At 41.3% G+C, this 67,155-nt stretch overlaps 5 protein-coding genes across 5 annotated transcripts; 2 read left to right on the top strand and 3 right to left on the bottom strand.

The window, feature by feature from the left end:
• The first annotated feature begins 13,259 nt into the window (after nucleotides 1-13,259).
• Nucleotides 13,260-36,302, top strand: LOC133395209 (myoferlin-like). Its single transcript, XM_061663963.1, is given in 55 exon segments — nucleotides 13,260-13,547; nucleotides 14,169-14,224; nucleotides 15,297-15,388; nucleotides 18,458-18,566; nucleotides 18,643-18,736; nucleotides 18,817-18,971; nucleotides 19,735-19,863; nucleotides 19,940-20,002; nucleotides 20,123-20,173; nucleotides 20,279-20,309; nucleotides 20,711-20,826; nucleotides 20,910-21,036; nucleotides 21,124-21,227; nucleotides 21,315-21,383; nucleotides 21,457-21,500; nucleotides 22,121-22,203; nucleotides 22,382-22,420; nucleotides 23,165-23,289; nucleotides 23,581-23,694; nucleotides 23,782-23,959; nucleotides 24,078-24,202; nucleotides 24,293-24,402; nucleotides 24,532-24,724; nucleotides 24,916-25,071; nucleotides 25,151-25,282; nucleotides 25,443-25,606; nucleotides 26,230-26,344; nucleotides 26,459-26,561; nucleotides 26,925-27,067; nucleotides 27,139-27,309; nucleotides 27,534-27,627; nucleotides 27,712-27,789; nucleotides 27,872-27,885; nucleotides 27,887-28,054; nucleotides 28,135-28,293; nucleotides 28,461-28,562; nucleotides 28,643-28,804; nucleotides 29,531-29,696; nucleotides 30,042-30,118; nucleotides 30,853-30,864; nucleotides 30,943-31,041; nucleotides 31,246-31,374; nucleotides 31,451-31,606; nucleotides 31,685-31,776; nucleotides 31,871-32,041; nucleotides 32,665-32,813; nucleotides 33,042-33,181; nucleotides 33,256-33,344; nucleotides 33,413-33,508; nucleotides 33,771-33,912; nucleotides 34,461-34,560; nucleotides 34,943-35,136; nucleotides 35,252-35,361; nucleotides 35,465-35,612; nucleotides 35,753-36,302. Coding segments are annotated over 55 exon segments (6,165 nt in total). The 5' UTR covers nucleotides 13,260-13,459; the 3' UTR covers nucleotides 35,792-36,302.
• On the bottom strand, nucleotides 34,638-41,484 carry aarsd1 (alanyl-tRNA synthetase domain containing 1). The gene is made up of 12 exons (XM_061663964.1): nucleotides 41,361-41,484; nucleotides 40,097-40,225; nucleotides 39,487-39,646; nucleotides 39,356-39,413; nucleotides 39,087-39,243; nucleotides 37,624-37,740; nucleotides 37,386-37,516; nucleotides 36,991-37,057; nucleotides 36,811-36,902; nucleotides 36,695-36,749; nucleotides 36,535-36,629; nucleotides 34,638-36,448 (listed from the first exon to the last, which is right to left on the bottom strand). Exons 1-12 carry the CDS (start codon nucleotides 41,397-41,399, stop codon nucleotides 36,310-36,312), a joined length of 1,239 nt encoding a protein of 412 aa, XP_061519948.1. The 5' UTR covers nucleotides 41,400-41,484; the 3' UTR covers nucleotides 34,638-36,309.
• Nucleotides 41,485-41,865: 381 nt separating this feature from the next.
• On the bottom strand, nucleotides 41,866-43,301 carry ptges3l (prostaglandin E synthase 3 like). Its single transcript, XM_061663965.1, has 7 exons — nucleotides 43,153-43,301; nucleotides 42,965-43,078; nucleotides 42,828-42,894; nucleotides 42,655-42,753; nucleotides 42,461-42,550; nucleotides 42,323-42,385; nucleotides 41,866-42,220 (listed from the first exon to the last, which is right to left on the bottom strand). Exons 1-7 carry the CDS (start codon nucleotides 43,185-43,187, stop codon nucleotides 42,212-42,214), a joined length of 477 nt encoding a protein of 158 aa, XP_061519949.1. The 5' UTR covers nucleotides 43,188-43,301; the 3' UTR covers nucleotides 41,866-42,211.
• A 924-nt stretch (nucleotides 43,302-44,225) lies between these two features.
• On the top strand, nucleotides 44,226-51,491 carry kat7b (K(lysine) acetyltransferase 7b). Its single transcript, XM_061706558.1, is given in 15 exon segments — nucleotides 44,226-44,403; nucleotides 45,256-45,406; nucleotides 45,491-45,525; nucleotides 45,527-45,740; nucleotides 45,832-45,914; nucleotides 46,904-46,987; nucleotides 47,074-47,172; nucleotides 47,272-47,382; nucleotides 48,285-48,476; nucleotides 48,588-48,677; nucleotides 48,749-48,889; nucleotides 49,837-49,930; nucleotides 50,006-50,152; nucleotides 50,291-50,397; nucleotides 50,784-51,491. Coding segments are annotated over 15 exon segments (1,668 nt in total). The 5' UTR covers nucleotides 44,226-44,385; the 3' UTR covers nucleotides 50,886-51,491.
• Nucleotides 47,739-52,356, bottom strand: si:ch211-131k2.2 (uncharacterized). The gene is made up of 5 exons (XM_061706559.1): nucleotides 52,139-52,356; nucleotides 51,950-52,052; nucleotides 51,696-51,743; nucleotides 51,494-51,565; nucleotides 47,739-51,374 (listed from the first exon to the last, which is right to left on the bottom strand). Exons 1-5 carry the CDS (start codon nucleotides 52,250-52,252, stop codon nucleotides 51,316-51,318), a joined length of 396 nt encoding a protein of 131 aa, XP_061562543.1. The 5' UTR covers nucleotides 52,253-52,356; the 3' UTR covers nucleotides 47,739-51,315.
• Nucleotides 52,357-67,155: the final 14,799 nt, after the last annotated feature.

Raw genomic sequence — 67,155 nt, 5'->3', positions numbered from 1 at the left:
AAAAAAAACAAACAAACAAAAAAAAACTTCAATAAGTGTATGATCGGGTCATAAAAATGGAAAGAATGGGGGATAGGTTAAAAACAAATCCAGTTTGCAAATAGGTGAATTCGAGAACGCCGAACTGCAAATATGCGGGGGTCTTCTGTGTACTGTATTTACCGACTTTTCCAACCCTTCCAGCAACTATTTTTCAAAAGATGACAAGGCCTTGCCCAAAGCTAAGTTAGGGAGGAGTAATTGGTTTAGTTTGTTTTATTGCCACACTGGTCCCCATATGTAGGTATGAACTATTAAAATAGATATTGCCAATTATTCTTCCAGCTTTCATCATCTTCACAGACCTCCACCCTACTGAGTTCTTGCAATTCCCTCACCTTTCACTTTCCCTCTTACATAGAAGTTGCTCAATTGCCAAACTGGAAAAATCCATCGGCAGGTTGTTGCTCAACTTCATGTACGGCAACGAGTAGAGAAAACATCACGCTGCCTGGCTCACAGGCCACCTTTTTCTCCCCCCCCCCCCCCCCCCCCCCCGAACCCCCCGGCCTGGTTCTTGTGAAAACACTAATTTTCTTGGCTACATTTGCTCTTTTCAGCTCCTACAAACCGAGGTAATGAAGCTCTTCACCCAACAGACCTGCATGCGTTGTTGTTGCGGTATTTCATAACGTGTCGTCTGTTTGGGTGTTTGTGCGTCTGTGCGCGTGGGTGTGGGTGGAGAAAAAGCTGCACGTCAGTGTCTGGGAGTTGTTTTATTCTTTCTGGAGGGAAAACAAAGTGAGAGGACTTTTGCGAGCTTGCCATTTGACCAGATTAGAGCACGCAGATCCTTCCATCACAAACTCACAAGTGGACATACACAGAAAGTGAGTGGGTAGATGTTTCTTATAAATCTTACAAAGTGACAGAGAGCGTTTTCTTCTTTGACCTGAGTAAACAGTCTGAGAACATGGCAATTTTTAATTCAAAACATTTTGTAGGAATTACATGATTTCAACATTTACGTACTCTTTGGGTCAAATTTGAAACATACGGAACAGAAGTCATACAGATGTCAGAGTGCCTCAACACAAGCTCTGCACCTGTAAAAAACATAAATCCATTTTCCCTTTTCTCTGAAACATTGCTTAAAGATGAATCATCCATTTACCCTTGTCAGACAGGCTATTAATCCATTTTGAAAAGGTTTTGAGTTTATAATTTGATTTTATTACGAGGATATTCTTGGCCCACATCAAACGTGAACATACTATGTTTGCATGAAAAATCAACAGTATGTAAGGCTCAAAAAGGAAAAACTGTATTTTTATTGGCCTTTTAGAGGGAACATGTAATCCCTTGTTAATATGTATTACCTGTTGCATATGTGCTGATGGCTGATGAGTGACTCCATAATGTGAAGGACTTGAACAACGTCAATAGTTAATGTGGCCGAGGAGGCAAGCGTGCACTCGACACTTGGCCTGTTTGTGTTCGTCACTGAACCCCCTCTGCTGAAAAAAAAAAAAAATTTTTAAGAGACGAGCGCATTGCGAACGGTGGGAGAACAGACGAAAGAGGAAACACCAGCTTGTGTAGTTAAACGGAGATGATAAGACACACGTGCTGTGTTTGAAAGAAAATCTGTACAATATTGAAATGATAATGTAACAGTCAACGATGAGCCTGACATTTGAAATCTGTTCACAGTATTAGACAATTGAGCTCTATATGTTGAGTGTTAAGTGGAAAATGTAAGGCTAAAAAAGTAGTAAGTAGTAAGGAACGCCCGCACTGCAGTGTTGAGAGACTTTATCGGCGGCTACCCATTAATTAAAGCTGAAATCTAAAATAACATTATGTGATTTATATGTTTACACTGTTCCAGAGAGGGGAGACTTCAGGCTATTTTCTTGCATATTATATGCTCATGGAGAAACATATTTGCAGCCAAGGGAGCTTTTAAAAAATATATAACGTGGTTTTGAACTACCACTGCTAAGGTTTTCACATTACACATTTTTATGAAAAGCTGCTCAATGCTTCGCTGTACGAGGAAAAACACATCTTTCTTATGCCTACACGTGTGCCAACTACATATTTTAGTCGCAAAAATATATAAGCTTGAAGGCTCCGGTGACTGGGATAAATCTCACCGGGCCGTCACGCGGCTTTTTCACGCCACATCGAGGCGCTCTAAAGTGGCCACGCTCGCGCGCAGTCCGAACCCCTCACCGCCCCCCCCCCCCCTCCTTCACTCCTCTGCCTTTGTCTCCGTGATGTGCATGCACTTCTAGCCGACAACGAGGCTCTCTAAAGTGGTCATGCCAACGCGAAACCCCGGTCCACGCACTGGCTCTTATATTAGAACGAAGGTGCTCCAGTTCTAATTATAGTGGAGGAGGGGCGAAACAGGCCAGGCCCCAAGTGAATCCACTGGGCCCTGTTTTAGCCACACCCCCCAAAAATCAGGAAAACCTATCCATCCATCCATCAATTTTCTGAGCCGCTTCTCGTCACTAGGGTCGCGGGCATGCCGGAGCCTATCCCAGCTATCATCGGGCAGGAGGCGGGGTACACCCTGAACTGGTTGCCAGCCAATCGCAGGGCACATACAAACAAACAACCATTCGCACTCACATTCACACCTACGGGCAATTTAAAGTTGTCATTTAACCTGGAAGAAACCGGAGTGCCCGGAGAAAACCCACACAGGCACGGGGAGAACATGCAAACTCCACTCAGGCGGGGCCGGGGATTGAACCGTGGACCTCAGAACTGTGAGGCAGACGCTCTCACCAGTCGGACACCGTGCCCAGGAAAACCTAAATAGTCAAAAACTATTTAACACTATATCTCCACAATTCAGTACTACACAATTCTCAGACTTTGCACGTTTTCAGCAACTACTATATTCAGTCATGTATGATGTATTTAGAAACAAGTCTCTGAATGTGTCTTTATTGTTTCTTTATACAGGTAATATAGACCGTGTGACTCTGAAGTAGATTATTTACACTTCCAATATTTCCTGGGGTGGGGGAGGTTTTAGTCTGCCTTGGTAGCTTTGTGCATTTTATGAATAGTGTATGAAGCAGCGAGACATCCCCATCAAAGCATTCCTTGCATTTCCCCTTGACAGAAGATCTTTTTAACATCTTTTACAAGCCCACAGCAGTCGGTCGAGACAATCTTGGCACTCTTGGCCACAAACTCACAACGAGACATCGAATCACAGTTTAACAGAAAGTAACACAGAGGCAATGAAGACACATGTATTCGTGTAGCCCAACCCATACAATGAAAAATATACTGTATATCGCCTCAATTGGAGGATTTTCCCCACATCAAATACCCTAAAATAGAAGTCATTCCTCTTCCTTCCTTTCTTTGCGGACAACCTCCGGCAAACAGTGGCGGTCTGCAGCCACAGCACTTGCCCATAGTGGGCCACCGGCTTATTGGCACATTCCTCCAGACTTGATCGACCCTTTTATAGTCGCTTGTGCTGACCACTGCTGGATGTGCATAAGCCTTAACCTGAACACGTGGAAATTATTCATAGAGAAAAATAAAAATTTACTTTTCAGAGGGTTTTCTCCAGGCACTCTAGTTTCCTCCCACATCCCAAAAACATGCATGGTAGGTTCATTGACAACTCTAAATTGCCCGTAGGTGTGAATGTGAGTGCGAATGGTTGTTTGTTTGTATGTGCCCTGCGATTGGCTGGCAACCAGTTCAGGGTGTACACCGCCTCCTGCCCGATGATAGCTGGGATAGGCTCCGGCATGCCCGCGACCATAGTGAGGAGAAGCGGCTCAGAAAATGGATGGATGGACTTTTCAGAGGTTGTTGTTGGAGAGATGAAGAAATGCAGTTTATTTATTCTACAACCCAAACTAATTCTTACCAGAAAGTTGGGACCTTCCTTCACAGTGGGTCAACCTATCAATGTGGAAACTCCTGGAACGGAGGTCGTTCATAATTTACTGTACAGTACACTCACTTTTCTATATTACAAGCCAAGGCTTCTGTGCCTGTGCAACAAAATGTGTACCCTCTTCCATCCAATGCTGGACATTACTAATGCACAAATGGAGATACTTGGAGTGAAATATGATGTAGTGTGTGTCAAGGTTATTTTAGTTTACCGAAAAGAAGAAAATACGAGCAGTTTTGCACCCTGGGGCAGATACACGTCACAAAGCAGACAACACAGATGAACGAAACAAATATTATTATCATAAACTAGATCATATTCATCCTCTTCATCTAAAAATCGACATACATATATTTTAAAATATTTGTATTTTATTATTTCATTTTTCTTTAAAACATTTTCATGCCTTCTTGGTGACTCTAGTGCTCTCTATTGGCCAGCCAACATTGGTTGTTAATTTGTTAGTTGTTAGTAAATTAATATATTTTTAAAAATAGTATCTTTTGTTGAGTTTTTACTACACAATTCTTATTGTGACCTTTTATAATATCGCATATACATATAAAAGTATTTTTAAAAAAAACTAATAATAAGAATAATAAAAAAAACTATTATGAAAAAAAATAACACATACTAGCAAACCAGCTCAATAAACCAATTAAAATGTACTGAATTTGAAAACCGAAAAGTCAAATGAAATAAAAACTAAAACTGATGAAGAATCCTAAACTAGTATTATAACCTTGGTGTGTTATGTCTGCAAGGGTGTGGCTGAAGAGCGCCCAATTTCGATTCTCGACGCAACAGGCTATCCGTGACAGGAAAATAAAACAAATTGTTTGCAGACACAATAAGTGCACACACCCCTGTATGACTGCCATTTAAAACATCTGCAACTCCAGATGTTCTCCACTCAGCAATAAACTGAATTCTTAAAGGGTAAAAGGTGATTAAATGGAAACATTGAGCTTGGGACCTTTTGTTTATGTGTGCAAAACGTCTGTTGTTGCACTAAAGTACTTACCCTCAGGACAGGATTGGTCTTGTGTACTTTGGTCTCAGGGAGTGGAGCTCCTCAATTCCCTTTTGGGCTTGCTTGGCATCACTACAAGCTCTCTTCTCAGTGTCGCATAACTCTCTCTCTGTGGGTATAGAACCAATAGATGATTACTTGGTTGTTGTTTTGCTATTGCTTTTTGCTTCATTGTCTCGGCTTGTGATACTTTGCGAAAGACTCTGGACTTCTCATGAACATCATCGAATGAGTTAAATCATAACATGAACCCACAGAATCTTCTCTGTTCTGGTGCCATGCACATCTCTCACTCTGCAGCCAAACCTTTGCTGTTTTTGGTATTCTCTTCAACTGCTTCTTGTTTGTGGTAACTGTTATACCCAACACATGTCTAAAAAATGTCAAAATATTGAGCCAAACCCGAGTTTATGAACTTAAGTCAGACTTGGTCTGTGAAAGGAGCGAGAACATGACGAGTGAGTGTATTCTAGGGACAAACAGTCCTGTGACCAAGTGGTCAAGAATATGGGACTTAGATTTGAGTCCCCTTTGAACAAGACACCTATAGTAGCTTTAAAAAGTTTACACACCCCTATTCAAATGTCAGGCTTTTGGGATAGAAGAAAATAACAGCAAGACATCTTATAACTAGGGATGTGGCTATGTTCTGAATTAACCACCAATCACATTCTAACTCATCTTAAATGGGAGTCAGCACACACCTGCAACCATTTAAAGTGCCTCTGATTAACCGCAAATATAATTCCATTGTTCTAGTCGGTGTTTCATCACATTTTTGTAGTCACATCTTGCAGCACAAGCCATGGTCTGCAGAGAGATTCTGTGGCGTCAGAGGGAACTCATTGTTCAAAGGAATCAGTCAGGAGAAGGCTGCAAGACAATTTCCAAGAGATTTCGAGTGAGATTTCGATTTTCAAGTGAAGGAAATACGGCACAACAGTGATATGACCAAGAACTGGACGTCCCTCCAAAATTAATGCAAAGAGCAGAGGAACACTGGTCAGGGAGACTGCCAAAAGGCTGACAGCGACATTGAGGGTGCTACAGGAATCTTTACATCAGTTTTTCTTCAGATGGATTTGGGCCCTTAGCCAACGTGGAAGCAATTTGAAATAATTTGAAACAATTTGAAATAGCAGTCAGTTTTAGCAGAAAATGTTTAGGCTTTTGTTAGAAAGCAAAAAACAAAAATGTTAGGAAAAGCCCACTCGAACATCTTAACTTAAGATCAAATTAAAGGTGGAATAAGTTTTCAAATGATTTATTTTGGTCTTGTGTTTTTTTTTTTATATATATCACAAAAACCTGGCATTTGAATAAGGGGTGTATAGCCCTTTTATATCCCCTCTAACTTCCCCAATTACTACTAAGTTCCTGGAAAAGGTGCTCACTGCTCTAACACATCTCTTCTTGAATCTTATTTAGATCCTGAGAAAAGCCTGCCCTGTTATCCTCAGAAGACTATATAATTTGATATCCTTAACATCTGTGTGTTTTCAGTCATTTTTAGCATTTATATGACTTTGTTTATGACTATGCTCACAATGCACCCTCTTTGGAATTTGTATACCACTGGTGGGTCACATAGTTAACCCTCAGTGGGCTCATTAAAAATACCAGTCATTTTTTTTTGTTTTCCCCTGATGTCTTAACTATTAATACATAGTTTGGCCACGGATGAAGCAACCACAGTTATTCTAAGTACGTTCTTAAACATTTGGTCCTACTTGAGATTGAGCCAATACAGACAAATCTATGAGGTTCACCTCTGGTATGTTGTTGGCTCAGTGATATTCCACATCCAGTCGTGTCCAAAAGAACCCACATTATCGCCATTCGTTGTCCAAAGCCCAACCGAGCCATCTGTTAAGGCTGCGAGGACAAAATGCTTCTCGGCCAACTCAAGGACGTCAAATCTAATTTTTCCTAACCCAAAAAATGTGAAGTTTTACATCTCTGTTTACATACACCAGGTCATAGTAATCCACAAAAGTTGAATCGAGGCACCTGAACTCTTCTTGATTGGTGAAGACAACAACATTTTCAATAACCATGAAAAGTCCAGTTGCCTCGATTCAACTTTTGGGGATTACTCAACGGGTGTTTTTGGGTGGGAATTAACCACCACCACCCCCGTTGACGAATGTATTTCGATCGTTAAACATTTCTGTCATTTACTGATAGGGAACATTTTCTGTCAGCCATTCAATGACAAATATGCCACTCTGTTTGGATCATAAATTTGTGATTCTGACTAAGATTAGTGCATCACCGGCCATGAACCTCACCACACGTCACTGATCTGAGGCCTGTTTTAACACACATTCACCTAGCTGCTATCCCCAACACAAGAAAAATAAGAAAAAAATGCAACAAAGTGCCCTGTGTAAAATCTAAATCAGTTTCACCATTGTGTGTTTTGTAGAGGAGGCGATTTAGTCGCTAGTATAAACCGGGATATTTTGGACTTTTGAAACAAAATTGGTACCTTTTCACTTATTATGTTGTGTCACAATCCCATACTATTTGTCAGAAAGTAAAAGCCTCATCCGCCACTGTTTACTTCACTTCCCTTGTGCACATACACATAGGCAGCGGTCGCAGTGCACCAACCCCACACCGCTAAACACAGTTCTGGAAAGGCACATAGCTGTGGCTTACTGAAATTGTACAGGCTGAGTGTCACTGTTGTTTTCAAAGTCCGTTTTCAAGGCCCGTCTACACCAGATATTGTTTGTCACTACATTTTCCATTGTCAAAACTGCTACCGAGGTATTCACCCCAGACGCACTGTTGATTGGTCAACAGAGACTCATATGGGAGATTGTATGGTAGTGTTAGAGATTACGAGCCGGTTAATAATCAGTTTCGACAGCAATGAGGCTGTGTGATGTGGTAGTCAACGTACTGTTTATGTTTTCCACTCGCTATTTCATTGGCCCTGTGACGCTTTTAAAAAGTCGAGTCAACCGGCCCAAGACCGGGACAAATTCCTTATAATCCTAATTCTAATAATTACACTGTTCTAATTGACCACTTTCTTCCATGGTACCAAAACAATAACCGTGCTTTCATGAACAAAATCATATTCAAGCATGACAATGCAGCATCACAATGTTTCAAGTTGTTTTTCTTTGTGTTGCAGTGTCTGGGTGGGCGTGGACATCGGTGACGCACCTGTCATGCATTGTAATCATCAGCCTTTTTAGGGGGCACCGTGACAGTGTGTGGGCGTCGGAATATTCACTCGTTTTTGCCGGCGTTATGACCGCTGTCCAAATTTAGGCTCAATACGATTATACCACACGGACCGTTTGTCGTGTCTCCCTGCGTGATCTGTTTTTGATTCTCTCTGGTTGTGAGTTCCTTTAGTTTCGTATGTCTCGCCATCACATGCTCTGCCATTTAATTAAAATTGTTCGGACCTCTGACCTGGAGTCTATTTTTTGGGATCTGCCCTTACGGCATTGCCGATCGTGACAAATTCAAGCAGAAACAATCCAAAAACTCACAAGTTAAATGGATGTAAAAATTGTGAAACTGCTATCAAATAAGGGGTCCTATGTCAAAATATAACTTGACATGTTATGTTATACTGTCATTTGTATCAACTATTTTTGGGAGATCTGAGAAAATTATTATTCGCATAATAATTTGGAACAGTGTATATATACCCTACATGGACTGGCCTAAAACAACAATTCATTCATCAGTTCATGTTGCCTTGCGGCAAATCAGTTTTTTTTTTTTTTCTCCACTCAGATTCACTGATGCAGTTTAAACCTCTGGGCTAAAAAAAAAAATTGCAGTCATCTTTTTAAAATGGACTCTTGGAAAGCTCAGCATTGTAATGTCGGTGAAATACTGCAGCACAAACTTCCTTCATCTCACCAAGTGTGTGCCGTCAATGTATTTTATCATTCTCTGAAATCAGTTTAAGAGCTATCCCTCTGCAGGTTTCTCACAGACATGAAAACGACTCCTTAAAACCTCCCAAATAAGAATCTAATGAAAAACAGGTTTCTGAGTTGTAAAATAAAATACACTGTCAACTTTGAGGAATGAATCAAACCACAGAAGAAATAGCATTCATAGTTGGAGAGCTGAAGATGTAACACAAGAGCGTGAGGTGATAAAATATGCACATCTGCACACCCAGACTGTACAGCCTGTGTGTTTATGCTGGCTCATACATCATTGGATTCAATGTGTACAGAAGACGTAGGCGTGGAACTCCTCTAGGAAACTACTCCAGACTTATGAACTTCAGTAGAAATATGAAATATGTATGACAAGAGGTCAGTGGATGGACGGATCTCTCAGTCTGTGGAATAGCTGAGGATCTGGCCAATGAGAGGCTAAGTTGCAACATCCAACACGGCGGCACGGTGAGCAAGGAACGTCGCGGCAGCAGTCACGAATCAAATCCACGGTCTGACTTTTTGATCGCGACCTCATGTGACCCACAGCTGCAGTGAGGCGTTGTTGCTTTTGTTTTGGCTCCCTGAATAACAAGACACACAGTGAAAATAAAGCATCATTGCAACATACTAACGTTACTGATAGTGTAGTGGTACACTCGCCTGACTTTGGTGCAGGCAGCGTGGGTTCAGTTCCCACTCAGTGGCGGTGTGAATGTGAGTGTGAATGGTCGTCTGTGTCTATATGTGCCCTGCGACTGACTGGCGACCAGTTCAGGGTGTAGTCCGCCTTTTGCCCAAAGTCAGCTGGGATAGGCTCCAGCGCCCCGTGACCTAACCAGGAAAATGGATGGCTGGATGGATGTAACATACTATATGTAGGGTTTCTCACTTGCGCTAAACCAACATTTTCACTGACCACATTTTCCATACATAAAATATGGGGGGGGTCATTTTAGGATAAAAACAGTGCAGCCTTTTAGAATTATGGCAACAATAAAATGTAAATAGGACCCAGTTGCAACATTTCCTTTCCTTGCAGAATCTACTGGCAATTATACCAAGCAAGATAGCAATACACATTTTTTAATGTTCGAGAGGTATTTTCTTTAGTGTTTTTTAAGTTACGTTTTTTAATTACTTTGGTCACCTCAGTTAGCTCCGAGAGGCAACATTAGAAACAACCCTCAGAATGATGCAGTGCACTTCACTACTGCTAACTACAACCACAATAATATTGTTAAATGGATGCCTTTCTGACTGTGTCAATCAAAATGCACCTTTATGATCTTAAAAATATAAAGGGTAGAATCTTTGATACACCTCATGCATGTGTACCTAATGCTGTGGCTATTGAGTGTTTTTTTTTTTACTCGTAAACCTCCACTCCTAAATATTGTACAGACAGTTAGTGGAAGTATATCAAAGAATCACCAACATGCTTAAAGTGATTTGGTACAACATGTTTTGTGAGGAGTTGACAACATTTAGAGGAGTTGACCCTACAACCAAGTAAGGTCAGGATTACCTGAAGCACCAGAGCGTTTTGACAGAGGCCCCTCTGACCTCAGTCTGATATGTCCTTTCCAAGAATTCCATGTTATTGTACAAACAAAAACAATTCAATTATTTGGGTTTACTCAGAGGCACTTCAAATAGTGGCAGGTGTGTGCTGACTCCCTATTTAACATGAGTTTAAATGGAATTTGGTTAATTCTGAACACAGTCACATCCCAGTCATATGAGGGTGTGCACCCTTGTGCAACCGCATTATTTCAGCTGTATGTTTTTGCTAACAAAAAAATCAGTTGAGTTGTACAAGATACAGGTCACATTAATGTTGGAATTTTTTTTATAATGATGTGTCTTGGTATTATTTGTGTTCATCACATAATCCTGGCATTTGAACAGAGGTGTGTGAATTTATTTATAGTCAAACTATGCTGCTTGTGACTCCCCCATATTAGAGAAATGTAATGATGGTAGGCGGTAGAGATGGCAATACTGTATTGAGGAGGTTAGAAAACTATAACAGGACGTGGTTATGAATGGCCTCAGTCAGGATGAGTATTTTATATTGGATGTGGTATTGGAGGAAGAGCCAGTGGCGTTGCCGCAGGACCAGAATGATGTGGTGGATGGAGGGGGGATCTGGTGGCAATACGGGCGGAAGAGTTCTGGAGAAGCTGTCATTTGTGGAGTGACTTACGGGGGAGACCAAACAGAGGAGAACTGCAGTCGTCGAAATGGGAGGTGACGAGGCTAGCAGCAGTGTGGGAGGTTAGCGGTGGGCGGAAGTATTTGTTTCGTAAATGGAAGTAAGCATTCTCTGTTGTTTAGAGGCCATGAAAAGACAATGATTGCCAGACTCTCCCGAGGGGATGGGAAAATGGAAGAGTTGTCAAGTGTGATGAAAAAGCTTTGGCTCTTTCACCTTTTTACTAACACTTTATAGCGTAAATCACAATGCATAATGCACAAGGCATTCATCTTTTACCTGTAAAGTCCTAAGTGCCACATAATTATAACAACATAAGCCATGATGACATTTTGAAGTTGTTTGATTTATAGTTGATTTCGTGTGATTAAGTAAAAAAGTAAGTAAAGAAAAAAAAAAAAAGTTTACTTTTGTGTGTACATTTCAGACCAGGGGTGGGCAAACGTTGATGCTCAAGGGTCACATTTGAGTTTCAAACCGGTCAGACGAGCCAAGCCATTTGTCGATGAGGTTATTCATTAATTCATTAAAAATTGCAATGTGAATATCAAATGTTAATAATGAAATACTGTGATGATTCATTCTCGTGTTTTAGTTGTATTCTTTAAAACAATTATGTAATAATAAATAATCAACCAATTGTTCAATAAAATAAAATAAAACAAAATTTAAATTATTAATATATTCTGTATATATACACACTACACTTAAAAAATTGGGGTTCCTTGGAATTGTCCTAATTTTTCTATTTTATTTTTGAAAAGCACTGGGTTTTTTTCAGTGAAGTTGATCTAAAACACAGGTGTCCCACACAAGGCTCGGGGGCCACATCCAGCCCGACACATCACTTTATATGGTCCGTGAAAGCAAATTATGTGCATCAACTTCCATGATTTTTGATAATATCTGTACCAAAATTTCAAATCGTCATATGTAATAAATCATAAATAAATAAAAATGTAACTTCTGCAATCAGTTTTAGGTTACCAAACACCTTTTTACAGTAACTTGAATAATAGTTGAACAAACTATTATCCTTGGCTTCTTATCTCAAAACTACTAAATCCATAAATTTTCTGTGTATATGAAGTACTATGATGAGGCGATGAAACATTTAGATGGTTTCAAGGTCATAATGGCCCTTTGAGGGAACAAAAATAACTTTGACACACCTCTAAAGTATTTGATTAATCAGAAATACAGTCTAAAGTATAGTATAGTCTTAAATTCTAAACTTATTTTCCTATACTTTTACTTAAGATTTGAATCAGTACTTCTACTTTTACCCGAGTCTTTTTTTAAACAAATATCTGACAAAACATCTTCTTAAGTGCAGCATGTGACAAATTTTGCCACCTCTGATCACAATGTTATTTTCTTTTTTTTTAATCTTATTATTATTTTTAAATTTTTAAATAGAGCAGTCAGTGCCAGTTCCTGAAGCTAACCTCTTCAAGCAATTAGAATGTGCATTTAAGTTAAAAGAAGAAATATAGCACCCCCGGGTGGCAAAATCGGGCAACGCATCCTCAATTTAATGTCCTGAACCAACAACTACCAACCAACATGAACATGAATGATGTACAGTACAATGACCTTAATATGGGGTCTTGCTGGAAGTTGATGAGGAACATTGAAACATTGAAACAACCAATGTTAAAAAGGTAAAAAATTAGCAAGAGAGCCGTCACGTGACCAGCCAGCTGGAAGCAGGTGCATATTAGATCTAATTGCCTTCTTGGAGGCAAATGTGGACACCAACAGCAGGCGTTGGGCGGATATGAATTGGTGCTAAAACGACAATGGAAGGTGATTATACATGAAATTTGGTTGCTTCCACCTTTTTTTTCTTTTTTTAACCATACATAAAAATATTTTCTTGGTACAGCACTCATGGGTCGATGGTATAGCGCCTTACGGCCACTAGATGGAGACACAATATATTTGACGAAACAAAAAATAAAAAAAGCAAAATGAAGCTGTGTGATATTTGTTCAGTCGTGGACAAAGTAGCTTTTTCAAAATTAATGACTGATTGAAAGCTTCCCGGATAGTCTGTTTCGCAGTTTAAATTCAGTTTGGTGTCAATGCCTCGCAGGACGGCAGCAGCTGCCCACGAGCTGTCCCCACTCAGGATAATTACACGCTGGTGCTCCACCCTCATTTCCACTTCACAACGCTACACTTGGAAATAAACTTTTGTGTCTGCGTCCCGGACGCGTCTGTGAGGATGCCAGTGTCGATTATTTATCTTCGGGGTTGACCATTTCACTCAGTAACTAACCTTTTTTTTATTATTATTATTATTTTTCTTTCTTTTTTTTTTTTCCACCCCTTTTTTTCCCTCTCCAAACTGGATCATCATGTTGCGGATTTTGGTTGAGTCAGCTGCAGGTCTGCCCAAAAAGAAAGTTGGAAGTCCTGATCCAATCACAACAGTGGTGTTTAGAGGTATGAATAATGCTTTTTTTTTTTTTTCCTTTTAAATTTATAAAAGTTCTAACTTTTTAAAAAGTGCAGTATGTAAGGTAAGACTAAAGAGTGGGTAACTTTATAAACATTTATCATCTCGGCTGTGATATGTGTTGTGTTCTGTTTATCTTGTGCTTCAACAACAAACTAACTAACAAAGAAATTCCCAAACTCAAAGATTTCATCTAAGGACCAACCCCAGCAAATTGTCCCTACATGTCCAAATATTCCTAGTTTGATTTCAGAAAGGGAGGGGGGGGAATGTAATTTTGGAATGAATAGCATTATAAATGGCTGTCAAGTTGGGTCGCAACTCTCATAGGAAAATAAAGAGAGTCCAGGGGCAAAATGGCTTCAATCACTACAAATATGTTAGTGGTAACCTACAGCCTTGCAGGTGTGGCTGCTTCGCTTCCTCTTCTTTTTGCTTCCCCTTATAAGGCAACAATTGCAGCTCACTTGTTGCATCCTAATTGATTGGCCAAAAAACACATTTTAAGTTATTTCTGAAGACATATCTTTGCTGCTTTCTGTGTTTTGTCATTGTCTGGCTGGCTTCATTTGTGATCATCATTATGGCCGTTTTGCCTCCTTTTCCAGATGAAAAGAAAAAAACAAACTCTATTGACAGTGAAGTGAATCCTGTATGGAATGAGGTAAATGTCCAACACATCCACTACCTCATATGCAGTATTTTCTTTTTTTGTCCAATCAGATTTCCAAATGTGTTGCCATGTCAATCTAATCTGCCCTGGGCCTTCAGAATCAATCTCTAGTAGCAACCTAAACCATATTAGCAATGAGACTTTTTATCAGATTTCAAATTCAAATCCCAGTGCCAACTGTTTGCCCATGATAACATCAGCATTTTTTTCACGTCCTCTGGTTGGTCGGAGCAAAACTGATGAACTAGCAAAACACGCCTGTAGCAATCAGCAGACATTAATACATTCATTAGTCAGCATCTCTGGTTAGTATGATGCATTTTATTTAAATGTCATGCTTTTTGTCATGCCATAGAGATAAATATTGATTCTGAATTGCTCTATATATGTAGTACTGTTATATTGTGTTTGTCTTATTATTTTCTATAATTGCAACATAATAGTGGCGGTATTAAGGGCAGGATTAAGATAACAAAAATGCATAAACAGTACATGGGAGACTGTTGCCAGAGTTCCTTTTCATTTCGGTTTAAAAAAAAAAAAAAAAAAAGGCAGGTTGCTAAAACTGTACACACTATCCATCCATCCATTTTCTGAGCCGCTTCTCCTCACTAGGTTCGCGGGCGTGCTGGAGCCTATCCCAGCTATCATCGGGGAGGAGGCGGGGTACATCCTGAACTGGTTGCCAGCCAATCGCAGGGCACATACAAACAGACAACCATTCGCACTCACATTCACACCTACGGGCAATTTAGAGTCTCCAATTTATGCATGTTTTTGGGATGTGGGAGGAAACCGGAGTGCCCGGAGAAAGCCCACAGGCACGGGGAGAACATGCAAACTCCACACAGTCGGGGCCGGGGTTTGAATCCGGGTCCTCAGAACTGTGAGGCTGACGCTCTAACTAGTCGGCCACCGTGCCGCCGAGGTCACACTAATTACTCACTATTTTGCCCCCTCACTTTTGTATTTCCTGGTTTCATTTTAAACAGAGACTCAACCAAGTGATGACCCAAAATGTTTGTGTTACTATAGCTGATTCTTGCTTCATCTTTTCTCGCAGATCCTTGAGTTTAACCTGAACGGAGCCGCTCTAGAACCCAACTCCCATGTTGACGTGATTGTGAAAGACTCCGAGACTTTTGGGAAAGATAAGTAAGTGGCGTATCTCCCTCCCGCCCCCAACTCAGAGATTTAGCTCCCTGTTGTGGCCTATCTGGCTTTGTGTAAATAGAGCTTCATTGTGATGAAAGATTTGCGCCTCGGAATGAACCTCCAAAAAAGTCAATTGTCAATTTAGTTAACAGAGTGACTGAATAAACCCGTAAGCTGCTTTTAAGACTTCTGAAGCTGTGATAAGATGAAATGTAATGGGCTGCTGGCTGCCTCTTCCCCCTCACACCCTTCTTGCCACGCCGAGACTTGCCGAGCCGTGTGGGACGACTGATTCTGATTGGGCAACAATAGACTGATGAATTGCTGTTTGTGTTCTCAGACGGTGAGGATGGGGCAGGATTCTAGTTCTATCATGTCTCAGCAATAATATGCATGAGCATATTAAACGCTGTGCAAGACGTGTGTATTTACTCCAAAACAGCTCTAGGCTCTCGTTGAAAATGCGGCATCTCATACGGGACTAATTCAGACCAGCCGCAAAGAATGTTTCCTCTAATTACTGCCATGCATTTCTTGAGTTTATGAACAGATTTCTCGTCTTTTTTTCAATGTTTCTTTGCATAAGCCTAAGTTCCCCCCTGTGTGCATGTGACAGTCTTAACCGAGGGAGGAGCGTTTCCGAATGTCTGTTTCCAGCGAATGAGTCCACATTGAGCAAAGTTTTCCACTGGCTTGTCTGACACACTCCCCAAAGATGTAGGCAGTCAGAGCACAGGGCTTTCCCCCCTTCTCTTGAGTAGTTTTCCAGAATCTGTTTGTGTGCTTGATCTACATTGTTATGGCAACCCGAAAGGGGAGGGCACACACCGATCGGTGGCCCCTGGACTGATTAGATTTTCCAAATTAGAAGCAACAGCAGCAGCACTGTCATGATTCAATCATCTGATTAGGAGATTCCTTCACTGATGACCTGAACATGTTAAGGTCACTGTTCATACCAATAAAACATAACTGAAGAATGGCTAAATACATTTGATGATGCTAACCTTTATCCATCATGTGACATTTATGACATTGTGTGACAGTACCTCTTTTGGTACTCAACATTTATACACTTCAGTGAACACAGTGGGTTCTTTTTAATGATTGTGTGACAAGAGAAGGGACTTTTGGACTTGTAGTACTCCCTACCCGTAATTGATTAACAAAAGTCTTGGGACGCAACACGAAAATGAGGCAATCTGGACTTGGACCCCGTAATTCCCCCTGAATCTTCCATGATGTGAAGATATTTAATTAAAATTCTGTGGGAAAACTATGGTGAGAAGGCCCTTTTCTGTTTGGTCATGACTGCCACAGTGTACTATAAAAGGTATTTTAGAAGCAAGGCTTGGATGAGTGAGGTGTGGAAGAACTTCCCCCAACCTCGTCAAAGGTTTTGGGAAGGGACTAAAACTGTGATTTTTCATTCAACTGCGCATAATCTTGCAGTGGCTTACAATGAATACAGGTACTGTGTATGTTTTAGATGTAAAATCTCAGTATTGTTTTGACACGTAGACCTACTCTGTAACTGTATTTTGTTTTATGTATTACATATTTTTTAAAGGTGGTACTTGGTGTTATAATTTGAGAACCACTGAATTGTGCATTATCTGCAGGGTGCCATGTTTAAATGTGCATCCAAACCAAATTTGTCCCAAGTTTATTGTGTTCACTAGTAATATTGGATTCTATGGTTTGCGTGAAATACAGTTCCGCAATGGTTCACCCTAAGATCATCAGACCAGTGTCATTACTTATCGGCTATTAACTAAACAGTCCTACAATGTGATGAAAGATCCGAAAGCAAAGAGGAAGGGAATATTAATATTAAAGGACACAGTAAAAATAATGATTTTGTTTTGTTTTTAGTTTAGTTTTTTGGGCTGAGAAAAATGTTTGAAATGGACATTCCATGGAAGTGTCACCTGAAGTCTTGGTGAAGCCCCTCCGCTAAGTGAGAAGTCATTGGAGCAAGGCATAAATCTTGTCGGACACTCTCGTCTCCGAGCAAACATACCAGGCTTGCAGAGTCACTGACGCAACTCGGCGACTCTCTTGATGAAGGACGCAAAGTCCTGCCAAAACCGCAACACTCTATCCTCCCTATAAAAGTTTCTAGTCCAGCTGTTTGTTTGGCCACAGCGCGAATGTGCGCAGCTGTCGACATCACTCGCAGAGAATGCAAGATTGTATATTTTTCTTTTAATAAGTGACTTTTATGGTGTTTTATATTATGAAAATCTTTTATTTTTAAGTTGTAATTCAGTGGGAACATGCACTATAAGGGTTGCTTCATAGAATTTCAGCAACAAAGGTCAATTGACAGTAATTTTTCTTTTGGCGTATATAAGAGAAATATGTCTGGATTTAGTGCTAAGCTATTATATTGGTGCTCTTCATTAATCACTTTTAGGATTGTTTTTGGGTGTAGTTTGCATTAGTCAACACCTAGTACTGGCTGAATTCAAAATGATAAATTGGTAACAATCTCTTTCTTTTCTGGTGTATTTGCATAAATGAGCTGTTGGATAATGACTGTGTTGTTGTTGGCAACACAGGATAGTATTCATAACTTTATTTTGCAGTTTGTTCTTTGACACTCTATCGGTGCTCCAGACAGAATTATTGACATTATTGTTATTCAGTTCTCATCCACTCACACACATCGCTGTACTTTTTTACAAATGTATATATATTTGTCCACGAGCTGCCTTAAAATGGGATTACATATCAAGTCTAAAGCAACAATGTTGCCGCTTTGTGACTGGTTGGCTTCTGTTTCTGTCTTGCTGGCTCCCGGACTGCATTTGTTTGCCTCAGCAGGCAGGGCTTGTTAGCTCTGGGTGGTGACCTTTATTGTGCCCCTTTTAGTGAATATGCCTTTTTGAGCGCGCAGACAGCCCTTTCTGACTACGGGGCCCATACAGTTCACTAAAATGTTGGCTAGCCCCTTTGGCAGCCAGCTAGAGTTGACTTTACACAGGAAATCAGTGCAGCGGTGTCACGGAGAACTGAAGCTACGGTTCTGTTGCTTAATGTAGTGTTGTTGTTTTTTGCTGGCAGATTCATCGGGTCAACAAGAATTCCTTTGAGAGAGCTTGCCTCTGGTCAACTTAGATCATTACCATTGAAAAATGTGCCTCTAGTTGATGAGAATGGCCACAATATTGGTGTAAGTATAATGAGCGATATTAGGTTTAGTATGGCAACATTTTTAGAACATAAAAACTTTGGTAATTTCCTTGCAGGCCACCGTGAACCTCGTCATTGGCTATGATCCTCCACCCAATGCTAGCTCAAATGCCGACGAATCACATGATGGTGATTCTACTTTGGATTCTGGTATGTTCATCTACTCTGTAATGTGATTATAACAGCCAAATGCATGTAACCTGTGACAGCCTTTACTTAATACTATTCAGGTGGTGGAGAACAAGGTGATGAGACTGCACCTGATGGGGCTCCGGGTGGTTCTGCGATGAGTCCCTCGACTCCCGGTCACTCCGCTAGTCTCCGCAGGCGAGTCGTAAGGTCACAGAACAGACGGCGGCTTGTCAACAAACCTCAGGACTTCCAGGTAAGTGGGACTGTGAATTAAGTTTGAGAAAGTTTCAGGTTTTTTTTTTTAGTTTTTTGTTTTGTTTTTAGTCTGTCTAGCACTGGGCCTATTCCGGTTAGGTTGTCATTACAGTATTTTAAGCTACTAACTGCTTCTCAAGATGTTGCACAAGGAAATGTGTCACTACCTTTCTGCATTTTGTACCAAAGTTGCTTCCAGGCTTACCCATCTGAAAATGTGGTGAGGTTGAATGCGAATAACAGGAACCGAGTTTTAGCGTCTGAGTAATCACATTTTTTAAATTTCCTGTGGGATGAACAACCACTAATGTGCCACGAGAGGGCTTTAGGTGTACTGTGAGAAATTATTCAATTTCACTTAATTGGTCCCAAAATTTTCTACCAATAATATAGCTTTGTCTTTCTATCCTAGCAACATATAGTGACATGCAGAACAAGTAAATGCTCTTCCAATAGATGGCAAATGTACCTGTTGCTGGTCATACAACAACAAAAATTGTTAAACAGGCCCAGATTTCACACAAAGTGCATACATTTGTGAATAAATTTAAATGAGATCATTATTTCAGTGTATATATACTTTTTGAAACATTTTTATTTGTTGTCCTATAAGATTTTTGTAATGTAAAATATGTGCCTTGGCTCCATAAAGGTTGGGGAAACTCTGATCTACTCTAATTATCTGGAAAGCTTCATACTCTTAAATTCGTTCATGGATGATTCAAGTCGACTCACGCTTGCCGGTGTTGTCCGTCTTTCAGATCCGCATCAGTCTCATCAAGGCCCGTCAGTTGCCAGGCAACAACATCAAGCCGGTGGTCAAGGTTCAGGTGTGCGGCCAGACCCACAGGACAAGGATTAAGCGGGGAAACAACCCATTCTTTGACGAGGTACTCCAAATTTTCTCTTTTTTCCTCTTCGCCTCGAGAGGTTTGAAGTATTTAACATATTTTGCTGTTTGAACAGATGTTTTTCTATAATGTCCACATGCTTCCATCAGACCTGTTTGAACAGAACATCGGTTTTCGGGCAAGTAGACCGAAATGAGCATTACCTTTTGTAAAGGCAGAAATTTTGATAACATCTACTTTTGTGGCAAGTGAATCTTTTTTTAATGACTTGTCAACTGTGTTTTCATGGTCCTTGCAGGTTTATAATTCCTACTCCCTCAGGGCTGACAGTCTGATGGGAGAATTTAAGGTACTATTTCATATTTAGTATTGAGCCATTCATGTTGAAATTGTTTGGAGTGTATTTGTTAGTTTGTCATTGGTCTAGCTCATCTCTCCTTGTCTTCTCGCGTAGCTTGACGTTGGCTATGTGTATGATGAACCAGGTAAGCTTGTGACAAACCACATTTCCATTTGCCTAGATTTTGATGCTTTTGTTGTGAAAGTCAAAATGCTGTTAGTTTGGACTAGTCAGGTACTTAATTAGATGCACTTGCACATCTATTTAGTTCAAATATAAAGTCTATATAAATGTGGCCATTGTACAACGACATATTTAAGAACGTTATTGTTGTAGTTTGAAATGGTATAAAACTGTGCTGCATCATACTGTTTTTCCCTACGCGTATAGCTGAGAAATGTATGAAATGTTCTCTGCAATTATTTTAAAGTCTGCAAATAATTAGCTCATATTTGAGGAATGGGTTTTAAATAAGGTACAGAATTTTCAGTCTTTGCAGTCAATCACACATATTGTGTGAAATTTAGCGTGCGTCTTCTACTGTAGGCCACTGTGTCATGAGGAAGTGGCTGCTCCTGAACGATCCGGATGACTCTAGCTCTGGGGCGAAAGGATACCTGAAAGTCAGCCTTTTCGTGGTGGGGATCGGTGACGAGCAGCCGGTAAGAAAAAGGAAGATGTTCTATGTTCGTGGCGCACTCTTCCTCTTCTAAATAAATGTTGCCCCTCGTCCCCATCTTCACAGTCAGAGAAGAGGGAATCCAATGATGACCAAGATGACATTGAAAGTAACCTGCTGCTTCCAGCTGGTGTCACTCTACGATGGGCCACGTTATCGCTCAAGGTTTTCAGGGCAGAAGATATCCCGCAAAGTAAGACACCATGAAGCACGTTATCAGATTGAATACCTTGTATACACAAACAAGCAAGTGGGACTTATAGTTGATTCTCTGTTTTAGTGGATGATGCCTTCATTCAGTCACTCAAGGAAGTTTTTGGGGGAAATGAAAATAAGAAGAACCTGGTGGATCCTTTCATAGAGGCTCGTTTCGCTGGCAAAAAGGTTCCTAGTCATTCATCTCTTTAGCATCATCATATTTCTAAACTGTCCACTATGAGATGAGACTTATGGCTCCTCTTGTCCAAGCAGCTATGTACTCAGATCGTAGAGAAGAACGCAAACCCAGAGTGGAACCAAGTGTTGAATCTCCAAGTCAAGGTGTTTATCTTTCTCAATGGCTATTATCTTGCACCAAAGTATGTTTGATGTGTTCTTCTCTTCTCTGTCCCAGTTCCCATCTATGTGTGAGCGTGTCAAACTGACAGTCTTTGATTGGTAAGTCACAGATGAATGAGTTTTGTTTGTACACTGTTGAGAACTTATGCTGTTACTTAGTATTGACAAGGTGTAGCAAGCAATATTTCTGCGATGTGGTCTGCTTTAGTGTACGGGTGTGCTCCATCACCAGCTGTATGAGAATTATGTGGCTTGTGAGTCAGACTGCACAGGCCCCTCCCTTCTCCCTGCAATAACAAACTCTGTAATCCTGTTGGCACCATCTTCCTGCTAGCTTTCATCACTGTGTACTCCTGAGCGAACAATATGCCTGATAAGGCAGGTCCAGTTAGTCAGGAGGGAAATGGGTGCAAGAGGAAGTGTTAGGAAAAACTGTGACTGATTTGCTGGTGAAAGTGTTCTAAAATGCTTTTCTGATGTTCACACATGTACAAGAGGCGGCTGCCTTCAATTAAATGACAAAATGAACCTTTTAAAAAGAGGATAATGCTCAGTTTCGATAGACACTGTCAGAGAGGCATGTTTAATAATGTGGCTGCTGAGTGCACTTGCGATACATTGTGGGATTTTTGCGTCATGCGTGAGTTTATTTTGCCACATGAATGTGTGTGCTGAGCTGTGAGTTGATGAATGAGAGGTGTGTGTGTGTGTGACTGCAGGGATCGCGTGACCGGCAATGATGCTGTTGGCACCACATACTTCAACCTGGCCAAAATAGCCTCCTCTGGGGGTGAAATAGAAGGTATGGCTAATGATTTTACAGCAGTCTAGTGCTCTGTTTTATTTATTTATTTTTATTCCCCCGCCAGTGTCACTTGGACTTATGGTGGTTATATTAGTTTAAAAAAAAAAAAAACAAAGTATTCATTCTATACTGACTTCTAAATGGTGCCTTAATTGTTGTCTTTTTCCTGGAATAGAGGAACATGCAGGAAATGCAGAAATGTCATCATTTGAAGGTTCTCCTTTGCTCTGTTGCATGTGTGCTATTGCTAATATTGTGCATGCAAAACTGCAGTGTTCCCCGGTACATCGTGGCTCATCGGCCGCACCCCCCGCTATAATCCAGATTTCGTCTGTGGAACATAAGATATCGAATGCGGAAGTCCCTGCTATATCATTGAATTCTGCATTTATAGCAGTCATTTGTTTTTTTGTGCACTTTTCAACCATTTATTGAACGATTGGAGAAGAGACAAACAAATTGAGCACACTAATGTAGGAGCTGCTGTCAGCCACAGCTCACGCCAAAACACTCATCCAGATGTCACATGCCACCCCACCAGGTTCCGCCTCTTAGATGCACATGTACAAAAAATGCTACAATATGTACAGTATTTTATATATACAATGCAATTTATGCTTGAAATTAGTTTCAAATGGTATGTTCAAATACATTTGTGTTGAAAAAGTTGTTTTAATGTTTACATTATCTGGGAGGAGTAAAACAATTGGGGGTAATGGTATCCCTATTATAGATTTTTGCCTCCGGCTGGTGGGTCTGTAACATGCGATGAACGGGAGTTCACTGTAACTCAAATGCTGTGTGTGCTCGTGTGAAACATGATTTATTTTTTTAAGTATTTCTTGCTCAATGACCTCCAACACCACTGCCTGATCAAGAGCTGCTCTGCATACTAACATAGAAGCTTTTCATTCTGCATAGTAAAATACATGTCTAAGTTGTTTTTATCTGCATGTAGCCGGAACGGGAGAGTCAGAGGTTGGTTTCCTGCCTGTCTTTGGTCCCTGCTTCATCAACCTCTATGGCAGCCCCAGAGAGTTCAGTGGACTGCCTGACCCTTACGAAGATCTGAATTTGGGAAAGGTAATGGTAACAAACGCACTGCTGTGGAACACACTTATTGTTTCTGTGCAACCATTTAAGGCAAAATGCCCCATTTTAGTGCACTTCAAACACTTATGGGTTGCATGAAATATATTTGGCAAGCAGCTGCAAGAGTAGGTGAATATCAATAAAATTCACTTGACGGGGGGGAAGAATAAAGTAATAAGGAATACACATTTGTTTCTAGTCTAATCAGTGTGCCCTGAAGTGGAAATGTACACTAGTTGTCTGAAAGGGCTTTCTAGCTGTTAGCATATTGTTTTTGAACAGGGTGAAGGAGTGGCCTACAGGGGCAGGGTCCTGGTCGAAATGTCCACAAAGTTAGAGGGCAAAGTTGACAAAGCAGTAGACAGCATCCCCAGTGATGACATCTTGGTGGTACAGGTAATATTAATAATCTAAAATTTGGCAAATAAGGAAATTAGAAATTTTAGAAAACCTTCTTTTTGCTGTTTTTCTCTCTTACATCAGAAATACCAGAGGAGAAGGAAGTTCTGTCTCTGTGCAGTCTTCCACAGTGCCTCCATGATACAAGAACCAGGGGAGCCGATCCAGTTTGAGGTCAGCATCGGTAACTATGGCAACAAACTCGACACCACCTGCAAACCGTTGGCCTCCACCACTCAGTACAGCTGTGCTGTGTTTGATGGTAAGCGAGCCACCATTTGAATTATTTCTGACTGAAAGACTGGGGATTTGTGTTTTTTTTTTTAATTTTATTTTTATTTTTTATTTTTGTATTTTTATAAACGGTGTTACGTTTCAAGGTAACCACTACTATTACCTGCCGTGGGCTGGCACCAAGCCAGTAGTCGTGGTCACCTCATTCTGGGAGGACATCAGCCACCGCATGGACACTGTCAATATTATCCTTTATATCTATCGCCGCTTGGTAATGTTCCATTTTACTCAACTAAAACATTCCCGTTTCTGTGCCACAGTGTGATGAGAGCTCACCAAGTGATGTTATTCCTTGTCATAGCAATCTAACCTAGAAGACTTTAGAACAGCTGTCTTGGCTAAAGCACCCGACAAACAGCTATCTGGTGTCTGGGTGAAGTTGCTGAGTCAGCTAATTGAAGACCTAGAAAAGTAAGTGAAAGATAAGAATCTTTCAGCTCTTTATTGGATCGCATTCGATTTTGCAAGTGTACCAAATGAAGTATCTGGTTAGTGAACTGTTCACAGAACTTATAGTCCCACGTTGTCTCCTTTCTCTAGTTTCCCAACACCGGAGCTGGAAGGCCGTTCCAACCTGACATCCCTGGACCTCCAACTCAAGAAGCTGCGAGACAGTGGCTTGAAGAGCATCAAGCGGGCGGCCAGACGCATGAGAGAGGAGGCCCAAGACATCCCTGACACTCTGGCCGACATCGAGTCGTGGGCGGAAAAACTCTCTACACTTGCGGAAGAGGTGAAAACACAGCCAGTCAATTAAATTATTTTTTTTATTAGTTCCAAGTGGTTGAGCGTTGATGGCTTTTTGTGTCACCCAATTTTGTTAAGTAGAAGGATTGAACCCCCATTTCTGATTATTAGACGAACAATTCTTTATTACAGTATATACAAGGAACTGTAATAAAATGGTTTGTTGTGCACCTTCAGCCCCAGAACAGCATGCCCGATGTAATCATTTGGATGCTCCGCGGTGAGAGCAGGGTGGCCTACAGCCGCATACCAGCTCACCAAATCCTCTACTCCACATACAGTGAGCAGGCTTGTGGACAACACTGTGGAAAAACCCATACTATCGTTTTAAAGGTACCTTCAGAATATTAGAGAAGCTTTGCTGTCTCTGTCCTGCCCATCCAATCTAATCGGGATGTCATGTTCCTCTCAGTACCCGATGGACAAAAACAGAGGCTTGAAGGTGCCTGTTCAGATTCGAGTCAACATGTGGCTGGGTTTGTCTGCACATGAAAAGAAGTTCAACTCCTTTTCTGAGGGGACCTTCAGTGTGTTTGCAGAGCTGGTACGTTAATTCAAATAAATGTCAGAGCCAGGCGCAAAGCTTAGCGCACAGAAATTGCAGGAGGCGTGGAAAGGACATTGTTCACTCAGAATTGTTTTTATTATGAGCCCCGAAGCAAGTCTGAACTTGGAAGTGAGCCAGAGTGTGCTTGGCTTTGCAGTACGAGAACCAAGCCAGTATGTTTGGAAAGTGGGGAACCACAGGACTGGTGGGGCGCCATAAGTTCTCTGACGTAACGGGCAACCTCAAGTTGAAAAAGGAGTACTTCATGCCTCCGAGAGGATGGGAGTGGGAGTCGGGCTGGTTTATTGACCCGGAGAAAGCGTAAGTGGAACTACACACCGCTCAGCCGATCGTTTGTCCTCCCTAAAAACCTAGGAAAAGGTTACACTGCTTATTATGAATCGTTTCAGGATGGTTATATATAACGCACATTTTCTTGACTGTGCTGAGGAAGTGAGTCAGCCGCTCTTGTTTACATTCCTCTCGTGCCACAGACTGATTTATTGAGAAAATACCAAGTCCTGCCGGGTAGCTGAGAGGGTTACGGTACTTTAAACCCCTTTCTCAACAATCACCCCCTGTGCCTCGACTTAACTTTACAATACGTGTATAAATTGCCATCATTGTCACTGCGCTGCTTAGAGCAAATACCCCTGACTAGTACTGAATATATTTACAGTTTATATTCGCAGATGGTATTAGAAAGCATTTTTGATCAGTTGACCTTTCTGATGTGCCAACCTTTGAATATCAACTCATAAAGCATCTCTGCTTGTGTTCAAATTATGGTTAAAATGTGGCCATTATTTTGGTCACTGCATGTAAATCGTCTCTCTCAGTACATGCAAACCTTTTCATCCTTTTAAGCAGCCATTAGACTCAGCGTGGCTCCATGGTGTTGTTCTATGGTATCCATGTACCTAATTTGACTTTTTGTGTTGAAGTCTCTTAACGGAGGCAGATGCAGGACACACTGAATTCATGGATGAGGTTTTCCAAAATGAGACCCGCTTCCCTGGTGGAGAGTGGAAGGCCGCCTCCGAGCCTTTCACCGATGTGGTAAGAGCGCACACGCATGCAAATATACCGGCAGCTGTAAAGAGCACACACTCCATAAAGTTTTTCTTTGTTTTAATCCTCTTGTTCTTGTTAATGAAATGTCTTGTCGCACAGAATGGAGAGAAAAGCCGAAATCCAGGGGAGTTCGATTGTCCTCCTGGCTGGACGTGGGAGGATGAGTGGACAGTTGACATCAACAGAGCTGTGGATGATCAAGGTGCTCTCATTAATCCAGTGGCAGGCCGTACGTTTAGTACCTCGGCCTTCAGTGGAGATTTCTGATTTCATCTTCATCTTAATACCACCACTGTCATATCGCAATTTATAGAAACCATCAATACTGTACAAAGCTCAATATAACAATATGCACCTGGACCATGTACATGCTCTGGAGCAGTTCAGAATCAATATTTATCGAATAACATGACTAAAACATAAAAAAAAAAAAATAGATAAAATACATGCTACTCACCAGAGAATTTAGATTTAATTCAGAATTTCAGTTGTAAAAGTAGGTCAGTGCTTCTGAAAGTATTTTGCTGGCCCTGATGGTAAACTAAAGGGAAAATGTTTTCCACAGGATGGGAATGTGGCCTGACCATTCCCCCAGATGACAAGCCTCGGTCCTGGGTGCCGGCGGAGAAGGTGTACCACGTCCACCGTAGGAGACGGCTGGTTCGACCTCGCAAGAGAGTCTCACTTCCTGCGGGTGCCACCATGGAGGTCAGCATCCCATCACCATCCTGTTTTTCAGGTTTTAGGAAAATTTGGGGACCATGTCCCTGTGTGCACAGAGGCGCGACCAGGGAGATCCGGAGGGCTGGGAATTCTCATCACTGATCGGCCGGAAGTTCCACAGGAAGGAGCGTTCGTCGGATACGTTTCGTCGGAGGCGGTGGAGGAGAAAGATGGCGCCAGAAGACCGCTTAGGAGCATCAGCCATCTTCAAACTCGAGGGTGCACTGGTGGGTAGAAATAATCAGTTTTATTCAGATTCTAAACTTCAATTTGGGTCTAGCGTCTACAGTCTTTACAGAGATAATGCACGTCCATCCTTGTTATATTAAGGAAGAAGGTAGTGTATGAAATCATGAACCAGTTCTAGTATTAAATATTTACTTATGTATTAAGTGTTAACTGTGCCATTTCCCTCAGGAGTCTTTGTATTGTATGTTGATTTACTTTCCAGGGTGTTGATACAGAGGAGAAAGAAAGAAGCTCCAAGGGCGACGTCACTAAGATGTTTGGTGCCAACACGCCCACTGTGTCCTGCTCCTTAGACAGTGAGTGATGGCGACGTGTAGGTATACATGGAGATGACTTCCCACAACACGTATGAATGATTTTGTTCCTCCCTCCCTATTCAGGGTCTTGTATGTATCACCTACGTGTGTATGTCTATCAGGCAAGAAACATGACATCTATGGACAAAGACAGTTTTTCTGGTATGTTGACCCCTTGTGGTAAAAGAACTTCTTACATTTGGCCAAAATACAAACTTTTTGGTCACTTTTGTTTGCTCAACAGATCCCTATGCCCACTATCTCTTTCCTACATCTAAGTAAGACAACAGAAAAGCTGCGTGCAACGTTAAACCCAACCTGGGACCAAACCCTGATTTTTAATCATGTGGAAATTTACGGGGACCCGCATGCTCTTGCGCAACATCCCCCGGATGTTGTCATAGAATTCTATGACCATGACCAAGTGGTAACGCTACACAAAGGGAGACATTTAATAAATCCATTCTGAGAAAATGTTCTTCCCCTGACAAGATTGTCACTGTCCAGGGCAAGGATGAGCTGTTGGGTCGGTGTGTTTGCGCTCCACTGGTGAAGTTGAATCCCAGCATGGATCAGACACCCAAACTGCTTTGGCATCCCATCATGCAGAGGGGGTGCGAGGAAGGGGCGGCACTGGTTGCTGCCGAACTTATTCTCAAAGATAAGGTATGCAACCTAAGAAATGTATCTGGACTTTGTTTTGTCGGTGAAAGTTTACTTTAGAATTTGTGCCAACTTGAAGGTGATAAATCCCAGACAAAGAATAGTTTTCACGGTTATCTCTTCCTCACCAAGCAAGTGTGCGCCATACGTTGCCTGCTTTGTCTCTACAGTCAGGAGAGTCAGATCTTCCTCTGGTTCCCCCAAAGAGGGCAGAGAACCTCTACATGGTTCCGCAAGGTATCCGGCCGATTGTGCAGCTCACTGCGGTGGAGGTAATGCTTTTATCTGTTTGTTTGTCTGACAGCTTCAATCACAAGGTCTCTCAGTGTGCCTGTGTCATTGCTGCATGCAGATTCTAGCATGGGGTCTGAGGAACATGAAGCCCTATCAGCTGGCCACAGTGTCCTCGCCCAGCCTGGTGGTGGAGTGCGGCGGGGACAGGGTGGAATCTGCAGTCATCAGGAACATGAAGAAGAGCCCCAACTTCCCCAGCTCGGTCCTCTACATCAAAGTGGTAAGTCGTACAACTACACTGTGTTGAAATGTATTTAATTAAACAGGTCAGTTGCCTACCGAAAGAAATTCAGTTCACATGAAAATGCATTTGCAGAACTCGGTGGTGCTAAACCCCCCCCCCCCCCCGTCCCTAAGGTCAGTTTAGCTAATCGGCAGCATTAAAGGGGAAAAGGGGAACAAGATGTCAAAACTTTATTTCATGTCCATATTTTCTTTATCAGCTGCTGTTTACTTATTATAAAAAATACATTTTAAAACAACGCATTTACCTTTAGGTACTCTATTCTGGGGATGCCCATTTTTAGGTCTTTTCACTCTTGCGAATTCGAGTTCAGTCAGTGGTGTGTAGTCGCCAGTTATGACTTATTGTGCAGCATTATTTACTCATAAAACCATACAGAGTTGGTAAATATCCATCTACTACAAGCTACATATCGTCGCTGTCAGGGATAATACTCATCTCCAAAATCACTACTTTTCAGGAAATGAAAACAAACGTTACGGAGCGTTACCAAACACAGCATCGTTTACCTTGGCATTATACCTTATGCGCACTGACATAAACACACCCCAAAATATTAAATGTATGTAGTCATAAGTCTTACTCCGGCAGATCACATTTGGTAATAATGAACAAAACCTGTTTGTTGAGCTATTGCCACAAACTGTGCATGTACCAACTTATTTTAATTTTTTTTGTCTTGTCTTCCCGTCAACCCTCCAGCTTCTACCGAAGGATGAGATGTACACTCCTCCGATTGTGCTGAAGGTGATTGACCACCGTCCATTTGGCAGGAAACCGGTGGTGGGCCAGTGCACCATCACCTCTCTGGAGCAGTTCCGTTGCGATCCGTATGTGATCACGGCCGAGGGAGCTATGGCTTCCAAAAGTAAGAAATGCAAAATAAGTCCAGTGACTGAGAATTTTGACAGAATGACTGAACATAATACTATAGATGGTGGGGTAATTCACATGTGCGCAAATCAGAAGTACGTCAAGTCTTCAACTTGTTTCATGCAAGTTCCAAGTTAATATGGCAAAAATCGGTGTCATGAATACCAAGTCAGTCAAGTTGTCTTTCACAAGTTTTAGCCCAGCAAAAACCTTAAAAAAAACGTTTTTAATAAATAAAATAAAACGGTCTTCCTCAGCCTGACTCATGTCATTGTGCTGGAGTCACCCACCTCTGCAGAATACCACTCCCAAAGAGTTGTTCTCATGTGTACTCTTACAGTGGCCCTCATGGCGGCGTTGCCTTCCAGACACGTCTCCATCAACATGGATGAAACTAGACTACTGTTAGAAACTCAGGTAAGTAATATCCAGGTCACGAATATTTCCACAGATGTTCTAATAACGCAATCAACTGTAACTGACCTAAGGAGTCACAATTTGACCCATGGAGTCATATTTGACATGGTGTCACTCTGGCTTGCAGTTCATGTGCAGCATAACAGCTGCTGTCAACAAAATGACTCCCCCTACCTCCTCTTTTGTATGTATGGCTACTTCTTGTTGTTGTCGCGCTTTCACAAAGCTGGACACTAATGACACTGGGAAGCTAATAAACCACAACTCTGTAACGATGTCACAATGCCATTTAATGTATCCTGGAGAATAATGATTTTTCAAATTTTGTTCATTAATCTTTCATCTAATGAGCACATCAAACTAATGCAGCTTTTCACTGAAGGGGAATAATGTGACATTTGTATCAGGAGCAAAGTGACAAATTGAATCCAAATAACCAAACTGAATGCCGCCGTTTCAAATCATGGCAAAAATGTTCTCCCTCAACAGGGTTGGCACATTTGCCACCAAGAGGACATTTTGAGTGCCATTAAGGGGGGGAGGGGAAAAAGGCTGTGATACAAATGTACTATTCTAGCACCCCCTAGTGGCCTTACACACCTCCAGACCCGTCAGTCCTCAAATTGTAGCTCAAATCATACACTTCAATAATTACTATTTGGTTTGCACCCAAAAAATATTTGACTGATATATTTCTCTTCTTTTGACTTCCGGTGTCCGGTGTGTCTGCACAGACCATAGAGAAGGTGAGCAACTGCAGAGTGATTGATTTTCAAACTGACAATGGATTAATTAGTAAAACTTGTGCCCAATCCAATCCCTAGGAAAAGCAAACTGTGGATTGGTGGAGTAAATTCTACGTTTCAGTGGGCGAGCATGAGAAATGTGGCCCTTATATCAAGAAAGGATATGACACCCTCAAAGTAAGATGCCACTCTAAATACAAAGTATACAGGTTGATTGATACCTGTTTCTAATATTTTGGTGACTTCATAAGAGGGCAAAATATTATGACTTCTTAATATATGCAGTTATAGACCATTGTAAACAATTATAAATGTTCATCGTGGATTATCTCTCTGACTAGACAGTCGTAGTCTTTGATTTCATTAGCATTGTCTTCTCAGGTCTATGACTGTGAACTAGAAGACATCCCACAATTCAAAGGGCTGACAGACTTCTGCAGCACTTTCAAACTGCAGCGAGGCAAGAACGAGGACGGGGATGACGACCCGAGTGTGGTCGGGGAGTTCAAGGTACTTTGACACGATCATATTTCTAAATAACGAGTTGCTTCGAATCTGTGAGTTGTTTGTGGTTTTGCGCCCGCAGGGCTCGTTTAAAGTGTACCCTCTGCCAGATGATCCAGGTGTCACCCCTCCCCCCCGGCAATTCCGAGAGCTGCCCGATAGTGGACCCCAGGAGTGTCTGGTCAGGATTTATGTGGTCCGGGCCGTCGATCTCCAGCCTAAAGACAATAACGGCAGAGTGAGGATGAATCTGCAATAAAATCCCATTTTTACGACAAGGTCCAGTCAATGTGTTGAGCTTCTCCCTTTTCCTTAGTGTGACCCATATATGAAGATATCCCTGGGAAAGAACACTATTGATGACCGAGACCATTACCTCCCCAACACAACCAACCCTGTGTTTGGAAGGTAGCTCATCACGACGGAGAAATTCTTAACTAGCATGTGGTTCACTCTAAGATTTCTCAGAGGATGAACGCAGAAGCTTTCACTTTTGTCGTAGGATGTTTGAGATGACGTGTTTCCTGCCCCAAGACAAAGACCTGAAAATCTCCGTTTACGACTATGACCTCCTGAGTCGCGACGAGAAGGTCGGGGAGACGGTGATCGATCTGGAGAACCGCTTCCTGTCCCGTTATAACTCCTACTGCGGCCTGCCACAAACCTACTGCACGTAAGGCAACTGTGCTCAGGTTGAGGAGTGAAATGTGTACTAAAGATATATATACAGGGTATCCCAAAAGTCACGATACACTTCCTTTTTTCTATTTCATTTAAGGTATCATTCGGAAAAACGTGAAGCCATCAGCATTTGACAACTTAGACTTTGCGGTTTTTGGAAGCATCACTCCCAAATGGCTTGCTAATTGACATTGAAGAAGCAATGCAAAATTGCCAACCAACAAATTTTTCTGTCCCTGACTGCAGTTCAGTGCCAGTATGAGAAGCCTTTACACGGCCCCAGCGCGCAGTACAATTTACGCTATCCATAGCAAAACTGTTTTTGACGAACCACGCAGCAGAATGCCTGCTACCGCCACCACACTTAACTCCTAAAGCAAGTGTTTGTGCAAAGCCGGGGAACGTGTATCCAAAGGGCTATACTGGAACTCTGTATCCAGACAAGCTCGATTGAGCGGCCGCTTCAGACAGCGGTAGCTTTACCCGACTGACTTCGGGTTGTTCAAAGGCTTCAAGCGAACGATTATGATGCTCAACAAGCTGAAGTCGAGCAGGATGTTCTCAGATGAAAGTGGCCACTGAACCTACTATATTCTTTTGTGTTTTCGCTGTCAGTTCTGGAATCAACCAGTGGCGGGACCAGCTGAAGCCGTCTGAGATCTTGGAGAACCTAGCTCGCCTGAAAGGCTTTTCCAAACCCAGGACGGAGGACAACGGCAATTCACTCGCCTTTAATGGAAGAGAATACACACTAGCTCAGTTTGGTCAGTTCATCACTTTAGTGTACTTTGATCATATGATGAGCTGCATTTGCACCATCATAGGTTCCTGTGGTCCAATTGTTTTTAAAAAAATATATATATAATAAAAAAAAAGACAGATCCCTTTTAAATTCTATATTCTTTTATACAGGTTTTATGTCTAACCTTGTTGATAGAGACATACTAGGCAAACTGAACCTGGAATGCTATATGACTTGTTTCCCCTTCCAGAGGACAAAAAGGAGATTCATGAACACTTGGGTCCAGCCTGGGAGCGTCTGTGTCTGCATGTCTTGCGAACACAGGGACTGGTACCCGAGCATGTGGAGGCCAGGACACTTTACAGCAGCTTTCAGCCCAATCTGTCCCAGGTTTGTCCAGATTCTCATAGACTCACCTATGTGCACATTTACCATTAAGTGGCCTATTGGTCTAACCTGAACAGGGACGGCTTCAGATGTGGGTGGATGTTTTCCCCAAAAGCATGGGCGCGCCCGGTCCCCCGTTTGACATCACCCCACGCAAGCCGAAGAAGTAAGGGCACCTTAAATGTCCTCCTCTTGGCTCACTGTGCCATCAATGCTGATATTGTTTTCCCCCAGGCATTTCCTGCGCATCGTCATTTGGAACACGACAGACGTGACTCTGGATGAGACGAGCGTCACCGGAGAGCACATGAGCGACATTTATGTTAAAGGGTACCGTTGACTCATCACTCTGTTGTACCAGTTATTTTCAGATGCGCATATTAATTGAGGTCAGGCTGTTATTTGTTTATGCAGGATCTTAAATATTGTTTAGTAACTAAACAATATTAAATAAATCTTCTAAATCTCTTGTCTTGTTACACACACATCTCGGCCAGAGGTTCTGTTGCTGACATGGCAACTATTTGTAGGAGCACTTGAAGAACACAAGGTCATATTTGTTAACTCTGTTTGAAATGTTGATCTGTTGCAGTTGGATGCCAGGAATGGAGGAGGACAAGCAGCGGACCGATGTCCACTACAGGTCTCTAGACGGAGACGGCAACTTCAATTGGAGGTTCGTCTTTGAATTTGACTACCTTCCTGCGGAGCAACTCTGCCTCGTCTCAAAGAAGGTGAGCCCCTCCCCTTTTTCTACCTTTTTAGCTTTTGGAGTTTAGACCAGTAGTTCTAAAACTGGGGTCGCCGGGAGTGTACAAAATAATTTTCAATAAATGAGTAGGTCGTGCCATTATTATTATTTTTTTAAGTGGATACCTATATAACATACCAGTAAAACAAATAAACAAATTACTCCTCCCTAGCTTAGCGATGGGCTAATTAAAGTTTTATATACAGTAACATCTTTTCTTTTGACCAAAAGGGATATTTTTCCAGAATAAAAGGTGTAATATTACATTAAAGTTGTATTATCAAAATGCACTTGTTACAATATGATTCTTTCCTCATTAAACTTTTACTTTATGTTCTGACTTTAAAAAAAATAAAAAAATAATAATCATTGGAAATACTTGGCCCTTGGCGAGGGGTGGAAAAAAATCACCTGTAAGGGGTTTTTGGACTCAAAAAGTCCAACCAACCCCCTGGTTTGGACTACGGAAGGAAAAACAAGCGTTTGTACTAGAATGTCAAACTTACAGTCACAAGCTGTTTGTTTCAACAGGAGCACTTTTGGAGTCTGGACAAAACTGAGTTCAGGATCCCACCCAAACTGAGTATCCAGATATGGGACAATGACAAATTCTCACTGGATGATTATCTTGGTGAGACATGTAAAGCTTATCAAACATGTTCACACTAGAACAATACACTTACACAATTCCCAGCAATTGGTTTGAAAATTACTACAGACAATCTATCTTTATTCATCCCATCAATGCCAAGAACATATAGTGATAAGCAGAAAAATTAAATGCTCTTCCACTAGATGGCAGAAACCACAACTAACCTGTGTATCCACTTTTCCATTCATATAAGAGTGGCTTTGTGTTCAATTAAACAGGCCCAGATTTCACACAAAGTAGCATACTGTATAGAATTTATTTGAGATTTTTGTTTGGTCTGCAGTGAGATTTTTTTTTTTTTTTTTCTTTCTCCAATTTAAAATGTGGCTTGGTTGGGAATGTGTCTTTGCTTTGATCCCAGGAACGCTGGAGCTCTATTTGCACAACTTGATTCCCCCTGCAAAGACACCCGAGAAGTGCTCACTGTCCATGATGGACAATGTGGATACAGATGTGCAACACAAGCCTGAACCTGCCAAGTGTCTGTTTACCCAGAAGTCAGTGAGGGGCTGGTGGCCCTGTTCTATTGAGCGAGATGGGCACAAGGCCTTAGGGGTGAGGATGCACAATATTGTGTAATATACTGTATGATCTAAATGGTTTTTTGGGGTTTTTTTTAACATATGATTTCACATCATCAGGCCTCTGAGCTGTTGTTATGCATCCATAGGGCAAAGTAGAGATGACTTTGGAAATTGTGAGTGAAGCTGATGTGGATGAAAAACCGGCAGGAAAAGGCAGGGATGAACCAAACATGAACCCTAAACTGGACCCTCCCAAGTAGGAGCCCACCAACAAATATATTTTATATTCTTCAACGTGGACATGATTTTGTCAAATTGGTTATTCTGATGAAGTAAAACGTGATCTCCATAACCAACAGGCGCCCAGAAACATCCTTCTTTTGGTTCACCAACCCATGCAAGACCATGAAGTTCATTGTATGGCGAAGGTTCCGGTGTCTCTTCATTGGACTCATTATTCTCACCATTGTGCTCCTCTTCCTCGCCATCTTGCTGTACTCTCTACCGGTAAGCATTATCCCCCTTGCTGGGATATCGTATCATGTAACACTGCAAAAGGTCAAATCTAGCCAAGATTAAATAGCTTCTGTGCTTGATTTTCAAGTGATGTCAATTGATACAATTTATCTATTTTTTGCCTTTTCCAGAACTACATCTCCATGAAGATAGTGAAGCCACTAAAATAAAGCGTACAACTGACAAAGTGCGGTCGACCCGCAAAGGACTGGAAATGCCAAAAGGATCACAGTACAGCAATGGCCAACAATCTCGTTGTCTTTTTACTCATGTGTTGTCTCTTTTTTTTTAAGAGAAATTGTGAATTTGGGGGTATGCTTGCTTGTTTGCACTATTTTAACATTCTGCCAAGCACGAATCTGTGATTAATTCAACAAGATTGGTGATTGACTTTTCTACTTAAAACACTGGTATAGCTCAGTGGGTTCAATTCCTAATGTTCTAAACATCACTTAAAAGCACAATACTGATTACAATGTTTTGGATGGGAAAAAAAATAACATGACTGTATTACATTTTTTTAAATTAGAAATTTCACGTATTGATTGTATACATTGAACATGTCATCAGCCAACATTGTGGCATTACCTTGATCAGATGAGCTGCAAACTAATTGTCCCCTGAAATGTTTTGTTTCCCTTTTTGTGTTGTTGTTAATAATAAACTAAGAATTAAGCCATGGCTGTATTTATTCTTCTTGTTTGGTATGATGATTGCAGTGTTGTCGTAGTAAAGCTTCCACTTCAGCTCTCCGTGCCAGGCTGTTCGCTTTGCCTTGAAAACGGCCGTTTTTTCCTGCTCCCTTCCCTTGAAGCAGCTCTAACAACCTGGTGAGAAAGATGGATAAAATATTGACATTTAATTATTATTAGCACTTAATAGCTTGAGTGATAAAGGGAGTGTTGTTTCCTACCGTGGGCCAATCTCTGTCACTTGCTCGTTTGGTCCGGCAAGCAGAAACAAACCAGGCCCCTTTTCCTCTCCTACAGTCAGGAAAACCAAAGTTTCCTGGAAAGAGTCGAGAATTTACCAAAAAATTATCCCATGCCAAAAACAAGATTTTACACTCTTACCTCAGTGTTTATTTCATTGACAATGATATTCATGAATTCATTGTCTCCTCCTTTTCTGTGGGTCAAAGAAGACAATTTAGTTTGAAACACTGATGGGGAAAAGAAGCAGCTCTTACTTGTGCAAGCTGAAGAAGTTACCCCTTTGTGGGTCATTCTTAAAGTTGTGCGTGACAAGGAGGGCCATGTCTCGAAGCAGGCTTAAGTTGGTCTGCCCAGGGAAAAAAAAAAAAAAAAAAGTCAAAACTAAAAAAATGACAGCCTCTGGTTTAAAAAAAAAAATAAAAATGTGGGCTCACTTTCTGCACAAGCTTCATGGACTTCTGCAGCTTGTCCACAGCCCCCACATGCTCATCAGGTCCAGTTCTGTTGACAAAAGTAGAGTAGAGCTATAGTTTTATTTCCAATGTTTGCACAAAATGTTTTGATAGTGCCTTCCTCCACCCTGCCCCTCTTTTCAATACAAGCAGTATGTAAGTTAATAAGAGGGAATCTATTGCGTGTGCAGTTTTGTTGTGCAAAGCTAACAGAATGGATATTGTAGAATTGGCAGGAAAAAACTTTTTTTACCTTTTGTAAATTTCAGTCTGTACATGTAGTAAAGGAGCTCAAACATCACTTCTAAGTTCTATTCCAGTACTGAGTGAGTACTTTTGCCACCTCCACAAATGACACATTTTATAGATCATCTTACTTGAGAAGAGCCACCAAAGAGCGCTCGGTGCTGTAGCTTTTCTCTGCATATTTCAGCACCCGGTTTCCCACCAGGAAAATCAGGTTGGTTTTGTTTTTCTTTCCCTTCTCCGTCCCCAGCAGCTTAATTACCTGAAATCCATATTGGGGGGAGACGGGGCTCACTGAAAGTTACTTAGTCTAAAACTGTGTATTCCTAAGCAAATATGGTAGGAATAAACAACTTTGTTAGGTAGCACCTGTAAGTGACTGAGGTTGGACACGTGCGTTCCACAACACATGTTGGTGTCAACACCCTCGATATCAACAATTCGAATTGGCCACGTGTGGTCGTCTGGCAACCCTTGACTCCTCACCTACATGACACACATGCAACACATGCAACACAAATCAGCACTAACAGGCCATGGAATTAGGTACACCAAGCTAATAAGGGTGAATGTACAGTAAAAACAAACTCAAATGTAACGAACATCAGTGGGTGGTTTTGAGGCTACCTATGTTTAAGAATAAACTCAAATGTTCCTGTTCTATTGGCACATAAATTATGAAATGAAATTCTGCTGAACTTAAGCTTCCCAAGAGCACAGTGGCCTAGATAATCCTTAAATGGAAGACATTTGGGACGATCAGAACCCTTCCTAGAGCCGGCCGTCCGGCCAACCTGAGCAATCTAGGGAGAAGAGACTTGGTGAGAGAGGTAAAGAAGAACCCAAAGATCACTGTGGTTGAGCTCCAGAGATGCAGTCGGCCTCTCCTCAGTGCAAGACACATGAAAGCCCGCATGGAGTTTGCTAAAAAAACACCTGAAGGACTCCAAGATGGTAAGAAATAAGATTCTCTGGTCTGATGAGACCAAGATAGAAATTGTTGGCCTTAATTCTAAGTGGCATGTGTGGAGAAAACCGGGCACTGCTCATCACCTGTCCAATATAGTCACAACAGTGAAGCATGGTGGTGGCAGCATTATGCTCTGGGTATGTTTTTCAGCTGCACGGACAGGGAGACTGGTTGCAATCGAAGAAAAGATGAATGCGGACAAGTACAGGGATATCCCGCATGAAAACCTTCTCCAGAGTGCTCAGACCCTCAGACTGGTCCGAAGGTTCACCATCAAACAAGACAATGACCCTAAGCACACTGCTAAAATACTGAAGGAATGGCTTCAGAACAACTCTGTGATTGTTTTTGAATGGCCCAGACAGACCCCTGACTTAAACCCAATTGAGCATCTCTGGAAACACTTGAAAATGGCTGCCTACCAATGTTCACCATCCAACCTGACAGAACTGGAGAGGATCTGCAAGGAGGAATGACAGACGATCCCCAAATCCAGGTGTGAAAAACTCACAAAAACTCATTCCCAAAAAGACTGATGGCTGTATTAGCTCATAAGGGTGCTTCTACTAAATACTGAGCAAAGGGTCTGAATACTTATGGCTGTGTGATATTTCAGTTTTTTTTTTAAAAATAAATCTGCAATAATTTCAACAATTCTGGTTTTTTTCTGTCAATATGGAGTGCTGTGTGTACATTAATGTGGGGGGAAAAAGGAACTTAAATGATTTTAGCAAATGGCTGCAATATAAAGTGAAAAATGTAAGGGGGTCTGAATACTTTCCGTACCCACTGTAAATTGGACCCTATTTGGATGTATTATCAAATTCTCAAGATACACAATCTAGCACTCACATATACATACTTTTTCCACCTCAGGACTGTCACTAGAAAGTAATTTAACATTGACTGGTATGTGAGCTCTGATCTTCTCATTCACAGCATCCTCCAGTGCCTGGACTTGGGCTGCTTTAACAGATGGGGTGTCCAATTCAATGTTACTTCTCTGACGCCCAAGCTCCCTGAGAACAAAAATGAGTATATAGTGAGTACAACAGAAATGTGAGAGGTGTTTTCATTTTAAATATGCAGTACAGTTCCCCCGCTATAAAGTTTTGTGTTATGTGAATATACCAAGATGTGGTCATGTATCCAAATATGGTTTCTGCCAAGGCTGAGATCAAATGTTGTCCTAAAAGGGGAAGAAAATGCTTATCGGTTTAAATATTGGCTCTGGGAGACTCTCAAAACGATCTGAGGCTCACCAGAGTGCTGCTGCATGTGGTCAAACCGCCTCCCCCAGTCCACCTTCACTCGCACCTCCTGACCCGCCTCCAGGGGCGAGCCCACAAAGTGAGCGGCGTCTTGACCCTGTCTGGTCACCCTCAAAACGGGGATGTCCGCGATCAGCCCACGGTCATCTGGCTGATGGAGGAAGGAAGAGATACAACAATATTAGGACTAGGTGTTTAATCCACTTTGTCAGGATGAGTTGCACTACTTAAACTAACAAAATAGCTGTGAACAGTGAGGAGCCACTTTGACTTTGTCGTTATATTTAGCAACTTTTACAATCCCTCTAGCGACTGTTTTCAAAAAAGTGACTAGCAAATTATTCCTACTCAAAAAAAAAAGAGATGAGCGGAGTAATTCAATCACACTTAACATAGCCAAAGACATGGTGCCCATTTATACGATGCAAAAGCAGTGAGTTATTGGCATGTTATAAACTTTTGCCCCGAGGCATGTACTTCCAAACTGCAGATATTCATAGAAAAATTGCCGATTATATATTAAGGTCATACAGCCCTACAAACACCAATATAGATCTCTACAACCATAAACTTGCTTGAGTGTTATGAAAATGAAACTTACCTGGCCACCTCCCTCTGGAAATAAGATGGTGTCTTGCAGCTTTACAGTGAATCCCTTCAAAGTTTCTTTCTTTCCACCGATTTCCTGCTTGAGCTCCGCAGGGCAACACGAAGCTACCGTTGTGACAAACTAAGAGAAAGCCATGAAACTAAAATGTGCACTTGCCCCAAAAAGAAATAAAAAAGAAAAAAAAAAAAAAAAAGGAACAAGTAGTCCCGTGCAGTGGTAGGAAGTAACGAAGTACAAATTCTTTATTTTTCAGGTAACCTTGGTTTGAAACCAGATTTTTGTATGTTGTACTCATTACTTTGTCAAAAATAGTCTTGTTACTATTTTCTACATCCACAGATAATGATGTATAAAAAAAAAATCTTTAAAAAAAGGCCCTCATGGAGAGAGGCAAAGTCAACTGCGGTTGATATCTTGAGAGCTTTGTGACTGCGGACGAAACAGCGACATGGAGGAACCGCTAATGACGAGTGCAACAGGTTCGGAGAGGAAAGAAATTCCCCATTTCTGGCATTATTTTACAGAATATTTTAATGTGGCAAATGTTTTGTCTTGGGCCATGCAACCTAAAAATCACCAGGTCCTGGTGTTCAAACATTCTGTGTCATTTGAAAAAAAAAAAAAAAAAAACACACAGGTGAGGTCAGGTGTTCGTTCTTCTCTTATCTTGAGCTAATTTAGCATTTTTTGGGTACTCTATTCAAGCCGTTACCGTTTTGATAGAAGTCTGCGTCAACATAGCTATACTGCTTTGAATCAAAACTGTACTTTTATGCAAGTACACGTTGAATCCGTACTATACTTTTATCAGTCATTTTTACACAAGTATCTGTACTTCTACTTAGGTTCAGAGTGTTTGTACTTTTACCACCTCTGGTCTCGTGTACATCTACTAACATCCTTTGTGTGTGAACACAGCGTTAATTTGAAAATACAATTACAGTTACTGAAATGTGACAATATTTTTCAAAGGTGAATCCATGACGTCACTACTGAAACGTGACAATATTATTCAAAGGTAAGTCCATGACGTCAAATGTGATTATTCTGCACAATGTGTCATGTTTTAAAATACATTTGTGTAAGCTGGGGAAAGAGGGGGGAAAAAACAACGTTAATAATACAAATATTAAGGCACTGTCACTTCTTTTGACAGGTGTTAGCAACCGTGCTAACCACTTATGCGAGAAAACTATGATAGCGTTATTGTTTGGAGCCCTTAAATGTTGATAAATCACCTGAGACTTGCTCTTACCTCTTTCATATAACAGTCCCGCTGACATTGGAAAGCCATACTGAGCTATTTTGCGGACAAATGTAATTGTTTAGACACGAGAACATGTACAATGGAGTTGGACGTTAACTAGCAGTGCTAACATGTCTACGGGTAGCGGAAAGGCCAAAAGTTACCAAAAACTACTCTTTGAGTTTTTGTATTTGTTATTATTGTCAATGCAACTTTTAAGGTAGTCTGAGCAAAACATACAAATACTTATAAGCAATAGACTACTTATAAAAGTAATCAATTCTATGGTACGTTAGTGATAAACGCCTTTGTTTTCTTGTTTTATTTTGACACTGACTTTTTTCTAAAGGTCGGAGGAAGGCCAAGTTGAACAAATGCTCCTCTTTGACATTTTGCCACAGGGAAAATGTCAAAATAAATATCATAGCTAAACAGACATAACATATCTTTAGATATATTCATAGTTACCAGTGTCTAATTACAAAACAAAAACTGTGAGACCAGGAAGCGGTTTTATTGTATTTGACAGTGATATAACAGTATTTTATACAAATAACTGTAATCATTTAATAAATAATGAAAAAAAATACATTTTTGGATAGTTCAAAACAAACCTCAGTACCCTCAACAATAAACTCAAGAGAGGTGGTTTCCCACCAACAGACCAGTATTTTGAATACAAAACAAATCGACAACGATATATTAGTGTTTAAAGAAAAATAATCAACCAATGAACCATAACATTAAAAAATTCACAATTTTAGTTCAAAAACAATAAGCGTTAAACAGCATTATTCTCTGTATCCTGCACAAAGTCATATCGAGCGGCGTTTTCCAACACATGGATGGCTCTGTGAGTCTCAGTCAGACTGTGCGGCAAGAGAGACGATCAGTGGTCAATATTTTATACAGTAATGGGACACTCCATTTCATAGTTCTGACATTACATATTAACATCGAACTGGACTTACGTCACTAAGATCCCCCATGTCTGGTGTTGCTCCTTTGTTACCGGCGGCCATATCTTGGATCATCTGGGGGGAGAAAAGAAGTTTTTCCTTGCACAGGAACAGATGCTTTGAGAAATATGACTAAATGACTTTACTTACGTCCACATATTTTTCATACTCCTCCCTTCCATCTTCTTCTTCATTCTCCCAATCCCTCCAGTTGTCAAAGTCCACAGAAATCCAACTAGGCTGCATTAGGAAGGAAAGCACCGGAAATTAGTTGAGTCCTCTGAAAAATAAAGTCCCATTAGGATGCTATTTTCCTTAAAAATAAAAAAAAATAAAAGATGTACTCTTTCTTGATCTTTCTGAAGACGAGGCCACGCATAATCGGGCTTTATTTTCCTCAGCAATACATTGATGGTGCGGTCATACACTCTTTCTCTGGAGTCCTTTGGAAAAATAAAAAGGATAAGATCGTCATTTAAAGAATTGATTTAATATAACATAATGCCTGGCTACTGACATGGATTTGGACTTTTTCATAGAAGTGCAGTTCATTGTAGATCACATCATCTGTGTCATTCTTGCAGCTGTTGGCAAAAACAAAGCAAGCCAGCTTAATCCAACAACACAATTTGCTCACAAAACACAAAAACTCACCACAAGATCATTTTGTCCGTCTGAATGTCCACTTGGACATCTTTAGGTTTCTGCACCTTGAAGTTAATGGTGACATATCTTTTCCTGTCAAACCACAGTGCATGTGCTGGCTGGCTGTAGGAATATAGGGAAGAAAAAAAAAAACTTCCAGTTGTTATCAAAAGATAAATAAAAAATACATTACTTACCTCTCCTCTGGTCTCGCAATTTTAGGTTTGTTCATTGTAAAGCTTTGGGCAAAGCCCCAACAGAAACAACTGCAGCCTACTGTGTAATGCTCACGCTTACAAGTTAGTTGCCCAAATGCAGTGGAAAGGCCTGGAAGTAGCTATTTATAGTAGCTAGAAAAAGTTGCTATCAGCTGTCAGGGGGTGGTTCCCCATTACCGTTTATGGTCAGTCAGTGAATCTCTAGAGAAAAACAGAATTTTCTGGATTATACTTTATGGCTACCCCCAGCCAAAGTGAACAGAGTGAACAGGTTGACATCCAATGGGCAGTGTCCAGTACCCAAAAGAAAACAAAGCATAAAATAATCAGCTTTTTCATTTTAAGCAATGACAACAGAGTGGAACAAACTCCCAACTGGACTCAAAACCTACACAGATTTTAGAACATTCAGCACAGAAACAAAACACATTGCCTAAAGAACATGGACAATTTTCAAATGATCGGTTCGACAGCACCAAGGCAGCCACAAAATGTCCCATCTCTGGTGAGCTCTTTTTTTGAACAAGGCCCCGTGGAATACTCATGTGGTCCCTGAGGGCTGCCCACGGGCATCATATTGGTGACCCCTGATTTACACAATAGCAAGTGAACAAAAACCTATATTTTGATAATGTATTTTCTATTTGTCAACTTTGCCCAAATCGAATTTCCCTTTTTTTTAAACTCGTAATGCAAAGCAAGGAGGGGACAAAAACATTAAATGATAATTATAAAAAAACAAACAAAAAAAAACAAACATATTTAACAATTTCACTATGCATCAATATTAATCATCAGCATTTGTCGGATTGATACCTCTTTTGCAGCTGTTGTCTGTTGATACAGACTTTTGTGATTAAGGGCAATAAATATTTTTAAAAATGAAAATAAATGAATGAAAACGGTTCAGTCTGCACTCCAGTCCAGTTCATAGCGGTAACGTGTATTAAGATGGTTTGCCAACCACCAATAAACACCACAGAAAAAAAAAAAAGAAAAAAAAAAGTCGTCGCCAATGTTCATGCTGCCTCCTGCTGGTCGGGCGACGCTCCGCTAGTGCACTCAATGGGGCGATGTGGCGCCAGAGACGGACTGCACTGTTTACATTTAGCATATACCTGGACGATTATACGTTGCTTTGACTAGCCCTGAATTTAACGGAAGAGTGCCAATTGTTTTGAACGCTGAAGCAAGTTTTGAATCAAGCTGAACATGCCTCGCAGACGTCAGGTAAGGGGGAGGGGGAAAAAAAAGAAAAAAAGGAGTAGCAATGTCAATAGGGTTAGCTTGTTTAGGTTAGCACTCTGCTTGTGGCCAGAATGTTCCACGCCACACGTCTACATTTCGTCTTTTGTTACATTTAAGAGAGTATTACGAACCGAAAAGCGTCGGGATTTGAAATGGAAGGTGTACCTTTTATATGAATTTAGAAACAATTCGCACGGTCGTAGCTACAGCTTGTTGTCAAGAAGCTAAATAGTATCTGTAGCTTTGCCATTAAAATGTTGGACAAAGCGTTTTTGTTTTGATTTTTTATTTTTATTTTTTTTTGGTGTGTGAAAAATATAAACGCCGAACGGACAAAAAGGTTCACGGTAATTGTTGGATAGGAGCATTTTGTACATTAACAGCTGATGGAAAATGAAATTAGTAGGTGTAACTTATAAAAAGTGAATATACTAATGCACTTTGGTGCGTGTGGGGGAACGGGTTCAAAACTGGGGGCTACGATAACACCACCCGGATTCTGGGATACACAATGTCAATCTGTAATGCGATTTAAACAGAGATTTATTAAAAAAAAATAAAAAAAATAAAATACGGAGTGTTCCGTTGGAGACGTAGCACAGGCAGCTAATTGCTTGCTAGCAGTGGCCTGTCTCAAATGATAACGCCAGACGTTTCCTGACAAGGAAATGTCATGCTAAACTTAAACGTAACTTGGTGCTTTGGGGGGGATAAACCCCATCTGAATGTCGAATAGAAATGATTAACTTGGCATTTTTTTCAACTTGTATTTATAAGTCCTGCTGAAGGCATCAGTAGACACTGGCTCACACCTATGTTTGTATACCACAATAGAGACATATGGCAGGGAGTGGTTCTGATGGAACTGAAGATTCGGACTCCTCTGCTGAAAGAGAGCAGACCAATAGTTCGGAAAGTGACGGGACCCGGACCAAGAGACAGCGTCTCACCAGAGCCTCCACTCGCCTGAGCCAGAGTTCTCATGGTTTGTAAACTTGTAATACAACTCGTACAGTATTCTCGTTCCATTAATTAAATAGATATTGCGGTTTGACTTATTTTGCTGCAGATACGTCTGACTTGAAGCAGGCTGCAGATCACGACTGAATCCCCGCCACTTACACCCACAGGAAATGCGCCATCCTCCGAGTCTGAGCTGGATATCTCCAGCCCGAATGCCTCTCATGACGAGAGCCAGGCCAAAGATCAGGTCAACAGAGACTCTGACAAGGATCTGTCCCACCGACCCAAACGTCGCCGTTGCCATGAGACGTACAACTTTAACATGAAATGCCCAACCCCTGGATGCAATTCACTTGGTAAACTTCCCTACAACTTGCTTATAAAAATGTCAAAGATGTCTCATCATTGCCATACATTGATGATTTCACTGATGTTGCTTTGAAACAGGTCATCTCACAGGAAAACATGAACGCCACTTTGCCGTGTCAGGATGCCCTCTGTACCACAATCTTTCTGCAGATGAGTGCAAGGTGAGGATTTAGTAATTTAAAGATGCCAATATTTTTTTACATGCAAAACACGGGTCACAGTTTTGCATTTCTAATAGTGTTTTGAGTGCTTGATTTTATTAATACAGTGTAACCTTGATTTTGGTGAATAATCCATTCCAAATAGAAAAACTAAATTGTATGAAAACTGGAGCAATATTTCCCATATGAAATAATGTTAATACAATTAATCTGTTCTAAATACCCAAAAATAAGAGCAAAAAATACATTTTCAAGAAAATACCTAAAGTTTAACATACTGAAAATAATGTGAAGTAAATATCAATGACCAAAACAATTGAAAAAAGAACATTAAACATTAAACATTGAACATTGAACATCTTTCATACACCTTGATGGTGTATGAAAGATGGTGAGGAGGATTTCTTTTTTTGGGGGGTGCCGGGGGTAGTAGGCATCTGCCATTTTCATACTTTGCTATGAGTTCTTTCTTGAAATCTCATCCTTTTGTCATAGGGTCAGTGCTTGGAACTTTTTTTGGCCCCGTGGTGGCTTATTGAAGAGGCCGAGTCATGCGGGCAGGTGGATGAGTTTGGTACTGACAATTTTCAATTATACAAAAACCAAGTGGATTTACTTAAACTGAGACAAATTTTCAGCAGAGAAAAATTTTCAAACCAAATTGTACAAAGAATAGGGCATATGAAAACCAAGGTCCACTGTATACTTCTTAAAAGGGGGAGGAAGTGCTTCCCATAGTTCATAGCTCAAATGGAAGTGCATTCCACAATTTTGGACTTAATGGGAGGAAACCGGAGTACCCAGAGAAAACCCACGCAGGCACGGGGAGAACATGCACACTCCACACAGGCCAGGCCGGGATTTGAACCACGGTCCTCAGAACTGTAAGGCGGATGTGCTAACTAGTCATCCACTGTGGCGTGGAGAGGTTTTCATTAGTTACAATTTGTCTTTTGAGCTTACATGCGTCCCTTGCTTTTTATTGTCAGGTAAAAGCTGTCAGCCGTGAGAAGCAAGATGATGAGATGAAGGGACAGGATGAGAACAATTCCCGCCATGCAACCCGTCACCAGGTCTGTTTTTGGGAGAAATCTGAGCAAATTCAGTTGACTCTGGAAACTGTGGAGTTGTGTAACTGGATCCTTTTTGTATTATTTAGACACCTACATCGAAGCAGAGCCGATACAAAGAGCAAGTGGCTGAAATGAGGAAGGGAAGAAACTCTGGCTTGCAGAAGGAGCAGAAAGAAAAACACATGGTACCATAGTGGATCTTCTGTCACCATAGCAACCGGCAGTTGAATTGTTCGCCACTTGTGCGATCTCATCTTTGTTTTGTCTTTCGATGTGTTCCACAGGAGCATCGGCAGACGCACGGCAACACCAGGGAGCCTCTGCTGGAGAACATCACCAGTGATTATGACTTGGAGCTTTTCAGGAAAGCGCAGGCTCGTGCATCTGAAGATCTGGTAATAATCTGTTGATTATCCCTCTCTTGGCTCACAATAGAGATGTGCACGATCAGTTGGATTATTACACATTTAAGTATATCTCTTCAAAATCGGACTTCAGTTTTTCCTCAATATTAAGTTCTTTATTTATTTATTTGTTTTTTTTTTAACATGCTATGGTTTAATATGATAGATTTACTTTTTCCCAACATGAAATGTCTAATTTGAAATTAATTACTGTAAAATTCTATATGTTCCCATTCATTGAAAGTTTCAAATTTTCAATCCAATTCACACCCAGCTAGTTTGCTGTTTAAACGGGCTGCAAATGACAATGAAACAGGAAGTAAAATCACAGCTTCAGTAGCGTTGTATACATGTTATTTTTTGTTATTTTACATTTGTTAAAAATATCACAATCAGTAGGTCTGCGGCAGTGCATTCAGAATAATCTTTATTGGTCAAGTATGTTAAAGCGCACATGAAATTTGTCTCGGGTTAGTTGTATTAATTTTAGAACAATGGCAAAAAAGACACCATAACAAAATATGCCGTACCTTTAGGGCACATATACAAATCACAGAGACTCAACAGAGATTCACTAGCACATTTCTCAACAAACAAGTAGGCTCGAGTTATAGTTGGCTTATCCTTTTGAATGTTTAAATGTTTCGCTTTGAGCAATAGGAGCAACTGCCTACAAGGCTGTAAATATGTATCTTAATATATGTATGTTGAAATACAATACAATAAAATACATATATTACATTATTGCTATTCATTAATGTGTTCAAATATCCATAAAGCCACACTATCCCTAAACTAAGCAGGGGATGCTCCTCCTCTGGGATGTTATACCAATGTTGTCAGACACCAAAATTGACCATAATATTTCCCTCCTATCGTCGTTTGTCCCGCAGGAGAAGCTGCGCATCCAGGGTCAAATCACCGAGGGCAGCAACATGATCAAGACCATCCTGTTTGGCCGCTACGAGCTGGACACTTGGTACCACTCACCCTATCCCGAGGAGTATGCCCGCCTGGGTCGCCTCTACGTGTGCGAATTCTGCCTCAAGTACATGAAGAGCCAGACCATCCTCAGGCGACACATGGTCAGAATCATAAACCAATTTCATCACTAATATTACTGCTGATTATATTTTGCCTTTTTTTAATTTGTATTTTTTTATTAAGCTGTTGACAATTTAAACTGTTTGTGTCAGGCCAAGTGTGTGTGGAAGCATCCTCCCGGAGATGAAGTGTACAGAAAAGGTGCCATATCTGTGTTTGAAGTTGACGGCAAGAAAAATAAGGTGGGTTCATGCAGGTTAATATACAACTGTGACATTTTACTAATTGATTAAATGGATTTGTTACTCCACAGATCTACTGCCAGAACTTGTGTTTACTCGCCAAACTTTTCCTGGACCACAAGACGTTGTACTACGACGTGGAGCCTTTTCTCTTTTATGTCATGACTGAGGCCGACAACACAGGCTGCCATTTAGTGGGATACTTTTCCAAGGTAAGTACAGAAGCCCTGCTACGAATAGCGACGACCCCCGACAATGTTTATAATGACCTACATTAATCATTTTAAACCGTAAATATACCACAAACTACGATTCTAAAATGCTATAATTTAAACTCACATTATATTGCCACTAAAAATAAATGTCTTGCATATGATTAGATTTATAAAAAATACATGAGAATTGTACGATTATACAGCGTTACCTGCCCTGTCGTTAATAGCAAATATCCACAAGTAATTGTAGATGCCACAAGATGGCAGGAAAGCGCTACTTTTCCGGTAGACAGCACTAGAACCAGACTGAACCAAGAGCCTCACTTCAGCATAATTCCTTGACATGTTAATGCTACAAGATGGCGTCAAAGCAATACTTTTATACAGTATTAGGTGTTTTTTTTTTTTTTTTTCACTGAATACAGGAAAATAGGTTTATAAAAAAATAAAATAAAAAAAATATCTGACTAGGTGAAATTGTGGATAGCCAATCCAATCGCAAATATGCGAGGGGGCACTCTTGCCTTGGCAACCTGTTAAAATTCCAATTGTTAAGTAATAACAAGACTTTGAGGTTTTTAATAGCCACTCAGCAGAGCAAAAACATGAATGTGCGGTGAAGACTGTCTTTTTCTTTGACAACAACCCGGGCTAATTTTTATTCCTCCCTGACATCAAAACATCTTTGTCTCTCAGTTAAGATGATTCACTTCGTCTTATGTCCTTGACACAAATTACGACTTTCTTATCTTTGGTGGCATCTTGTAGCATCTTAGGGCATTATAGAAATAGAACAAAAATATGCAAAGAGCTACGAATTTGAGTTTTCAGCAAATAGCTGAAGATTAGGTTCCACAGAAAAAAACACAAATAAGTGAAACGTTCACTGTCATGATTTTTTTTCTACGTACAAAACCAGCTCAAATTTCTCTTTTTCTTTCAAGGAAAAGAATTCCTTCCTCAACTACAATGTTTCCTGCATTCTGACAATGCCCCAGTACATGAGGCAGGGCTTTGGCAAGATGCTCATTGACTTCAGTATGTATACTCTCACAGGTGTTCTCCTAACAACAAAAAGTCACTGCGCTGACTGTTCTCTGCTTTTCTTTTAAGGCTACCTGCTGTCCAAAGTGGAGGAGAAGGTGGGCTCGCCAGAGAGGCCTCTGTCGGACCTCGGCCTCATCAGCTACCGCAGCTACTGGAAGGAAGTGTTACTCCGATACATGCACAACTTCCAGGGAAAGGAGATCTCTATCAAAGGTAACACAGGAAAGACTGAAACATATGTACAGTTCAGGACAGAAAACAAAACAATCCTACATGTAATTTAAGAAGGAAAAAAAAAAACAGTTCAGCAAAAGGCTTTGAATAAAGTTGTGTTGTCTACTTGATGCACAGAGATTAGTCAGGAAACTGCTGTCAATCCCGTGGACATTGTGAGCACGCTACAGTCTCTTCAGATGCTCAAATACTGGAAGGGGAAGCACTTGGTGTTGAAACGACAGGTGAAAACTTCCTCTGTTGGCTGTTTTCATTCCTTTGCATGTCGTGTGTGTTCGTGTAGTCAGGGGACCTCATCACTGTATACCCAGTGATTGTTTTAATGCTAATGCACTTCAAGATTGCATATCCCTGCGATTGTGTAAATGTTAATGCATGTCATGATTATTACATTTTAGTCAACTAATCTAACCTACTAGTCTGTAGACCAGTTTTAACATGTGCCTGTGAGGTTTACTTAAGCATGCCACTTCATGATTTTATTCCTTTCAGCTCATGCTCTGCTAATGCAAACTAACACATCCTCCCATAGTTGTGCCTCTTGATAAAAATTGAAACTGACGCTCTGCATACACCAGCAAGCTACTTAGTTTGTCTTTCCTCCTAACAGGATCTGATTGATGAGTGGAAAGCAAAGGAGGTCAAGAGAGGCAACGGCAACAAAACCATTGACCCCAGCTCACTGAAATGGACCCCTCCCAAGGGGACTTAAGCACTCAGGTCCTCAGGCTACTCGATAAACTCACCTTCAGCCTCGCCAGCCGCAAGTAGCCTCGACCTCCTAACTGTCAGTAAAGAGCAGAGCATCCTTCTTTGTTGTTGTTTTTTTTTTTTTTTTTTTTTTTTTAACTTTTTTATTGGACCCTTTTTGTCCGTATGTTTCAGTCAAATCAAAATGTTTAGAATCCCAAGTTGAATTTTGAATGTTAAATGACAGTTGATCACATGAATGTTTTGCCCATACAAAACGATACATACCTACATTAGGGAGCAGTTATAGAATTTTTTTTTTTTATTTCACTTGACTTATTAAGCAAAAGATAAATAATCATTACTGTGATTTGAAACTGAAGAGAGCAGAGGAGAACGATGCAAGCACTGTGTCATCGTCTTTGGTTGGCGTAACATTGTATAGGTCATAATTACTTTTTCCTGGCTCCTTCCCAGCGGTACAGGAGTTGTACCCATACTTTTGGTAAACCTGCCAAATAATGAAAGAATATAATTGATTTGCTGTAAACTGAAGTTATGAAAGTACCACTGTAAAAAAATAATTAAAAAAAAAAAAAACCTCAGGTTTTTATACTGATACAATCATACCCTGCTTGTGTGGTTTCTCTAAAATGTGTGTCAATGCGATCGGCGCCGACAGGGCCCTTCGAGATGCAGATTCTGTCGGAGAAACAAAAACAAAATATTTCCCTTCCCTAATCAATTAGTTTCCACATGTACTTAAGGGATGTGATTATATTTAGAATGCATAAACAGCTTTTTTTTTGGGGGGGGGGGGATTTTTACTCACCCCTGGGGATGTTTCCCCTCAACTGGCTCACTAATAGGTCTTTGTTTCCTGAGAGGAAGAAACTGCGTTAAAATGTACCACTGAAAATGTTTTTTTGTAATTCCATACTAAGTGAGTGGACAATAATTAGTCACATATCTACACACGTTTCTACAGTGAAGTATATCTAGTTCAACAACACTGGCCTTCGAGTGACAAATGACATGCACAAGTACTTGCTGCATACTGTTCTTTTTCAAAAGGTGAAGGGTCACCTGAGCGTTTCCCCATGAGTCCATAGAAGCGATAGGGTTTAGATCTTTTCACAAGGGTTGCAATAGGCCAGAGCAGAGTCGACTCCAGTGATTTATCTAGCCCCTACCCCAGCCAAAAAAAAAGGGAACGAGAATCAATGGATAGTACCCTCAGGTTGACCTCTATCTAGCACAAAAAAGAAATCACACCTGCCAGTCTTGCAATAACTGCTGCTCCTCTTCCTTGCCACGAGACGCTCCCTGGTGGATTTGCACCAGAGTGCAAAAAAGCATGAAAACATATTGAAGCTGCCGTGTATCCATTTCTCCTTTTGGCTCTAGATTGAAACAGATCAGTGTGAAAACGTGGTACGCTTTTAATTCCCTCTTGTTTCTTTCATCTGGGACTATGACTCTATGGCGCTAGACTCCGCCCCTCTAGACAGGATTGCACACGAGCCTCCAAATTCAGTCCCTCCCACCAATTGTGTCAGGGATTGAAGGATTTAATTATATGATTAGCACATTTCATTTCCCTTGGAGCTTACATGTTCCAGTTTGAGAGTTTCGACAGTATTTTTCCACTTTTATTAGACATCTAACATTTCACTTATATACAAATATTCTCCCTGTGTGTCTGTGCTGCTTGGAAACCACAGTGGAAGCAGGTGGACAGTCTTGGAGTGATGCTTTTAAAGTTTCTGTTTCATTTGTCTTTTGTTGTTGGTGTCTGAATTCCCAAATTTATGAGGCTGCACTGGCACTATTGTTTCCAGTCAAGCCATTAAAGAGATGTGTAATACTGTAGCCATTTCAAGTATTTAAACTATAACAAAATTTGAGGCTTCTTTGGAACAGGTGTTATTACTTTTCTTAGACCAAACGGGTATGCAGACAACAGCATGTAAGTACAACGTGCTATAAAATCACTAATAATGGTGTTTATTTTTGCTTTGGCTCCAGCTACACAGCCTGGGAGGGAGAGGCTATTAAAATGCTGCTTTTTTATTATTTTTTTATTTTTTATTTATTGTATGGCTGCACACATTGCACATGCCATAAACCACCACTGCTTGTCCCTTAACAAATTTTTGCAATGTGAAGTCATATCATATAACTGCCCTTGCATTTATCATTTTTGTGATGGATAACAGAAGTCAAGAAAAAATTATGCCAAACTTTAGCGGGCCGCATAAAATGACATTGAGTGCTGGATCTGGCCCACAAGCCTTGAGTTTGACCCCTGTGCTGTAAAGTCATCCCTTTGTTGCTCACCGCTGCTATTGTTATTCCAAGTCAGAAGTTTCAGCAGGTTGCAAAAGATATTAGCATATCAAACTGCTGTCGGTCACATCAATATTGATCCATTATGATTCCATTTATTCTCTTCATCTTGAGATGGTGACGCTGTTATTCCACTTTTTTACATGCCGCTGACCATTTCATTTCATTGTTATTCCCCAACCCTCCAGACATTTCTTGAGGGGGCCAATCACTGTGCGGCGTGCGCTCTGTTCAGGATGCCCGCTGTAGACAAAAGCCGCCATACATCACATGCTTTGATCGCAGCACAGGTGCTTCGAGAGACAAGAAAAGCTGAGGCAATTGAGCCTGAAAGGCAATTACAGCCGGATGGCCACTTGGGTGCAAGCGGTGTCGGCACAGTTTAACGTGGAGTGGCGAATCAAAAAGAAATCAGAGAGCCAGTACACTATTTGCATATGAAGTAGTTGAGTCACAAAGAGCTCCTGTGATGACAGAACACTGGATTTCCATGTGATGCAGTTGTTCATCTCACCGCTTTGTGATCTACTGGAGGTGAAAATATTGACACAATTATAGGTGTAGCTAGTCAGTAGTGTTATCATGGCCATTGAGATAGAAGAATAAATATGGCTCATATGTTGCGGCCACACTGTGCTTTGAAGAATTTATTTAAATGGTTAGAGCTTCTGCCTCACAGTTCTGAGGACTGGGGTTCAATCCCCGGCCCCGCCTGTGTGGAGTTTGCATGTTCTCCCCGTGCCTGCGTGGGTTTTCTCCGGGCACTCAGGTTTCCTCCCACATCCCAAAAAACGTGCATGAATTGGAGACTCTATAAATTGCCCGTAGGTGTGAATGTGAGTGCGAATGGTTGTTTGTTTGTATGTGCCCTGCGATTGGCTGGCAACCAGTTCAGGGTGTACCCCGCCTCCTGTCCGATGACAGCTGGGATAGGCTCCAGCACGCCTGCGACCCTAGTGAGGATAAAGCAGCTCAGAAAATGGATGGATGGATAAAATGATACAAGCTTTTCAAAGTAACCTGGAAAAATATAACTGTCCTTTTCCAAATCATTTTTTTTTTTCGAAGCTAGAATATCTCGTGTCCCTTTTGCACAACAAAAGGAAAAGATAGATGGATACATCAGATTTCATTGATTCATTGTTGCTCAATAAACAAAAAAATTGGTCTCGTTTGCGATTGAAAAACGCAGGCCAATTGTGTTCATGTGCAGACAGAGTCCAAATGGTTGTAATGGGAATTGCTTTATCTGCTCCAGCTCAGTGATTTATTTCTTGTGGTCAACATCTCCTTTGGATACTTTTGATTATATCTTGTTTATGACTTTGCACTGAAATAATGTTCGCTATTGTTCTAAGTGCTGCCTACTAAACAACTATGATTGTCATCCCTCGGGCGGGGGAATTTGTCAGCGTATCAACTCTTAATTTGTTTGTGGTTTGAACTAATGTAAAACAAACTCTTCCTGTCAGTCTTGTGACGAACTGCTTTCACATTGAACTTCTTCTGCACCACACTTATTACTAGCCTAGCAGTCTTTTATTTCTTAAAGAACTGATCTTAGTCTTGGAACGATCTTTTGAGGTACGGATTCCACCAGGAGGAGATGTATGACGGCACCGCTCAACAGTGCCATTCAAAGCGTAATACATTTTACTAATAGTAAATATGAATGTGTTTTATTCACCAACTGTATATGATGCCAAGCCGTACGTGAGGTGTCGAGCTCCGTGCAAGCTCGTCGCGTGGCTATTTGACATGAACTCAGCCCTGTCATGTTTTGAGGATGAAAAACTCAATGTGGCCCAAAGAATACCAGTCATGGTCATGGAAAAATAAGGTGTGGGGGCTGTGTTTCTTGACCACATTGAGGGCCAATGAATGAAGTCTTGGATGAAAACCACCTTTCCTTAGCAAGAACACTGCAGATGGGTCGTGCGTGGGTCTTCCAGCATGTCAATGACAAAACTGCCAGGGCAACAAAGAATGTGACTCAAGAAGAAGCATGTTAAGGAGACAAGGAGTGACTTTGTCTCCAGACCTCAACCCAAGAGAAAAGCCACTTGAGGAGAAGCTTAAGTGAGCAGACGTTCAAGTGGCAGCAAGGAAACTTGAAGGATTTAGAGTTTGTATAAAGAGGAACGGCACAAAATCTCTCCTGAGCTTTGAGCAAACCTTGTGACCAACTGCAGTCTCATTGCAATCCTTGCCAACAAAAGTGTAGTACTGCCTTACGTTTTGCTTTGGGCTCAAGTAACTATATAAAATATATAAAAGACACAACATTTCCTGGTATATTATATATTGCACATTTTGGATGATTGTTTTAGAAACACTAATTCCAATTCAATATAGATTGAAAACAATTTGCAACTCATTTTTCAATTTTTTTAAAATGTACGTTTTACACAACGTCCCAACTTCTTTGCAATTGGAATATTACCATAAATAACTAAAAAATAGACAGCTTTTAGTGAGCAAACTTAAAAAACTACTGGGGATCAATTATTTCCCTCACTGTTTATCTTTTGGACCATATAACGCTTCAAGTATACTGCATCTACCATTTTGTGCTAGTCATTATTTTTTCTTTTTGTTGTGTTTCCTGTTTGTATTTTGTTCTCCCCCAACTTTAAAGGTTTTTTGGCTTCATGCTACTGAAAACAATGAGCATCCGATGCAGTAGGTGGCAGTGTTGTATCACATACACCATCTGCCCCATATCTGCTCATTTCGTAAAGTCTCATGATCTAAATCTTTTACCCACTACAGTAATTACATATTGATGATACATTATACATAGTATATTATATTTTACTTAACTGGTTGATGGTACTTTGTTGATACTTTCAAGTTCTGCTTGCCAAATGGACAATACTCTGTCTATTCAATAAATACATTGAATATCCACCTATAATATATTAAAAAAATAAAATAAAATTCCCTAATGCTTTTAATGAAAAGACAAACAAAGGGGACTCAAACTTGAGAGCGTCCAAACTGTGGTATCACAGTTCAATACTTTTTATTATGATTTGAAAATGGTCATCTTCAAGGCAGTTTTCAGACTTGGAATGAAAACTTTTTTTGGGACCAAATGCACATTAATGAATATAAATGATGAATTGCCTCACAACTTCAATTACAGATCCAACAGATGACTGACCGGTTTTATGTTGAAGCTTAACACACCAAACTAGAGCAGACATGATGTGATGAAGACTCCATGCATACAATGGTGGGCGGTACAGCCGCGCTGACATGATCTAATAAATCATGGTAGGTTTTCCCTCTGTTGCCCGAGTGCCGCCAACTCTCTTGTTCCCTTAGTTGTTTTTCTCGTTTGGTACCCTGTGGCACTTTTCTGTGGTTATTCTTACTCAAGAAGAAGAAGAAGAAGAAGAAGAAAATCTGGCTCATCAGCGGTCGCTTTTGAGTTGAAATACTGCTTTTGTGTGCTGGCTTTGACTGGGCGCTTCAAACTGGCCTCGTCTTAGGCTTGTGGGCTCAGCATGCACCGGGACGGAAGTGTCTTTTGAATCCTTTAGCCCAACACCTCAAGAGATGCAGCGTCTCAGACATCAGCAGTCACACTTTTGGGGGGGGCGATATCATCAGCAAAAAGGGTCCCCGTCAGAGGCCTGAAAAGCAGCTGACTTAAAGTAAATCACAGTGTCGACTTGTGACTGTGCAGTCATGCCCAGTGAAATGATTCTTCATACTTCATCCAAGTTCCACTACTGCTTTGGCATGACGCTCAATTAAAATGTCATTCTTTCAGAGCCCGACACAGCGGGCATATAGTACTGCTTCAGTTTGTTTTACAATGTCATGGAAAGATGGCATTACTACTGAAATGAGCAATTTCCACTTTTTAGCCTGCTATGCAAAAGAGGAACAGACCACAACATTAAAAGTCCCATGCCATCCAAATCCATTTTTTTCCCTACTGTTTTATGCATAACATAGGTCAAAATGAGTCTGTGACATGGTTTAAGTTTGACATCGATGCAGTTTGTCGATTGAATGCAAAAAGGAATAAAAGGCATAAGGGTCGCAAAACGGGTGGATTTGAAATCGTCATTGTTGTGATGTAGCTTCGTCAATTCATATTTAAGTACCTGGCCACTTCGTGGTTGGGACGCTCCCACTCAAGTCAGCTGGTGGGCAACACTTCATTTCTGGGTTTTCAGCGAGCTGACTCAGCCATACAAATACAGAAGTTTATCAGTAAATGTTGTGAATGTTACTGTGGATGAAATAGTGAAGCATGCATTCATTGTCACCAGCGATGAATAGTAAGACATCGAAAAATCAAAACATGATGTCGCTATGATCGCTCGGCCGCCACGAGACGCTGTGATATCGCCAATCAGAGCAGCAATGTTTTCCATATTTAAATTAAGAATAAGAGCGTTTCAGAGCAAAGCTTATTTACATATTGTATATTAATGGGAAATCCGTCCGTCTCAATTGCCAGGCGTAAAAGACCAACTAGAATAGCTTGAAAATGGGCTTTCAGGGCATTTCAAACTCAAAGTATCTTGCAAACGTGATAAGAGCATCAAAGATTAAAAAAAAACAACAACAAAAAAACAATGGCATGGGTCCTTGAATGATATTCATGTATCAGATATATTTATTATAGATTGTTGTGCACTAAAACCAATAATAATGTTCACTACAAACTAGATTTGACTTGCTTTCGGTCTATAAGCACATTTTTCTTGACTAAGCTGACAAGCTGTCTTGTGGCGGTACATTTTATTAGTTCTACCTACACAAACCAGCCACAACATTATAACCATAACATAATGAGAACCCAATATAAGTTCTCTTTAAAATAATTATGCTTATTTGTGATTATGGCAAGTGGAGGAGTAAGAACTGAACGATATGCTTATTATTACACAGCTCTGCAAGATGCAGTGCAATTGTTAATCTCTGCAAACTACAACATTGTTAAAATTCTGGTAATGTCACTGAAAGCCTATTATTATTTTTATATAGCTTATTATTTTTTTATACCCTGGTAAAGGAAGAATTTTTAATTCAGCGGTTGTATTGGATCTCAGATTGTCGTCTCATTGTTGTGATTTGTAAGTGTATATTGATTTATTGTGTCAATGTTGAGAGTCAAGCTCATTTAAGTTTAATGCTTTAAGTACAATGATTCCTCGGGCGGCGGCACGGTGAACGACTGGTTAGAGCGTCTGCCTCACAGTTCTGAGGACCGGGGTTCAATCCCCGGCCCCGCCTGTGTGGAGTTTGCATGTTCTCCTCGTGCCTGCGTGGGTTTTCTCCGGGCACTTTGGTTTCCTCCCACGTCATAAAAACCTGCATGGTAGGTTAATTGACAACTCTAAATTGCCCGTAGGCATGACTGTGAGTGCGAATGGTTGTTTGTTTCTATGTGCCCTACGATTGGCTGGTAACCAGTTCAGGGTGTACCCCGCCTCCTGCCCGATGATAGCTGGGATAGGCTCCGGCACGCCCGCGAACCTTGTGAGGAGAAGCGGCTCAGAAAATGGATGGGTGGCTGGATGGGTGGATGGGTGGATGGATTCCTCGGGCATTTTTGCATGGTGTCTTGGGTTTGCTATCAGGCTGTCATCTATTAGCCTTTTACTCCTCATTTTATTTCGGTCATTTCAGTATCTTGACATTTATGAGCATTCCCAAACAATTTGCACTGAAACGAACTACTTATGGTTGGCGAAATTATTTAAATTTTTTGGGGTGTAGTGGATTAAAGCGACCACAACAGTTAGCACAGCATAAGGACAAGTGCCAGCCAGCAAGACATAATCCACACAAGGGTGTTTTTTTGCATTCCTTCATCCCTTTCTTAAATGATTCATAGCAAAGCATTTCGTTTGTTGGTCTTAGGGTTGTGTTGCTTCGTAGTTAAAGGCCTAGAATTCAGCCATGTTATCAGAGTCCTTGTTTACATATTGCTTGTGGCTTCTTTCACACTCAGCTGATGGCAAGGCCTGCTTTGGTCAGATATGCTTACTTTGTCCAGGAGCCACTCACCAATTCATTCCCAAAGCCTCAGAGGCTCAGAAGCCAAGTGCGTAATTGCTCCTTAAATCAATCTGCAAATTTTGCGGCATCCGAGCAGCAAACATTTGGCCTAGAATCATTTATTCATAAGCAATGGCTGTCCATGGTGTGTTTAGAGTTGGTAGAGATACTTCTTACTGGCCTTGGAAAATATATGTTCAATTATAGGATTGTGGTTTGCCCACTTTTTTTCATTTAGCTGGATACAATTCATTTAATTTGTCCAACCTTCATGGGTATCATCATGTTTTTGTGGTTCTGTGGGGAGAGCAGTTCTCATCCCTGAAGGTTTCACCCAACTTTGAGTACCCCCTTTGTAAGCAGCTGTTGCAAGTCTGTGTGTGTGACGCACGAGGCAACAGTGCGGTTGCAGCAGTGGCGCATTAAAAAACAGATGCATCTCAAAGCCCTCCATTTTAATAAAAGAACTTCTGACACCCAGCTTTTTAGGAGCCTCCTTCAGCAGGAACTGTCCTACTCGCCTTTTTCGATTATTATAATTTTTTTCCCCCCTCCATGTCTTCTTTATCCTCCTTCCTTCTGTCATCCTCTCCGTCTCCTCGATCCTCCTCCTCTCCCCGCTGTATTTGCAGGCAGCTTTAGTGCCAGACACCCTGAGGCAGCGGTAGCGCCAGCGAGTCTTCCCACCTCTGTTTTTGTGGTGGGAGATGACATGTCAAAGCTTTGAAGGGCAGGAGGGAGGGAGAGAAGGAGGGAGGAACTGGAAGGAGGGGAGGGAGGACATCACTCGGCGCAGAGGCGAGCGAGGGACCCAGAGAGATGTCATGTGGCCTGCAGTCAGCCTCAGATATACTCTCTTTCTCCGGCTGTCTATGTGGGCAGGCAGGAATGGCGACAGGAAGCAAACCCCCTTCCTCCTTCCCACCCTCCCTCTTTTCCTCCCTTCCCTTCAGTGCTCACTCACTCCCCTCTGTCAGCCACCAGCGACCCCCGCCCCCCAGATGCAAACGTGGGCCCGTTTTGGCTTAGGTGAACTTCCCTCATAATTTTTCCTCTCGCCCACAGGCGTGCCCGTGCATCGTAACTCATTCTGTGATGAAGTGTGCTGAGGTGTATCGAGGTGCGGTGAGGTGGAAACGGAGGGCCGGAGCAGACATACCGTTTTGGATTTCACGTCCTTGGGTATTGCGCTAGTTTCTCATGCTAATGAAAGAACAAAATGTGTAGCAACCATATATGTCTATACTATCAACCCAAGCTGTAGTTTTATTTTATTTACAGTTTTTAGTGGAGGCATACAGTGCTTTCACCTCTACCACTGCACTTGCCATTCTATATTTGCTTTTATATCGTGTCTCACAGTTTAACTACATCATCACACTTTTGAAACAGAACCCAACGGTTGGGATTTACCAAAGTCTTTCCCCTTCATTGAATGTTTATGAAGTTATCAACAATGCACAAATCGTGTTATGAAGAATGTGTTTGAGGTTTTGGCGCAGATGAAGGCATAAATATAGAGCATTGTTCGGCATTCACAAATTCACTTATTCGTGGAAGTTTTTGGGTAGCTCCGGTATCTCATTCGCATAAAAACTAAATTCTGTACATCATTTTGTTTTCATGGCATAATATTGTCTATAGTTCTATTCTATCGTAGCGTCTTTTTAATTTTGACAAGGAACGGTTACTCTCACCTTATACGACGCTAAGAAAAAAGAAATTCTTCAAAGAATGGATGAACATTCTGTCAGTGTGTTTTTACATGAAAACAGCTTTTTGGAGTCAGAAAATGCAAAGCTATGAATGAGGGTGAGGGTGGGGGTGGGGGTGGGGGTGTTATTTTCCTCTAAACACTGACATGTGGATGCCTGTTAAGTCTAGGTTAGTCTGCATACCCAAATGCGTCATTAGCAAAAAATGGTGGGCCACACGTCAGAATTGTATTTAAAAAAAAAAAATGAAAAAGTCTGTGGCTCACTGCCTGCTCCCTTCTACTGTGACGGGTAAATGCTACAGTACTATTATAGCATTTTGCCTCATAATGATATTGTTCCCTTGTCATCTAAACAGCCTTAGCATTAAGTCTTTGGAAAACCCAATAGATTTTGCATTGATTTTTGAAAGTCTTTTGCCATAAGAGTATAGTTGTGTCTGGAAAAACTTGTAGTTTGAGGTTAACAGTTTGTGCGTTAATTTTGCGTATCAGAGTAGTGAGATTTGCACAGCAGCAGACGGGCTGGGGCCACACAGTCGCGATCAAACATCTTCTCAGATATGCTCGGTTTCATGTATGGCCTTTGTTGGCATACAGACGCGCTCCCGGTGATTTCTCCCAGTCAAGCAAATAAAATGATGAAAGGAAAATTTCAGGCTTTTACTGTGGGCATTTAAGATTTTTTATTTTTTATTTATTTATTTTTTTATAAACATCGGCTTTAATATGTGTCAGCTGGCACCTGAACCATACCTGTTCTTATACGTGACTGCTTTTAAATTCATGGTTGTAAACCGTCATGTTGAGAGAACAAGTGTTTTTTTCCGTATACTAAAAATTTACCTGAGAACACACCTTACAATTTTTCAGTTATCCTTTTCTCACTTTGAGCCGGAAAGACCAGCTGCAGGCAAATAACCTAAAGCTAGAACTTAAGAGGCCTTGCCTCTCTCAAATACACTCATTGGATTATTTCTTCCCATGAGGCTAAATAAGGAAATTGAAATATTTGAAATGCTGTCTGTATGATTTAGTGCAGTTTTACACAATATAATTGAGATTGCTCTTAATGTGTCAGATCAAAACAGAGCATAAATATCTTGGTGAAGGCATATTTGTTATTGAAGCTCTTGTTTGAGACCTAATTGGATTAGATCTTATTTCTAACTCACTAATGCAAACTTGTGTACTCATGGACACTTACTGTATGTGTGCATTGAATTGATATTTCTTAGTCATTACCAACATCTGAAAAGTGTGAGATTACAGGGTAGTGCTGCAATAACACTCACTAATAGCAAGACAAGGTGTTATTATGAGATGTTAGTCTCTGTGTCACTCTTACAATTGCTGTATCAGCACTCTTGGCATCATCTACAATTAGAAGAGAGGCACATAAATCTTCCCTGCTGACAAAAGTCAACATTTGATTAACAGTTTATTCATTAAATATGATTCATGTAATTTTGTCATCCCTTTATTGTGACCAACTATTGCCACAGTGCAGTTTCGCTCCCCATTCCACTTTACAGTAAATGTGCTAAAACCATTAAGAAAACGCTCATGGCCACAAATGTGAATGAGCATGAGAATAAATTAAGCCTACCTCTCTTTTTTTTTTTCATCCCCCCTTCTCTCCCCTCCTCTACATCTTTCGTGTTGCATCTAAATTTTCCATGCATGGCCTCCCTACTGCTGAGAGTGCTGTTCCTTGAAGCCGCAGTATATTTTGAAGCAAGGTCGGGAGAGAGACAAGAGTCTCCAAAATCAGGCACAAGACTCCCAGTGTTCCACTGTTCGGCTTGCTCTTGGCAGCAACTCCTGACCAGAGAGGTCTAGCTGGCCGCAGCCGCTCTGTGTGTGTGTGTGTGTGTGTGTGTGTGTGCGTGCGTGCGTGCGTGCGTGCATGACCATATGTATCCCCCAAACCCTCCTATATCCAAAATGCTTTGGTTGACTCATTTATGAGCTCGCCCACGCAGCAACACTACCTGGATGTGAGTCAGACTTTTTTTTTTTTTTTTTTTTTTTTTCATCCTACTTTTTCCTTGAATCCCCCAAATCCATGCCCTTCTTTTGTTGTATCCACAGCAGCAGAGAGCGCACATGCAGGAGAGTGGATGCGAGTCCAAACGTCTTAGTTTTGACAGATCTAAACACGCAAGCGATTCCGAGGAGCTCCCCCAAATTGGTTCCATACCTCATCTGACAGTGGTGAGGTCATCCCTCGAAGGAAAGGAGCTCCACATTGTGATTCTGACGGCGCTCAACTTTCATGCATGCTCTGCTGCTGCCGTTATTGACAATTACACAAAATGTCAAGTCATAAAAAAGTGGGACAGTCTTCAATCATAGCCTGACAAACTGAGGCTTATGCTTTAAAAAGCTAGTGGCCGACGGACCACACATCATAACCTCGATTAACACATACGGCATGGACGTGACATTAATCCCGTATAGTTTTTTTTAGTTTATAGTTATAGTTTTTATGTATGTCAGTGGAACGCCATCCATCCATCTCCATCCTCAGATGGAATATCCACCCAGGGTCTGGAAGTCTAGGACGTAACACGCAAAACCACAGCGAATATAAATAAATTGGCTGCATTTCGCTCTCTGCTTTTGTCTGGTCAGGACACTCCATGGAGAGCTTGCCAAGTTGAGCATCTACATTTGGGTTTGGCTGTTCCCCTCTCCTGACAGCTCAGCCCGAGCCAAACCACAGGAAAAGGAAGCGAAAGGTCCTCTCTGAAGACCTTGTGAAATATTGTACCAAGTTAAAATGGCCGAAATGAATGGCAACCGTTAGTCCATTCACTACAAACAAAAAAAGCCTTTGAAGGACGGACACGAGGCGACCTGCCCTGACCCATGTTGTACTCTCTCATGGTTCACGTCAATTTCAAGTTAGTTTGTTCATATAATATATAATATAATTATAATTTTGCAGGAGTAAATATTTGAACATGGATAATATTTGTCAATTTATTGTCCTGTAAATCTACAAAATGAGGCCCGACTCTGTAAATTTAATAAAGGAGCAGTTTCTTGAGGATTTTGCTAATATTTTGGGGTCACAGCCCGAACACCCTATCTGAAATTATGTCAAAGTTTCAATGGTCCACCATTGTTTTTAAACATTGAATTTGACATGGCAGGTTGCGTTCACAGCGCTTGTAGTGGTGCAGTGACACCAGAATTCATTTTTGGTGCTATTTCCCACTAAGTTCTCACGAGAATATTTTGAGTGAAATTGCTCAAGACCACTCCCACAGTTGACAATTTCAACTGCTGAAAGTTTCATTGAATGTGTGTGGGGCGGCATGGTGTGCGAGTGGATAGCACATCTGGCTCACAGTTCTGAGGTTGGAGGTTCGAATCGTTGTCAGTAAACACACAAAAATGGTCAACCCGTTGAAGACAAAAGGATGCGGTAAGTTTACTGAGGGTCTAAACGTCAAGCTACCTGATAAATTAGCAAAAAAAAGAAGAAATAATCTCATCTGAGTCCATGACAAAATACGGTGATGTCCTTTGAGTGTACGAAAGCTGCTGATGCCCGGCAGAGCATTAGCGCGTGGCTACGTGCACGTGCGCCGACGCGAGGGCTCGGCGTGCTCGCACGGCGCGAGCCGAGGACCATCTGGTCACCTTTGCCCATGCCGTGGTCCTTGTGAAGTGCTTTCGGCGTGGCCGCTGTGGTCTCCAGTGGCGACTGGAGACTTGCTGTACAGCACTTCCAGGCCAGGCAGCAGACCTCAGAAAAGGAAATTTGGGTCGCCGAAATGGAGGGGTTGCTCCAGTGCTATTTACAGAGCCCTCTACCGGTCCAGCGCCACCCACGATATTCCATATGAGAACTGCTGTGTGTGTGGTGCTTGCGGTGTGGTGTGTGAGTGTTGGGGGTTTAGGAGGAGAATGAAGGAGGGGAGGGAGGTTTCGTTTGTCTGCGTGTGTGAGTACACACAAAGTTTATGAGGAAATGCACGAGAGTGTTTCAAAAAGTTTCGCTATTTCATGTCTGGAGGCTTGCTTGGTGTGTCTTGCATCGGCATGAATTGTTTCATTAAGTCTTTCACGTTTTAATTACAACCGGAGGGACGTCATAGTTTGGCTCTGATGCATAGTCATATCACATGCAACAGACCAGATCTCCCTTCGTAAAAAAAATCATAATAAGAGCATGAAACCACAGTTCATATTCCTTTAAAAGACACCTCATGAATCACTGTCACGTTCCAGGATATTGACTATTCAGCATGCCTTCTGGAGCCGAGACTGAGCTGATCCTTTTCTAAACTTGCCTGGATAAATATCGAGGGCGTCATGGTTGGCGGTGATGGAAATAAGATGAGGATATGGAGACGAGAGGAGCCTCAGATTAATGAGAAACCTGCATGTTGGAAACTTTGCTTCTGGTGAGATCATGGGCATTTCTCTTGTGATACCGATCTTTGGGCCTGGTGGATTTTGAGATGAGCTCAGTAGACTACGGCCACGGAGTACAGGATCCGCTGTTTCAGTGATGAACCGCATTTTATAGCGGATACAAACATGACTCATGATGAGAGTCTGCAATGGATGTGTAGATCATGCTCACAGCCATATCGCAAGGTGCATTTGAGAATGGTTAACGTACGGTTTAACGAGCACTCCGCCTACATGTCCTCGATGTATAAGAAAGGTAATCAAGTAAACAAGCTCTGAAACGCCTGCGGTCCGGAGACACAGCCCACTGCCACCCAGGGAAAAGACCTCCAGCGTCTCTCAAAGTCTCTCTCTGCTGTGAGTATTGGGTGGAGGTTATTTTAGGCTGACCCACTGCACAAGCAAATTACAGTGCGAGAAAAGGGGGTGAAAAACCAAGTGGGCTGTCCACCATGTAATTTTCCTGTTTCTCTTTCAAAGGATGAGGTATTCCTCGAGGAAGCCTCGAGAAATTTACAAGCCATGACCCCGCATCAGCGGGAAGGAGGCGCCTCTGACTGGCGAAAAGGAAAGCGACGATGGAGCTTCATGATTTTACATCTTGTATTTGATCGAGCTGTGACGCCGCTTAGATATTTACTGCATGCACTATGAACAACACTCTTACGAGACCTGATCATTACTCTGGTAAGAAGGGAAACTAGAAGAAAATAGGGAGTTGGTCCCTTTTTTTGCTGCTATAACAGCTGTCGCACCTCTACCAAGTTTTGGTGTATGTCTGTGGAATTCTCTGTCCTTTCATCCAGAAGACATTTGGGAAGTCAGACATCTCTGTTGTAGATCATTCCAACGGTGTTCCGTTTGGGGCTCTCGGATTCTCTCACACTAAGCTCCAAGTATACCTTTACGGTATCCTCGGTCTACTTAAGGTTTCTTCCCAAGAAGGAGTTTTTTTCCTTGCCTCCGTCGTCTAGTGCTTGCTCATGTAGGGGTTCAAGTCGTCTTTTATTGAGTGAGGAGTGTAGTCTCTGAGACGTCGTCTGTTGTGATTTGGTGCTATATAAATAAAATTGACTGGAAAAAATGTGAAAATGGACCTGGCTACGTCATGCTTGAACAGAAAAGGAGCTTCCACAAACTCGTTCCTCAAAGTCGGGAGCATCAAATTGTCCAAGATGTCTTTTGTAAATTGAAGACCCAAGATTCAGTAGTCTAGCCCAACCACCGGTGGATGAATTAACTCAACTCGGCTTTATTTGTAAAGCACTTCAAAAACAACATAGCTGAAACCTTGAGCAAAATCAAACACTAAAAGAGATTCAGATTCTCATGCTGATTTGAAAGCCAAAAAATAGTCAATGAGGGGGCTTCTTCAATGCGTGGGACCAGCCACAGAAAAAGCTCCATCCCCTCTGAGACCTCAGTACGTCCAGAAGCAAGTGGTCAGCTGACCCGAGGCACCTGGCAGGAGCGAGACCATTTCGAGATTTAAAAAACAAAAGAATCTTAAAATGAATTCTTAAATGCACAGGCAGCCAGTAGAGGGAGACCAAAATCGGAGTCGTTATCCCTCTTATGCACTCCACTTAGGAGGCGAGCGGCAGCATTTTGAGTCGGCTGGAGACGCTGGCTGATTAGTTGTTGAAGAAGAAGAATGCTTCAAGCATCAAGAATCTTTGAGTTGAGGGACTTTTGATGCACTAAAGGCTGTGTTATCCCAATGAAGGCGACACTGTAAGACTTCACCTCGACTACACCATCACCCCATCAT

The sequence above is a fragment of the Phycodurus eques genome, chromosome 19 (genome assembly GCF_024500275.1).
Source record: "Phycodurus eques isolate BA_2022a chromosome 19, UOR_Pequ_1.1, whole genome shotgun sequence".
Lineage (NCBI taxonomy): Eukaryota > Metazoa > Chordata > Actinopteri > Syngnathiformes > Syngnathidae > Phycodurus > Phycodurus eques.
The sequence above is the reverse complement of the archived record's forward strand: the minus strand, read 5'-3'. Positions and strand labels throughout refer to the sequence as shown.

Excerpts from the sequence above, each read along its gene's own strand:
- aarsd1 (XM_061663964.1), bottom strand. The coding sequence starts at position 41,399 with ATGGCTTTCCAATGTCAGCGGGACTGTTATATGAAAGAG. Across the intron at positions 40,226-41,360 it reads GGGACTGTTATATGAAAGAG|TTTGTCACAACGGTAGCTTC; the intron begins GTAAGAGCAAGT and ends GCTTTCTCTTAG. Across the intron at positions 39,244-39,355 it reads GGATACATGACCACATCTTG|GGAGCTTGGGCGTCAGAGAA; the intron begins GTATATTCACAT and ends TTTTGTTCTCAG.
- si:ch211-131k2.2 (XM_061706559.1), bottom strand. The coding sequence starts at position 52,252 with ATGGATACACGGCAGCTTCAATATGTTTTCATGCTTTTTTGCACTCTG. Across the intron at positions 51,744-51,949 it reads ACTCATGGGGAAACGCTCAG|GAAACAAAGACCTATTAGTG; the intron begins GTGACCCTTCAC and ends TCTTCCTCTCAG. Across the intron at positions 51,375-51,493 it reads AGAGAAACCACACAAGCAGG|GTTTACCAAAAGTATGGGTA; the intron begins GTATGATTGTAT and ends ATTATTTGGCAG.
- ptges3l (XM_061663965.1), bottom strand. The coding sequence starts at position 43,187 with ATGAACAAACCTAAAATTGCGAGACCAGAGGAGAG. Across the intron at positions 42,754-42,827 it reads ATGAAAAAGTCCAAATCCAT|GACTCCAGAGAAAGAGTGTA; the intron begins GTCAGTAGCCAG and ends ATTTTTCCAAAG. Across the intron at positions 42,551-42,654 it reads TTCAGAAAGATCAAGAAAGA|CCTAGTTGGATTTCTGTGGA; the intron begins GTACATCTTTTA and ends TTCCTAATGCAG.